At 35.3% G+C, this 72,089-nt stretch overlaps 1 protein-coding gene and 1 pseudogene across 1 annotated transcript; one reads left to right on the top strand and one right to left on the bottom strand.

Moving 5' to 3' along the window:
• Positions 1-41,570: 41,570 nt before the first annotated feature.
• LOC122148856 (histone-lysine N-methyltransferase EHMT2-like) lies at positions 41,571-45,987 on the bottom strand. Its single transcript, XM_042777185.1, has 9 exons — positions 45,966-45,987; positions 45,391-45,637; positions 44,266-44,351; positions 44,076-44,187; positions 43,452-43,536; positions 43,218-43,349; positions 42,991-43,145; positions 42,747-42,914; positions 41,571-41,866 (listed from the first exon to the last, which is right to left on the bottom strand). The coding sequence occupies exons 1-9, from the start codon at positions 45,985-45,987 to the stop codon at positions 41,599-41,601; spliced, it is 1,275 nt and encodes a 424-aa protein (XP_042633119.1). The 3' UTR covers positions 41,571-41,598.
• Positions 45,988-59,071: 13,084 nt separating this feature from the next.
• LOC122148855 lies at positions 59,072-64,347 on the top strand (annotated as a pseudogene).
• The last annotated feature ends 7,742 nt before the right edge of the window (positions 64,348-72,089 follow it).

Here is a 72,089-nt window from a genome sequence, read left to right as displayed (position 1 = left end):
AGTTCACACTGCACGATGTTCAAAGTCGTCAGATCACCGTTGTTTTCACACTGCAAAACTATCTGGATTAGCATTCAGTTGCTGCTGTGTTTATATTGCACGATGGATCAGCGACAGGAGGTTACAAACTGCATGACTTTACAATAGGAAGAATTGCCGACAAATCTGTCTGGTCCACAAACTACGTTTCACAAACAAATGCACACGAAAAGTGATAAGGAAATAACTCCTCCCCGAATTTCCTGCTGGTCTGTATCTTGCTCTCTCAATCGCTGTAGAAAGCAAATTTAGAATTTTTCAGTCAGAACTCAATCACACAGCAGAATTTTGAATGGCAGTCAGGTCCAGATATTCTCTCTTTGATGCATCTTTGATAATTCACACTGTGGTGTTTTTTTTCTCCAAAACCTGTCTGCAGTGAAAATCGGAACTAAAATCGTGCAGTGTGAACTTGGCATTATTCACATTCACGCATTGTTACTGATAAACATGATATAATTTCATTTCTGTTACTTTTATATGAAAACAAATTTGATGAACAAGATGCTCAAAATACTTGCTATTTATTCCATTTGAAAGACATATTATAACCCATTTTTACTTTAATACAAACATGTATTTTAGATTTTTTTTAGAAATATGAGAACAATCTCATATCTCACATATCAGATGAAAATAAAACATTTTAGAAGAGAACGCAACATTACGGTTGTTTGAACCAATGATCATTAAGCTGTGTCGTCAGCGAAGCGTTTCCCATGATCCCATCGTGCTTTTGGTCAGTGAAGCTGGGGGAGAGCAACTGCTCTCGACTGCAAGGCTGACTCTCTGTCGCTAGAGATTTTTGGCATATGTCGGCATTACATCAGAGCAAGGCAGACCACCCTCGGACACATTTCTAACTTTATGTATGTTACTGCTTAATACAGCACCTGTACAAGAGTAATGTTAAACATAAGCCTATACTATTTAAATACCAATAAAGTGGTCTATCTCAAGTATGACAAAATTTCTAACTGGCATACACTGCTTCAAGTCAGCTGCCAATCAGTCTGACCATCGCTGCATGAAGCCGAACACACCTAATGTGCCATATTGTGATTGGTTGTTTTAGTCATGTGTCTTGTTTCTCATTGGTTGGATTGTCATGTGACCTGGCTTTGTTCTCTGTCTCCGCTGTTTGGTTAGTTTTACGTTCATGTTCATGGTCAAGTTTAGTTCTTGGTCAAGTCTTTAATTCAAGTCATGTTCTAGTTGTCAGGTTTTAGTTTGGTTTTGTATCACGTTTCTCAATAAATTTGCACATGGGTTCAATCTTACACACCTTTAATGGGACTTTGTTACACATGGGTTCCTTCGAGAGTTTCTAATAGGTTTTTTGAATTTATAAGTAAAATAAAGTCAGTGGTTAACATTACTTGAGACATTCATATTTTGTTGTACAGCATAAATTTAGATTTAGTTCTACATTATCCTGTTAAATTTATTGTAAAGTTGTATTATAAGGGGACTTTTGAAATGTGTTTTGTTTAGTATAATATTGATTATTTTAAACTATAAATTCTATAGTAATTATTCTTTCCAAAACCTTAAATGTTACCCTATTTACATATAATGCTAAACCATTGCATAAATGTTAAACAAATTTATTTATTTATTTATTGTATATGATAAGGTAACTTACCCATTTATTGTAGCATTTTTACCAGCGTTTAGAGTAAAAATTACTTAAAAAGAACCTAAGGTGCTAAGATGTTGTTCAAACTGCATACTGCCTATCTGGTTCATTGTTTTCATGAACGAGAGTACTGAGAATGAGTGTATGCGTTGGATGCACTATAAATAAGTCATATATTTATGAGAGAGAAAGAAAGAAAAGAATAGAGGAGCTACCGTAATAAGGTTCCCTGTCCTTGCCAACCCGAGGGACGACCCTCGTATCTTTGGTAGTCCAGATTTTCCTTTCATCCTGCTGTCTTGGCCTTTTATATTTTCTAGTCTCTGTCATTAAAGTTCAGAAAAGAATCCTTCCGTAAAATAATCATACTGTATACCCACTGTCATACAGTACCACATTATAATTTTTCTCTCTCTTTATAGCACAGCGAGTGCTAAAGTTGCAAGGCCAAAGGATTTCAGTTTTATTCCGTGTATCATGCACTGCACTCTCTGATTGACATTTGAGAAAATTAGTTGGAATCAGTCTGTTGAAATACTGCATGGGTTCAAAGAATGAAAATATAATGCATCACTCTCAGAGTGGCTCTCACAGAAGATGCATGTCAAGTCTCAGCATCAAAAATTAAAAACTCTTGGGTTTATGGATGTACAGTATCTCTTGTAATTTTAGACTGATCCTTGGAGCAAGTTTCTAGAGAGGTCCTGTGGCTCTTCAAGTATCATTGAAAACAAACTGAACATTTTGTTCTATTTTACATTTGACTGCTTTTTGATGAAACCTAATTTGAAGAGTTTTTTTTTTTTTTTTTCTCATGTGTATAGTGTCTGCTGTCCATATGGTCAATCTGGAAAAGAAGTGGGAAAGATTTGGATATAAACCCAGTGACATAAGACATGCATAGTGGGTGGCTTCAGTGAGCAGAGCCCATTTCCCTCAAGGACGGAGAACTAAATTTGCATTTAGGTTATACATTTAGCAGATGTGTTATTCAAAGTGAATTACAAGCCAGGAATAGAACAATGTTTAATTAATCAAAGTTTTACTTTTGTGCATGGATATAGTGGTGCAGAAGCCACATCTGAAGTGTTACTATTCTAAGTGCAACAGATTTCTATTTCAAATGAATGCTGTTCTTTTAAACCTTGTATCATCAAAGAATCCTGAGAAAAATGGTTTTCCATTAATTCCTGAATTTAAATGTGCATAGCAAACAGGAACTTTATTTAAAATTTGAATCAAAGGTAGAATTAAAATGAACTGAAAGAAATTTATATACAGTTACTGCAACTGTGTAATTTTTAATAAGAAAACTTTTAAAACGTTTAATTTCTTTAAATTATAATTCAGTGAATTCTTTATGTGGCATGTTGCCAGTTCAATTTAAATCAAAGTCATTAACTAAAAGAAAGCTAGTTGTTCAATTTAGAATTTTGCACAACTCTGCAAGACAGAATACGAGTTGTGTGATGATTGTCATGAGTAGGGTACAACTGCTGATGCAAAATAAAATAAATGATACATGACGATTACTTTCTGTTAAGTTCAGTTATAACTTTAATCAGTTATATGCTTGATTAAAAATCTATAGGCCTGTTAGGTCAGTATTTGAACCCAGATCCTCTTGCACATGGGATGGCAGAATTGTAGAGCCACTTGAAGCAAAAAAAGAAGAAGAAGAAGAAAAAAAAAACAACTCTTTGTGTTCCCTCATGGATACACTCTTAAACATAAAGGTACCAAAATGATGGCAGTGAGCAGTTTATAAAATACCTTTTTTTTCTTAGTGTGAAGAACCTTTTTTTTCCTACTACAAAGCACCTTCTGTCCAGTGGAAAGGTTCAATGGATGTTATAGGTTCTTCGTGGAACCATAGATGCCAAAGTAAAGAACCTAAAGACGTAAAGAGCCTTTATTTTTAGAGTGAAGATCAACACTTTGCTTTTGCTTCTGCTAATATGATCATTGCTGTCCTGTGACTGATAATTATGATAATTACAACAGTGATGATGGTGAATGTGGTGATCATGGGAAATAGCCAATAAGTTTTTTTAGACTGAAAGGGACAAACTGTAGATGTATTCTCTGTTAAAAGACAAGCAGTAAAAATATAGATTTCTCAGGCTTGTCTCATTTTGACTGAAAAACAGCTATAAAATCAATTTCAGTTAGGTCTGGGAAAATGGTTACATAAAATATTTTACTTATTTAAATGAAGGAATATTCTGATGCTAAATATATGCAATGAATAATGAAAACTACTGTCTGTTGCAGTCATGACAGATTGGGGTAAACACAATATGAAATCTCTAGTTTTTCAATGCACATTAGAAATAGCGCTCTCATTTTAAATCCGTAGTGATATAGCTTGGTTGTGTTAGCTGTCAGCTTGGCTCGCCGTATCCTTGACAACACACGCTGTGATGGGCTTAGCCTCTCCTAGCCAATTGAAATTGACTGTTGGATGCTATTCACTGTGTCGAATGCCGGCTTGATGGAAGATTAGCTGAAATGGATGGGTTGAACTTGAAGTTCTCATGAGCTCAGAGTTATTTGAGTCTACATTCAAATGACTGAATCCCAGTCGCTCACACCTGAGTGTCATTGGTGGGCATATCATATCGGTATGTGGGCCAATGCCACATCCATTTACATATAGATGATATTATGTGACGTCACACAACAGGAAACTGTGGTTCCAAATTCTTCAGGCGAGCATTTTTATGTGGCGGCTGTGAGCAGACTCTGATTCTACCAATGATCTGTTAAGCATGAAATATTATAAAGTTATTATAAAGTGATTCCTATGGTTTATACACAACTGTCAGTTAGATTTTTTTGAAAAGAAATGAATACTTTTATTCAGAAAGGACACATTAAGTTAATCAAATATGACAGTGAAGACATTTATAGGGCCCTATCATACACCTGGCGCAATGTGACGTGGGTGTGTTTTGGGCGTAATGTGCCATAAACCAATAAACCAATCAGAGCCATTACTCATTAAGAGAATAGGGACAACCCTTTTAGACCATGCGCAGGGCGCCAACCATTTTTCCCATCCTTAAACTAGCAATAGTGGATTCAGACATGCTCTAAACGTAATTGTGCTGTGCGCTTTAGACCATGTGTTTAGATCGTTAAAATAGGGCCCATAATGTTACAGGAGATTTCTATTTCAAATAAATTTATTCCCTGAACTTTTAATTTTCTATTTATCGATGAATCCATACAAAACAGTTAAAATTTTAAATTGTAATAATATTTCACAATATTAGTGTTGTTTTTGTTGTTGTTGTTTTAGCCTGGTTAGCATAAGACTTTCTAGCAGCAAAGCATCTATGCATCTTTGTTGTTTAAAAGCATGTTCGACCACATACTGTAAGTAGCCTAATAATACTTGAAATAGATCAGAAATTGCAGAAATTGAACATGTTCAGTCCTACAATGAAAATAACACAATTATTATTTATTTTTTTGTTGTTGTTGTTTAATTAAATTTATTTATTTTTGTGCTTTTGTGCTGGCAACTTATAGTCCTGTTAAATAACACATGATTATGTACTTCAAAAGTCCAAATCAGCTGTCTGTGACTTCAGGGTTTGTGTGTTGCCTTAGGAAAAACTAATCTTCCGATCCCAGCTGTGGGGTAATCAGATTTAATTAGAGCAGAGACGATAATGATGGCAGAGGTCTTTTAATTATTATAATTTGTGTAAAATCCTGAGTTTGTCTTGCTCCGCTGATGCAAATTAAAAGAAACCCAAATCATCCACGATATTTAGTAAACGATGCACCAAACTTATAATTTTTGGTCATTTCAATGAAGCTCTAATTTAACATAACCTCTTTTGTGGGGTTCCAGAAGAACCCAGAAGTGCTGCCGTTGAGCATTTGTTTGTAAACTCTTGTGTTTGCAAATAGTTCATTTTCTTTATGACTATCGAATATGGTGTAAGCTGATGAGGTACTTCATATATCTCAGTATAATAAGCTGTATTCCTTAGGCTGTTTGTATTGAACATTATTGACTGTTATTTATATCATGACACTTACTGCAGGACTGTGCTGCCAAGCTCATCTGACGAGGCCTTTCACGGCTCCAGTGGGGGCGGAAACTTGGATCACACACTCTCTTTGATCAAAAGAGATCCCTTTCTCCAGGACTAGTGTATTAACAAGTGTAAATCGACTTGTAGAATTAAACAGCTCCCTAACAACCCCAGCAGAAAGACACTTGCAGGCATTGCTGGAATGTTGCTGGAGCTTTGCTAATATGAGCTAAGTTATGTAACAGAATGAAGTAGTTGTTAGCATATCTCCTTTTAAATCTTCGTCACAGAAAGATTTTCAATTGAATTTTCAGATTTGTGTGTGTGTGTGTGCGCGTTTGTGCGTGTGTGTGTGTGCGTGTGAAATGTAATATTTTATTAATATCTGTGATATTTATTAATTGTTTGTCCATATTCACACACGGAATGACATTCTTGGCCATTGCATTGCATTAGTCTTGAGTTTAAAATATAATGTCAAGTTTAATGGTAGTTAAACTTTCAAAACCTGTATTGGGACTCATCTTTTGCTATTTTTTGAACAAAAGATTGCATCCAATGTGAAATGATTCATTAATCAATCTGTGCTGCCTTCTCTCGGTACATTATTTAGCCTGCAGACTAGCTAGAATTAATAAATGGTAGTAAAATTATTTATGCATACAGGTCAGGGGGCTTGTTCAATTAGGTTAATTAATTATTTATTAAATTGTACAAATTTAATAACATACTTTTTTATTTAACTTTTCATTTTTTATTAATATTTTAATTATATTATTCAAACTTATTTTTGAATAATTAATAACTAAATTAAATTGACAGCCCTAATAGCAATAGAAACTGTAATTTGTATTTATTTCTCAATGCTCTCAGATTGTTTGCATTTTTACAGCCCTAGAGAACAATAAGAGCTCTGCTCAGATGAATGTCGCAGTCGCTCTAAAACAAACCCTCATAGTTAGAGCTTTTTCTCTTTTTCTGGAGCCGCTAGAGTGTCATGCTGCAGGTTATGCCTTATTCATCCACATTCTTGTATAGTAGATGCTCTTAATCTACACATCAAAAGGAGTCTATCTCTCTCACACAGACACTGAACACTCATTTCGCCTTGAAGGAAGTACTTCTTGTAGATGGGCATAATAGGATTATGGTTTGGAGTACCATTCCTTCCTTTTCTCCTCTTTCATCCTCCTCTTTGCAGCAGGTGGCAGTGACCTCAGCAACCCCTTTCAAATACGCACACACACCCTCCTCTCTCATTAGATGCTGTAGTTTCGGCTCCTCCCTGCCTGTTTGCCGTGAGGGATGGAGAAGGTGGAGGCCTCCAGGACATTGACTGGCACTAACGAGCAGGAAGGAGGACAGTTTATGCCCGTGCCCAGCTGCCGCTCCCACACATATGTTGAACGGCAGTTTGACAGAGTAAATGCAGCTACCCGTTCCTCTGACACAACGCTTCCAGACCCAATTGAAATGGCTCCACATGTGGCAGTCTGTTTCCAGATAGCTGTGTTCTTATTTGGGGGCATGTGATGAAACCAAGCACTTTTCTTCCACTACAGGATGAAACAATAAGAGTGTCAGATGCAAATTCTACCTCTCTGCAGTGTTATCTTCATTTTTTGTGAATAGCAATCACTGAAGTACCATCATTGCTTGCTTTATTTTTCAAGTTTTGTCATTACAAAAAAGGAAGGAGAGATTGTCACTGATTGGCTTTTGTTGCCATCTGGATTTACAGTGCCGTCACAAAGCAATTTGGCCATGCTTAAGAATGTATGAATTTCAATGGCCCAATTTTGTAGTAACTTTTAACTGGTAGGGGTTACACCAGCCGTTCTAAGGCCCCTTTTTTTTTTTTTACTTGGGGCTTAAGCCCAATTTATATTTCTGCGTCGAACCTACGCCATTGGCTATGTGTAGTACGGCGTAGCCTGACATGCACCTCTCCAAAAATCTAACAGTGCATCAATTCTACGTGGACCACAAGCACTGTGATTGGTCTGCTAGAACCCCTCCCTCCGTATGTACTTGAGTTTTGTGTGTGTTTATGTGCAATTTATATATATTTTAATGTTGCACCTTCTTATATTAAATAAAACAAAGCAAAGAACAAGTGTCTTATCATTTATTATACTACATAGCATTATACATCACTTGTTGTCCGCGACTTGGTACAAGTCCTTGTGGAGATTGAAAGAATGCCTTCTTCTCTTGTTCTGTTGTTGTCTACTTTTTGTAGTTTTAAATGATAATTTAATGATTTGATATTTATTTGCAGCCGTCAAGGCTATGACGCTTCTCTGATGAGTCGCTTCTTCTTCTGCTTTTGTCATGGTACTGCGGGTTACACCAGCAACATGCCCGTGGACACTGCAGACTAGCGGTTTGCATTTGTACTGCACGTCGACGCAGACAGCGACGCAGAAATATAAATGAAAACTGACGCATAGCCTACGGCGTAGGTCCGACGCAGAAGTATAAATCAGCCTTTAGTAATCTAAGCACTAGTTAGTTTTCATTAATTCTTAATTTGGTGCCCCATTTGATCTTAATAGGTTGTAAGCTTGTAGTCACTGAGTAATATGATGTTTACCTTTATTGATCCAATAAAAAGCTTTCATATTTGTGAACAGAAGTGTTGAGGAGCTGTTCATTTAATTTTTGTCTTGTTAAGATCGATGTTTCTAATGTACCTATAAATACTAAGGGTGACATTGAATAATTCATATTTTTAAATATGTCAATAATATTAAGGATCTGTATCTGAAATTAATAAGACCTTTAAAGATTTTTTTTTTTCTTATTGTAATACAGATTATTCAACAGGCTGTCACTTCTAGTTGGATGCCTATGAACTTGAATGCCGTTGCTAGCATGATCAATCATAAAATCAGTAGCCTACTAACAGTTTGCAATTAAATCCATATCCTACCTTTTCTTGTAACCCGATAAAATCAGTTCATGGCGATGAACGTCATCGGAGATGTTTAATCCACAAGCATTCTGAGCATTATTTCCTGCTTGCTGGTGTTCACATTAAACTACAAGTCGTTCTTTTAGGTTAGGCTATCTCATACAAGCAATTATGCTATGTCTAGCATTCTTTTATGTTACTGAGCATAGCAAATAAATTGGTATCCACGGTATCCACTGTTTTAACTTTTAGTCAATGTTTAACTTTTTGTCTGCTTGTTAGGATAAAAATGAAACAGCCCATGATCACTAGATATTACAGGTGTTACTATAACCATTTTGTAAATGGTGATCAGCAACCAAATACTGATAATGTGGAAGTTACTGCCTTTTGCCTTGGTGTGACTTCTCGCTTTTATCAGACTACGCAAAGGCAGAGTACATTAACTTCAAAATAGGGGTAAAAAAAAACAAGTTTGAGCTCACAATTTTCATTACTACAACATCTAATTGTTACATTTCCAGTGTTCTACCTATAATTAATTTGGCTGGACAAGTAAAAACCTTTAAAGTCATTTTTGTCAGTTTCACACTCTAGCAAGTTAAGGTCTTTTGCCTTTGTAGGGCAGTGTACAAGGGACATTTCCACTATTTTATCCCATCTGCAGGTGTATGTGATCCTCTATCTTGTGCAGGGTGGCCTCAGTGTCTTCTCATCAGCACCTGCAGGGTATCAGATGTGCCATCTTTAAGTGAGTCACTGAATAACAGTTCAGGTCTTTGAGAAAACCCCCTGTGGCTGTTTATGAAAGCTCGGTGCGCTAAGATCCCTGGTGTTTTATGAGTCTATGATGAAGATCATTGTACCCAGCTCGATTTTGGTTCCTTTTGCCCTGTGTCCTTCTCAGCACCTCTCACTGTGCAACCAATATTTCTCATCCCTCTGAAGTCTAATATCTCATCAGCAAGAGAGAGAGGTGAGATACAGGGACAAGAAAAGAGAGATGGAAGAGGAAAAAAAGTGTTATTTTGTGAGTATTTTTCGCCTTTGATATTGCTCTCATCTTAGATTAGAGCCCCAGGATCATTTTGTCACCTGAGAAAAGAAAGAGATGGTGAGAGAGAAAAAGTTCTTGACTGTACAAATAGCAACTCTTAAAGGGATAGTTCACCAAAAAATCATTTACTCACACTCATGTCTAAAACAAAAGGACTTTATTTCTTCTGTAGAACACAAAGATATTTTACAAGTCAGCGGGGTCCAAACATCATCAAAAATATTCTTTAAAATATCTTCTATTGTGCTCCACAGAAGAAAGAACATCATACAGGTTTAAAATTACATGAGGGTAAGTAAATTATGTACTTTTAAACAAAGGTTGACAAATGCAAAGCCTGTTTACCCATTAATCTGACTGTTATTGGGAAAAAAATGGCAGCTATAAATCCTTCTACAAGTATGTTCAATCATAAAATAATAATTACTTTGCTTACACATCAGGCTGTTTGGGTTGTGTTTATGAGCTATACTGCAGAGACCACATGCTTTCAGACAGCATGGTGTAAGTTTTACTACTGCACTGGCTTGTTAGCCATTGATGATGCTTATTGTGTATCATATTTTATATGACCTTTGTAGTTCAGAGCTGTGCTAATCATCGAAACAGAGTCTGTGTTGTATGTTATTTGTTCAGCAATATCTAATGAGCAAATATGCAGCTTTTTATTGATTCACAGTGTGAACAGAACATCAATTTGGTTTTCTGATGTACAGATCAATGAGCAAAACAACAGGAGTGGTTGGAAGGACAGAAAACCAATGGCTGTCCTGACTCAACAGATGCCTAGATGAGATATAACTAAAGATTTTTTTCACCAACTACTTGGGGGGCGTTTGATTCTTATGTTTGGGAATCACTTTAATAGACGAAGTAACACCATGTAAAGGTGAATTTAACATATGATGTCCCCTTTAATGAATTAGTGTTTTGAGCTAAGTGGTTGAATTAATAATTCAATGACTCACTCATAAAGGCTTGTTTCGGGGTTTTTTTCACTGAAAAACAAACAACAACAACAACAACAACAACAAAAAAAACACACACACACACATTTGGCCTGACCAAATTTGGATATGTGGACTAGTTTATTTATATCTTATTTTTCTAACATACAAATATTTATATTTTTTGCTTGTTTTGATAGGGAAAATGGACAGTGGAAGGAAGCAAGATAGATGAAGTTAAGAGGGCCTGCATAAAGGCAAAAGAGTTCAAAGACATTCAGTTAAAGAAGGCTTGTTTCTGGGTTTTTTTTCACTGAAAGGAAAGGTCAATCTGTAACTGCAGGTATAAACATTACTCTGCAGACAAGAAGAAAACTAGAAAATCAAGTACCTGCAAATGGCAAAAAAAAAAAAAAAAAAAAATGTGGAGTGCTGATTGCCAATAATAGAGCCTGGCAAAACCTCTGAATGAAATAAGCCCACTGCACACAGCAAACAGACCACATTAATCTCATTTAAACTGAAAATGTCTCATTTAAACTTCTTCTCCTTCTTCTTCTTCTTCTTCTTCTTCTTCTTCTTCTTCTTCTTCTTCTTCTTCTTTTACGTGTTAGAATTTAGCAACCTTTTAAAACCAAGAAAAGTGTGAAATTAATGCATAATATTTCTAAATCACTAATCAAATATAAACAATTCACAACAGTGATCATGTGGCTTTTTACAGATAGTCAAATATTCAAATCATGCTAGAGAACATCAGGCTTTGTGCAAACTTGTTATGTTCATGCACCCTCTGTCATTAAATTATTATTAAAATTATATATATAAAAAGATTTTTATGATTTTGGTGCTCATAATATATTTTTTTAATAATTGTTATAATTTTAGTTAAAAATAAAACTCATACATTTATTTAAAAGCATTAAAACAGAAAACAAAATCAATAAGGTTGTGTGTGTGTGTGTGTGTGTGTGTGTGTGTGTGTGTGTGTGTGTGTGTGTGTGTGTGTGTGTGTGTGTGTGTGTGTGTGTGGTCGGTTTGGACAGGGAGGTCGGTTTGGACAGGGACAGCTGAACTTCAGATAACTCTGTGTGTGCGAGTAAAGGAGATAGAGGGCATTTTATTTTTATGGACCCTTCTTATAAACCTCCTTTGAGCTGTGTGTGAGCATGATGAAGCTCTGTTGATGGGATTTGCATGGTCATGGTGCAGTCCACAGAAAGCAGAAGAGGAAGAGAGAGAAAGAGGGTGCTATACTGTTTGTGCTTTTGTTGTATATAATGATGTGCTTTCTTATTAGAGACTGTGTGTAGTCCCAGCTAATAATGTTATATTGACAGTATCTGCTGGTCATTGATTAAGTACCTTGAAAAAAGCTATATTTGAGTCTTATTTGAGTCTACCAATCTAAATATATATGTATGTGTGTGATGTGTGTGTATATGTTTGTTTTTGTGGGTATGTTTTTTTAATTTATTTTTTTCTGTAATTGCAGAACATTTGAAATGGGTTCAAAGCACACCACAGCCTGAAACTGCATCCTCACATAAGTCTATGGAGAAATGATGAGAAACTTCTTGTGTGAGGATGTGAGTATATGTACACTGTTCTGAAGCTGAAAAATACTGCCCTTGTAGACAGTATGCAAAAGTAAGAGGGCATGAAGCTCTGCAATGTTTGCGTACATTTCTAAATATACTTTAATATTTTGCCCTCTTACAGTAAAATATAAATATTTAAACATAATTTCAACACGATTAAATGTAATTTTTATGCTTTTTTAAACAGCAGCAGATAAGACCTTTTTGCCACAAATATTCAGCATCTTGGAAAAATTTATTGACAATTATTAATATAAATAATTTTGACAATTAACAATTATTATTATTATTAATAATAATAATAACTTTGAAAATGTTTTTGTAACTCATCTTGATAGATTTGTTAAAGCAGATATCCTCTCTGATTGTTTTAGTGATCACTCATTTGTTTTTAGTTTTCCATTATGGGTAGGGTTAGGTTTAGGGGTAGGGATAGGGTTAGGTCAATGTTTTTGGACAGTAATGTTGTTCCAGGATAAACAAAAGTTGTTGATCCAGTAACATCTCTGACTTGGCAAAATCACGGCAACCAGTGACATGTATAGCCAAGTATAGTGTCTCATACTCTAAATTTGTGCTCTGCATTTAACCCATCCAAGTGCACACACAACAGTGAGTATTAAACACACACTCACCAACTCTCTAACCACTATATCCATTTGTGATAGGTGAACATTAATATTTCATGTGTTAATATTGTAGTGGGGTGTTTGTTGTTTTGTTGTTATGAATGTGAATATGAATATGATTGTTGTTGTTTGTTTTGTGTTATGTTATCTATTTGTGTATTAGGACCCCCTTGAAAACGAGATGATGCATCTCAAGTGGTTTATCCTAAAGAATAAATTTACATATATATTTTAATGTTTACATGATCACTAGAATTTGTTCTGGATGATTAAATGTTGTCTGTTGAAGGAATAATTCACCCCATAATTCCATTCAAGACATAAATGAAGTTGTTTTGGACTATTTTTGCTTATAAACAGTGATTGATCTGGCCATATTTCTCTCCTGATTTAGACAAGATGACGTTTTCACTGGTGAAAGCATTATTATGGATAGAGGGATCATATTTTTACTGAAAGTGATGGTTTGAAGTTTAAAATGTCTTGATGGATTTTCTTTTTTCTTTTTTTTTTCTGACACAGACATACAAGAACTGTGTTACGGGTTTTGCTTCCCTGAGGAGCATCTCTGCGTGTGTAATTCCAGCAGAACTCCACCACAGTGTGCATTCAATTACACTGTCTAAGAGGGCCACACATGTGCCCTCACATATCAATGAGACCTCACATTAAATTGGAGTGTGGAGAAAAACACTGTGAGAGAGGAATATTAATCCAGCTATCAATGAGTGAGTATGTGTGTGTGTGAGTATATAATATGGGTTTTATGATGCATCTCACATCACATTTCAATCATCACGCTCATATGTCAGCATTTCAGGCTTCTTGTCTCTGTGTCTCTGTGACCTCAGCTGCTACGTCTCGCTGTGGATTATTTCTTTGGCTCGGGGCATTTTTCGCCCTGTGGTTTGCTTATGAAATGGCAGCACGTTTACACCATCTCTACTGGTTGCTCCCTTGATGATACATAAACACGTTTGCACCATCTCTATTGGTTGATCCATTGGTTGTTGTTAATTGTTTGGGTGAGTAGGTGTTGTAGATTGTTGGTCTTTTATGATATAATATTATATAAATTTGTGGATGGATTATAGGATTTATGATCAAACTCTACAAAATTTTGGTGCAAAAATTAAAAAAAGGTTAAAAAAAGGTTAAAAAAAAACGAATATAATATAATATAATATAATATAATATAATATAATATAATATAAATTCATTTAAATTTTTATTTCCGCTGATTACTACAGAATTTTGTTCCTATTTGGCCATATTATGTTAATATGTCATAAATATTAATATGTCAGTAAATGTCATGTTAATAATCTTAGAATACATAATTTCATGTTAATATATATAATTTCCCTGATCAAGGCTGCATTAATGTGATCAAAAATACAGTAAAATTGTGAAATATTAAATAAAGTTTTAGGTTAGAAAAAAAAAATCTCTATTTTAATATATTTTAAAATGTAATTTATTCCTGTGATGGCAAAGCTGAATTTTCAGCAGCCATTACTTCAGTCTTCAGTCTCACACAATCCTTCAGAAATCATTCTAATATGCTCATTTGGTGCTCAAAAACATTTATTATTGTTGCCTTTACTGTCACTTTTGATAAATACATTCCTTAAAATAATAAATCCTACTGACCCCTACTGACTGATCTAGAAACATTGAATACATACCTTTGCATATTATTGGGTCCATCTAGGTCATGTATAATACACTATATAATGTAATATAAATTAACATCAATGTTTTTTTTTTAAATTTATTTATTTATTTAGTTTGTATGGTAAACAATACTGGCCATCACTTGATGTAAAATCTGAGCCTCTTATCTGTAGGAAAAGCACCTCAGCTCTTTGGCTTTGTGTCATTGTTTTATTACTGTTGATCGCGTGAACAAGGGAAGCAAAAATAAATAAAAGACAAAATGCACTGTGAATTTGAGGATGTGTACGTATTTGTTTACGCTAGCATGACTGGATTATGGATATGGTGCAGCGGGATGTAATTTACAACCGAGACCCTGTCCGTGTCAATACCTCCGCAAATTCATCTTCAATCTAGTGTATTCTCACCACAACTCTTGCACATCCCATAGAGTGCCTGAGTCATTTGTTATATTTGTGCAGTCACCATGGAGCACAAAATGCACTGGCGCTCCATAATGGACCTAGAGACTTGTTGTTTACAGACCTACATTTCCTTTAGCCAGTCACTCCGTGAACAAAAATGGATAGCGGCACGAGTGGGAGAAATGGTTAAAAAAACAACCTCGCTCCCAAATCGGCCCTAATGCTTTATTTAAGAGCAGTCTGCGTGGAATCCATTACACATCCTGTCTGCTTCACCAGTCTTCCTGCAGGCAGGAGAATATTAACAGCATCTTGCCATGTCGCTCCTAGCAAACACAAGCATCATTCATCGACCTCCTGCAAATGTACCTATGTCTTTAACCATGACCCAGCTGTAATCTGGCACCCCCATCTCTGTCCAGAGAGACAGTGGAAAAAATACACGGTGGGTTGTTGTTGAAGGCCTTAAAAGTGTGTGAAAGCTTGTATCTGCATTATTCATGGAGTGCAAACATACTTTCTTTGTGTTTCCTGCTTTAAAGACAAACACAGTCCTTTAGTACTCTCACAGCTTGACGCCTTGTCACCTTATTTGAGGAAAAACCCATTTATCGGGACATTATCTTGTGTTTTGCATCTTACGTTACGTTTACATTTATGTATTTGCCAGACACTTTTATCCAAAGTGACTTGCATTGCATTCAGTGTTGACTTTTATATTTGAGCAGTTTTTGCTTTCCCTGGGAATCTAACTCTTAAGATTGGCATTGGCAGCTCATGCTTTACTGTTTGAGTAACATTGTGAGATTATGATTTGAGATGTCACAACTCCCAAAGTTTTCCTTGAATAAAACTGGAAGATATTTTGAGCTAAACAGAGTAAAATGTCTTGTATCACAGGCTGTATTTCAAGGCTATGTCTAATATGCACATCTTCAATGGTGTTTCAATATGTCTGGAGCAGGAAATGGCCATTAGATTATCTTTTCAAATCCCAAGCTAACTCGGAGGAAATAATAGCTTTCCCTTGGCATGAATTCTTCCTTGTAATAGGGAGCGAGAATGGCTTGTTGATGCCCTAAAACCCAGTAGATCTCAAATGTTCCCAGACAATTTCAGATTTTTACCCAAAACGATGCTCTGCTTAAAAAAAAAAAACACATGATAGACATAAAAGGTTAAATTATTTTATTTAAACTCTCAAAAACAGGGAGATATTTGTTTTTTCACCCTAGTAAAAGGGATGGAAATGGATGTGGGGATATTGGCTAACTCAAAGTATTTGTCATGGCACATGTTATTCAGCTTTCTGCAGACAAGGCAATTACTTCAGCCTGCTGTTGTTACGAGCTTGATGTACGGGAGAGACCTTTCTTTGGATTAATATCACAGCCCTGTTCCAGATGGTTGCAACATTTTGTTCTTTTTCTGTGATCGTTTAATTTATTATTGATCAGTGTGTCCATTGCTCAGTCCAGCATGTATGTTCCCTTATTCTTTTAATTCTGCCTGTCCATTTCCAAAAGCCCATTTTTCAAGCAGTGCATGAAACGCATGGGCTGACATTTTATCAGAATGGAAAGAAGTAAAAATGGAAGGAATTTAACATGACTTCTAAGTCTATTACTCTTTGGTGACATTAGTTACTTCTTAGTTTAACTTGAAAACTCAGTTGACTTGTTTCATGTTTTGCAACAGTTATGGTGGTTTCAGTCCTGTAATTGATGGGCCATGGGGTGTAAAAAATAGAAAGTAACTGGGCATTTGTCTGAAATAGGATGTATATTATATTATATTATATTATATTATATTATATTATATTATATTATATTTTGTTAATAGTTATTTATTTAAATGTTTCCTTATATTATTATATTATATTATATTATATTATATTATATTATATTACAAATACCATGTGCAGAAAATGTTTAATCGCATTTAAAAAAATGCATGCCATGCATTGAAGCATATCATCATTCATCCCTGCTGTTGCAGTATTACAATATTAAATTCATTTCATGTCATGTACTGTAATATGTCAGTGATTTTGATTATATCATTATAAAATGATTTAATATATCTTTTTTCATTATAATTTAGAAAATATATATAAGTGAATTTGTTTAAATATATAATATAATACAAAATTGAAAAGATTAAATACTCCAAGGCACACTTATAGTAAAGATAAAAATCGTTGAATTAACTGGGCTCATTAAAAGTCATTCAAATTGTTAAAAGTGTAGATCTATGCATGAATATATTTCTTCATTAACTCCAGGAGGCTTAGTCCCCTAAAGTGTGTAAATCCCAAAAGTTTCTTGTTTTAAAATCCGTTTTAGTCTATTTTCCTCTCTTATTAAACATGGGATAGATTCAATTCCGATCACTTTAAGAGAGCTCTCACTAGCATGACCAACATTATTATATTGCCTCGCCATAGGATACAGCATGTTTTTCTTCTGAATAGCATATTATTCATGTTCAGACAGTCTTAAACACAATTTCCTTTTGGTTTGACCAATGTAGAAATGTCCACACTCACATGCTAACCTATACGAGGAAATACAATTAATGAAGGACTCAATTAAACTTTCCGAGATATCACATCAGTAAAGGCATTTGTTCTCATCATGTTGTCACAATGTTATATAAAATATAATATAATATGATATATAATATGATATGATCTTAATGAAATTTGTGCTGACAATTGATTAAGCTATTAACAGCAATGATTATTTGACCATTTTAATCATGAACAGTGTTAGTCCGTAACTCAAGTTACTCAACAACAACATTTATTGTATAAAACAATGTCATACTCACAATTTGCACCTTGTTTTGTTAGTTTAATCCTCACTTTGCAAATGGCAACATTTCCTGAGACTAGTTATGCAAATGGATTCATGATATCATCGCCCGAAAGCTGTGTTTATTCATGAGCTCCTTTGATGCTGAGACACTGAGATTTTTATCCCCTTTTAAAACACAATGATCTTTGTTGCTCACTAAACAAATCAATGTAAGAGTGTAAAAAATTAATGATGTGACGCTGTTTAAAAACAGTAGTCTACGAGCTGTAAAACAGCCGCCAAGGGGTTGGGGAGTAGTAATTTCCACTGAGTGCTCTGTTAATCAGACGACAGTGAAGGAGTGAATTAAGATCCGACTCGTAAGTCTGTCAAAATGAATTGTTTAGTAGAGACTAATGAAAAAGGCTTAGGCATAGCCATACTCACATCAATAGATTTTTTTTATGAGCTGAACCCGCTCTTGCCATCCTGTTGCTAATTGACACAGCTGAAGGTGTGTTTCTGATGCAGTGCGGTCGAGGGTCGGGTCTCGGAGGAGTACGTTGTTTCACTGTGCCCCGCGTGGTGGCTGCATCTTTATCACCTGGGCCATTTCCTGCAGGGGTTTATGATGGCTAAATTTACAACACATTGTGTTATTTTTCACAGCATCAGGCTGATAAACAACCTACCCTTTTTCTGATTCTCTGCACACATTCACCATCTCATTTTCTTTCCTTCCCATTTTTCCTTTTCTTTCACAACCCTGAAATTTGTGTCTTCTTGTTGTGTATCTCACTAAACTGTGAATGAATGTAAATGTTTGCAGACATTTTCTGACTCGCTGAGCACACCATTATTGTTTTTTCTGCACCAGTGTTGAATAAACCTCAAACCATCCAACAGTTACTTAAAAATTAAAGGGGGAATTAAAGGGGCAATCTAGTAATTGATTCATAAAATGCAATACTTTACTGCACCAATTCTGTAATGATCATGCTTTTAATCTCTTTATTAAATAATTTTAATTTTAATAATTAATATTTTTTTGTGGGAATTAAAGTAATAAAATGTCAGTTTAATACAACTGTCCAGATATCTTAATGAGGAAGAAAAAACGAATTAAATAATTAAATAAGTGAAAATAAAACCTAAAGTAGTTTGGCAATATCTTTTATTAATAAATCTTAGAATGAAATGCAAAATATGTTTTCAGTCAGTCAGAAATGTGGAGAAATCTGATAATTTGATATATCATTATTTTTGACATATCAGTCATCATCATCATCATCATTTTTTTCTTGATTACACCACATTTTTAGAATCTTTTTTTTTATTTATTTATTTTTTGGAAATTGTATAAATCTTTTCAAAACTGTATGAAACCAACATGAATAACTGCATGCGCCTTAATTCTCTCAAAGAGTATGTAATTGGTCCAGGACCTTTTTTTTTTTTTAACAATTAATTCAGTACAGCTCTTTAATAATGCACTAAAATATTCATTAGACTGATAAGAATGGAATGATAATTTCCAGGTCAGGCTGGACTATGAGAAAATATAGACAAGAATCTATCAGTCTTTCCTGAGGAAGGTTATTCGTTATTACACTGGTATTATGGATTAGCCATGACTGTATGATTTGTAATAGAATTTATCTGCAGAGGGCAGGGGTGGGTCAATGTGATAAGAAAATAAATATGGGTCAGTCTGGACTGAATGGATCAGGAGGCAGAGGAAAGCTGAAGCAGACACCCACGATATTTGACTTGTAGATGCACACCAAATCAATGAGACACTATACACAGTGAATGAACACTTAAGGGTGAAGTACTGGATATCTTTTTTGGCATCAAGTGCAATTGCAAAAAAAAAAATATATATATATATATATATATATATATATATATATATATATATATATATATATATATATATATATATATATATATATATATATATATATATATATATATATATATATATATATATATATGAACTGTATCTTTTATTTGGACAAACAATCAGTCCTTCCTGAGTCCAAACCAGACTTTCGGTGAGAAACAGACCAAAATTTTATAAAATATGTTATGCTTAGTCAGGAGCATTTGTGGCTTCATGTTGATTACCACAATAATTACAGTTAAAGTGAATGGGGACAATTTGTAAATATTAAAATGCTCACTCTTTCAATGGTAGCCTCAAGATGTAAACAATATGTGTGTTGACAAGATTTTAGTGTGAGAAAATGCCTGCTACCATTTTCAGGTTCTATCCATTCTATCCATCTCAAATAATATAAAAGTTTTAACATAAGAATTAATGTACTGAAAATGCTTTTATAAAATCTGGTTTTAAATCCCCTCCAAATTTTACCTATTTACAGCACATTAAAAAGTGCCTAACCACAACTTTATTTTTAAAGTTTTTATTTTTTATTTATTCATTTATTTATTTATCTACTATTATTATTATTATTATTATTATTATTATTATTTTTATTTTTTTATTTTTTTGGTGGTAATCAACATGCCACAAATGTTGTGGATTGAGCTTATTTTTGGATTGAAAACTGCAGTAAAGATGAACTGTGGCCTAGCTATTACCATCTGTGGTTAAAACATAAAATTACATGTTACTTGTAGAAATTTTGTTGGCTTTTGAGAAAATGTTGCCAGAATTTTCATTTTTGGATGAACTACCTCTTTAAAACTGTTAATTAAACTGGGATTTCTTATTTATGTTGGATGTTAGCTGGACTAGAATTGATTCTTTTTGAGGCCTGTGACCTTATCAGTTACCCATGCCAAGCATGAAAACCATCCTGCCTTCTAATGAAGACTTGTAATCTACAGAGTCTAAAAAGGACCCTTTTTCTCCACTGTAACCTAATTGTTTCCTAATTCTCTTCTGTCTGTTTTTGTGACACTGATTAGACGGCCGACAAGAAAGTAATTATCTCCAAGCTCGAACACTTGGGAGGTGCCTGCTTTTGTGTTTTATTTTTAGTCATCATCCATCAAGCCCGTCATGCTGAACTCCATAAAAGTGGATAAATGGTGGTTTATCTGAGCATGCGTATGTGTTCTGTATGTAATTATATTTGCTTGTTTAAGAGGACAGTTGCATGATTTGGAGTCAGTGGGCTGTTGCTCAGCTGATGACAGCTGTTCTGGTCTCTGGGGACATGCGATTCGGCAAACAGTTATTAGAGGTTCCAGGTGTAGAAATGTCATATTAATCCATTTTTATGCATGCTGATTTATACATTTGTCACAGCACAATTACTGTGTGTTTAAATATAATTGCACAGGACATTTTTGACCTTTTACCATTCTTTCTTTTTAATTCATGAGTTCTCAAACTTTTGTTTGACCCCCAAATATAATGATGCCCTTGCGAGGGAACTCTTCCTGAAATATAAAAGAAAATACATATTTTCATGTGTAAAGATCCAATTATGCTGTGTGAGAAAAATATTTAGTGTAATTTTATAAAAAAAAAACATTGTGTTGTTTTCAAAATTAAATAATTTGCCCTTGACACTAAGATAATTATTAGAACCAATAATTAAAATAATACAAAGTAAATATTTTTCAGATAGTATGTTTATTTTTATAATTTATTTATAATAATTTATCATTTTAAATATGGGTTTAAACATTTAAGACCCTGTCCTCTTTATATTCATCTTTCAGTCTTGTTGACGTTCTCACACACTCTAACTCTTTTCTCAAAGGTCTTGGTTATCTTATTCAGACATCATAAACAATAACTCTAATTCTAGTGCCTTATTGCCCCCTCTGTGATGCTTGGGTTTACACATTTTATGAGTGTTGTTCCCCGGAGAGAAATCTAGAAGTGAAAATGAGCAGCGCTGCAACCCTACTCTACTTTCCCTCAGGCCAAAATCCCCCCCCCACCCCCCACTATTATCCACTAAATAGTGACCTGGGACTCTGTGTTAGGGAGAGATTTACTGTACTAGTGCTAATATGGTGCTAAGCAGCAAAGTCATAAGCGGTTGGATGACAGCTGACTGAAGTGACTTTAAAATGGAAAGCATGTCGGCTGATTGGATCCTATGAGGCTGTGCCTGGGAATGTCCTGGATATGGCCTTTGGTTGACTGCATGTGACGGAATCATTTTATTCAGCTCATTTTGCATGTTGCTTCTGTTAATCTAATTTTCTTGCCATATTTCACCATCTAGCTTTCACTTAGAAAGTGATATGTCTTTCCATGGACTATTATTATTATTAATATTATTTTTGACTTACGGAAAACATTCATTTTGTCAATATATTTAACAACACTAGAAGTTTGAATGTGGTATAACGAGGTGTTTCTCCAACTTCCAGCACATTACAGTTGAGTAGTTTAGGGTCACTAAGATCTTTTAATGTTTTTGAAAGAAGTCGGCAGTCAAAATATGCTATAAACAATACAGTTAAATATTACAATTTAAAATAACAGTTTCTGTATTTTAATGCTGATTTGGGATTTTGCTATGCCTTTTTTCATTTATTTTTGCTTCAAATGGATTTTATTTGCCTTTGTCCCAGACCCAAACCTTAAATAAAAACATTTTTGAAACAAAGGGTGAAATAAACGTCAACCATATCAATAGTTCTCATGATCACTTGTGAGCAGAATATTTTTGTTGTTTGCATTTTCCTGTCAAGCTGTAATTTTTTTTTAAAGCTAGCTAATGCTTTTTATAATGCTAGCTATGAAATAAGTCTTAGCAAGACATAGGAGTCAAAAATGCTCAAAGCACCATATGTAAATTAAGAGTCAAATGTAATTTATAAGTTCACATGTAATACCACACTGCTTGTCTGGCATTCAGTGGTGTTTGTTTTAAAGAAGAATATGATCCTCTAAAATGTTCTAGAAGCTTTTAGTGCTCACTAGCGCCCCCTTTGTGGCTGTTATGTGCCCTTGATGTGTTCTTTTGCCTCTCTCACACTGTGGCTCTTCATTAGCAAAAGACCCAGTGGACTTTAACCCAGCCTTTCAGAATGGACATTAGTTACTGTTCCAAAAATCTGCTGAGACACCATGTACAAAGTTGATTGATGTGTGTGTGTGTGTGTGTGTGTGTGTGTGTGTGTGTGTGTGTGTGTTTTCATTGTTATTCTTTATCGTCCTGCTACTCTCTCTTACTTTATCCACTTCTCTCTCTCAGTACTTTAAAATCCCACGATGGGCCCATACAGTGGCCAGGAATAATGCAGGCAGTTAGTTTGTGTGTGTATGTGTGTGTGTGTGCTCAGGCAGATGAATGTGTCTGTCGGCTCAGTGTTTTGGTCCATTGTTTGTGTTGGGCTCTCTCTCGTACACAGAGAGGCATGTGGTGATGGAAATGAATGGGTATTGTTGAGAGTTATCTGTTATGTGGTGACACTGCATCATTACGAGGCCTCTGCCATGATGCTATTGCAGAGCACGGCCAGCCCGAGGGGACAGGCAGATTAGAAAACACATACTGTATGTGCTGTTTGGTTTTACACAGAAAAAGAGAGAGTGAGAGAGACTGCAAATTGTGGGAATTACCCTTACACATGGCCTTATGACCAGCACAGAACAGGCGAAGCTAATGCTGGAAAGTCTGACTGACAGTTATCTGCACACAAGCATTCATTTTTTTTTTTTTTGCTTGTTCTCCAGTCATCACTCTCCTAGACTTGACTATGGATATTCTGGACAAGAACCAGACCACTTAGACAGTCATGTGACCAATCACAAGTTTAGGGGCAGGTTCTAAATCTGAAGAAACTACTTTTAAGAGCTATTTATTTATTTTTATAGATGTGGATCCATTAACTGTGAAAAGGAGTTGTTTTTGAATTGTTAAAGGTTTGTAAGATTTTTTTTTTTTTTTAATTATTTTTTATTTTTTTTTATGTCAAAATACATACTCTTAACCTCGTGTATTGTTAATGGACTACTATGTATCCATTTCATGGGTTCTTCCTGGCACCATCAAAACATTTAGAGCGATTCACTCAGATCCATCATATTTAAGAAAATGACCGATTACTTTGCTTTATAAGACCCTTATTTCTTGACTGGAATCATGAGCCCTTTTAAACTGCATTAAACTGCAATTTGGGCCTTCAGCCCATTGGCCACCATTTCAGTCTATTTTATGGAGAAAAATCCTTGAATGTTTTCTTCCAAAACATTAATTTCTTTGCAACTGAAGACAGAAAGAAATGAACATCTTGGATGACATGGGGGTGAGAAAATTATTAGGAATTTTTTTTTTTTATTCTGGAAGTGAACTAATCATTTAAAAGGGTCCTATTACACTCTTTTGCAAAGTCTTGATTTGGTTTTGGGGGTGTACTACATTCTTAAAAATAAAGGTGCCATAGAAGAACCTTTTTGTCAAATAGTTTCATAAAGTACTTTTAAAATCTGAAGAACGTTTCTGTTTCACAAAAGGTTCTTTGTGGCGAAAGAAGGTTCTTCAGATTATAAAAAGGTAAGAAATATATGTTTTTTTAAAGAACCTTTGACTGAATGGAACCAAAAATGGTTCTTCTATGGTATAGCTTGAAGAACCTTTAGAAGCACCTTTATTTTAAGAGTGTAGAACATGCTCTCATGCTTGGTGGTTCGAAAAACGCATTCTTTTTCACATAATTTATATTATTACAATACTTTTCTCCCCAGCCTGGCAAAAACAGCTCGATTATTTCCAGATTTGATGAAGGCCCGCCTTCCGAAAAACTAAATGTGTCGTGATTGGTTAGCTGTCCCAGTGAGTTGTGATTGGCGAACATCTTAGATGGTGTTTCAGTACTGCTTCACCCCTTGCCAAAGCAGCAAGTTCCATCTGCTCCGTATAGTTAAGGATGGCATCAATATTGACATATCAATTTGAGCCGATTTCAGACCCCGAGAATATTGAACAAGAGGATCAAAAAAAAAAAAAAACTTTGCTACATATACTGCATTAGGCTAACTGAGACTTGTCATTTGCACTTACACATTGTTGCTCTTTTGTTAGTTTTGATGGTATCGTCCATCGCCAATGGCAGATAGACATCAGATGTTGAGCCAGCATATCATGATTACCCCTCCCCCCATACCCCCAGCAATCCGCCGCATCCAATACCATTTTTGGAAAGAAAATGGTGTACGGAACCTGAACCCCTAAAGGGAATAAATACGAGATGGGAGGACAAAATATATTTCAATACTTTCTCTTATATCATTGGGTAATAATACTGTAGGCCTATATAAATTGTGGGCATCGGGGAGCCACTATAATGCCTGGCATTGAAACTGCTTTTGAGTGCACGATCGCTTTTTAGTTTCACTTTCATTTTTGAGATTTGTGATCAACGTACTCTGTTATTTGTTTTCTGAATACAGATTCACGCTTCAGGCACCCCCCCCACTTGCTTAAAAATAACTGTTTTACTATGTACAGATAAGTGCAACGGTATAATATGTTTATTGTTCTTTGTTGTTCTGGAAAAGGGATTTTTTTAAAACAAAATATCTCCCTTTGGAGTGTACTTTGAAATTTGCAACATTGTAGTAGCAACTTTTTTATGCCCAAACATACACACTACACACTGACTAAAGTTCAAAAAGTGAGAAAGGAATGTTTATTTCAATCGACAAGTAAGCTAAACTCAAGGTTTTACCACACATGCTAGCTCTTTTCTGTCAAGCCCCAGATAAAATAGCAATATATCGTAAGGATAATACCTTAATAAGGGTAATATTTAAGTGTCTCTGAAAGCTTTGAAACTAAGGTATAATTATATTGCTTAATGAGGGTGACGTAATTTCCTGACCATTAGTTTTCAAAATGTAAGATTGGAGTGATACAGGGTTTTTATTTATTGTTTTATTTTTATTTATTTATTTTTTTTTTTTTTACTGCATAACATTTTATTTTCAGTTAAGTTTGTTAATAAAAATTCATAAAAGAAGTTACTGGAATATCAGATGTTATCTGAGTTAAACTCACACTCACATATGCCAGAGGCATGAAGAAATATGTCAACTCCGTAGAGCTGATAGTCTTGTGGGCAGCACTCTGACATACAGAATAGTTGCGCTTCAGGCGACCCGAGTTCGAGAACCCTCTCTTTCCCACTCTTCCTGTCTGCTCTTAATCATTTTTTCCTTTATAAATAAAAGCAAAAAAAAAAAAAATAATTAAAAAAAGACAAATTGGAATACCACACCACTACAGTAGACACACAACAAAGAGGAATGAAATGCATTCTAATACAGTCACAGCAATTTCTGTCAGTCAGTGTCAGGGTTCAGACAGTCATAGAAAAAAACAAGTGATTTCCATTTTCTAACAATACTCAGGTCTAAAATGTCCCACTGGATAAAAATAAAAAGATTATTATTATTTTATTTATGTGTTTGTTTGTTTGTTTGTTTGAAACAACTTGGAAATGCAATGTAAATGTCTATAGTGAATATAACTCTTTCCAATTATGTTCAGGTCTAAATAATTTAGTTAGCTAGAAATTATTCCTTGTGCAAACTATTACTCAATTTTTTTACCCAGTAATCACAAACAAATCGGAAATGAAAATATCATGAAAAAGTCCTTCCCTTTCATGAATATGGATTCGGCAACTCTCCAAATAAATCAGAATATACATATGTGCTTGATGATATTTAATTTACATGCATTTAAATCACATGCTACTAATGACCTCAAGCAAAACCCTTAAATTTCTTTAAAAAGTTCAGTGCCGGGAATTGTGCAAACTTTGGCCAAAGACTAGTTTTTCAAAAGCACTCACTGTAGCCTGGCAAAATTGTAATATACAGTACACTTTGTTACCAGTGGACCAATAAAAGCCTATAATCACCAAAATTGGTCAGTTCCGTAGCTGGACATAATTCTTGTTATAAAAACATGCTGATTTGCAAATGTCACTGAATTGCATCTGAGGCCTTGTTGTTGTTGTTATTGGTAACACATAAAACAAGAGTTCATCGCTAAATGTGTGACTCCTGAGCGAAGCTCCATTGAGTTCAGCTGTGGATTCCACTGAACAGGGAATAAGAGAGCAGCAGTCTCAGTTCTCTTACTGGCTTCATGCTCGGGGAATCATGGCATCATTGTGTTGTGTAGTTAACAGCTTAGAAAATGAACACGTCTGCTATGCCTTGTAACTAATTGGGAAAAAGTGGCTCTCTGTGTGTGTGTGTGTGTGTGTGTGTGTGTGTGCACAATAAGTTCCTATAAGGCTTCTAACAAAAATAAATGGCTCAGAATTTCCATTCTAACAGAGACGGTGCCTTGGTTTGCTTTTTAATTTGCTCTATTCATGCTGATAAAGTGGATAGCACACATTTAGCTTCTTGGTGTCTTTCTAAGTAACACAGATTACCATAATGGCCTGTCAAGGCAGAGGCCAGAGCACATGTTCCGCTTCAGAGATCCAACATTAGCTCTCCAAGCACATTTGAAAGTGGTTCTCATTTCTCTGTGCATTTTTTTTCATCAGCCCTGTTATTTCTCAAGCTGAGCTGTATTAGAGTGTGTAAATAGAGCTCAGCTGTGCATCTGTAGATGCTTTTTCAATAAAACCCTTTCTAATAGAATCCAAAATGAAATATTCTTATTTAGAATTTTTTTCCCATATCAAATGACAATTTTTTTCCATTGTATTTGTTTATTTTTTATTTTATTTTATTTTTTGTAGGCTATACTTATACATCTTTTTTTCAATTTCAATTTCACTTCCAAAAACGGTATACTACCATAAAATTGCATGTAATGTCCAATAAAGTTTTTCACATATATAGTAGGGGAATTTACCATAAACATAAACGTTTAACAGGTTTTTACTGTAGCATTTTTACAGTCTTTTACGGTTAAATTCACGGTCATTTTTTACTGTATAAACTCCTGAAACATTGGTATCTAGTATTTTATAGCAGTCAGTGCATTTTGGGAAAGAATTTGATTAAATCTGTGTGTTCGTGTGTTTAAAAAAAAAAAAAAAAATTCAGATGTAACGCCCTTATTTGTAATCTTTTACATTTTCATAAGTAACTGTAATTTAATTACAGTTACATGTAACTAGTTACTCCCCAACACTGTGTTTTTGGATCGTTTTGCGGTGCTTTGGTGTCTTGCACTGATGCATCTCGAACAAGCCTGTTGTGTTTGCCGCTGCCATGCTAGAGCTGCTGGGAACGATGAGACGTATTCAGTGACGTAAGATTGAACATCTATCTATTTAACTGCTCTCTCATTTTTAAGTAAATGTTTCGCTCCATGATATTAATAGCATGATGATTTCAGAAAATGATGATGATAGGTCTCTCTCCTTTATCCTGAACTCTTATTCAAAAACATGAACTCACAACATTTGAATTTAAATTAATTATAAATAATAATTAATATTCTCCCAATTTCAATTTGATTAGACAGCACCTTCTCTTTCATTAGTATGTTATGGCAAGCAGGTCATTTCATATATGTGCTTCACGAGTTAGGAGAACCCAGTAGAAACCGTAATGAATGATTTAATATTTTACCCCTGACCCTGACATTAGCATCTGAGATATATAAACTCTAATCCACATGCTGAGTTGTGTGCATATGAATGTGAATAAGACACATGAAAAAGACTGAAGTAGCATATGGGAATATTGCCTAAAGTAGTTTCAGCTTGATAGTATGTTCACACAGCCTGTTAGCTGTGATAATGTTTGCTTTTTGTTGTTCTCCAACTTATTTTTATTGCATATAACTTTTTCTACATTATTTTTCCAGAATCACTCATACATGGAAACCATCCATGGGTAAACAGACAATCTGGATAGTGAATGTTTAGCATTCCTGTAAGGAAGTCACCAAATCAACATGCATATATTTTGGAATTAGTTTAATTCTAAAACTGCTTCAGTATATACTGTAATATGCATTCTGTGCATCAGCAGAGCCTACTCTACTGTATGAAACGTCGTATGCCACAATAGTCAAGTCAAGTTTATTTCTATAGCAATTTATACAATACAATCAATGTATTAAACCAGCATCACAGAGAAAAACAGGAAAACAGAAATCAGAATCAATGGAAACTCAACTATTGAAACCATTCAGATTCTGCAATACAATGGGCCCAATTTGACATTTTATACATAATTGTATTTAAAATAATAAATAAAAAAATGTCATTTTTAAAATGTAATTTTTCAGTGTACTAACTGTATTCTAATACAACGTATGTTAAATAATGTTCCATACTGTTGGAAACATTAATCATGGAATATTGCTTACTGTTTCACTTACTATTTTTTAAAAGTATACATCATACAGTGCATCGTATTTAGTGAGTAGTAAGCTAATTCCATTGAGAATGCTAGCCTGCATGTGTTTTATGAATGTGTGTGCGCATGTGTGCTGTATAGTGGAGTGGAGCACTAGCGTGTCCGCAGCCAAAATGAATCCTGTCAGATCTCCAGCGCACTACATATTGGGATTAATGATGGAGAATGTTCCGGCAGGAAGATCTTCACACCCACTCCATTATTAATGCAGCATACCAGCGAGGGAACACACAGAATGTGAGAGAGCCTTGCTAGAGAAGAGAAGAGAAGAGAAGAGAAGAGAAGAGAAGAGAAGAGAAGAGAAGAGAAGAGAAGAGAAGAGAAGAGAAGAGAAGAGAAGAGAAGAGAAGAGAAGAGAAGAGAAGAGAATTTGGCAGAAAAATTGAGGGACAAATACTGAGAAATGGAGAGAAAGAGTAATTCTACATGGCAGCATTTCACACAGAAGATTCTACTTACAGTTTACTACAACAGTTTGATATTAGCATGTCATTGTATACTTCAAAGTTGCAGTCACATTTACTGTTATTCTGCAAATTTTCTCTGGCAAAATCAAGTAATTTCAATTGTAATCTATGTGGTTGGGAATTTTGCATGAGGACGAAAGATTTCCCCACACAGATTTCGCATTGGATTCAATTGGTCCTGAAAATTTGCTGTGACCAAAAGAAAGTTGCTTGGTTTGAAAGGGACTTCTATGTGAGCTGTGCTTCATACATCGCTGTACTAATCAGTTTAGACACCATATTTAATTTAGCGCAAATGAAAACAAGGTTGTGAGGGATAGACTTAGACAAAGATAGATTTACAAAAGATTAGAAATAGATTTACATATATTTTATTTAAAATGGATTAGAGGTTGTTTTGGATATATTTAGTAAAAGATAGGTTTATAGATCATGTAATTTTCAAAACTTTAAAATGCTTTTATGGAGTGATTCCGTTATTTAACCAAAACCTTAATGACCATGAAGTACACAGCACATACAGATATTGAGTAAAACAATACGTTTTTTTTTTTTTTTTTTTTCTACTTTTATGTCAACTTTTCTTTCATCTACCAACTAAGTTATTTATTCACAACTGGTTGCAATGCATTCTGAGATTTCCTTCTAACATAAATGATACATGAACCGCTGCCTTAGAATGAGGCCAAAATAAGGGGTAGTATCTTTGAAAGAAACATACTCTAATTATTGATTTTGTGTCAGACATGGCTATGATGCCGTAAAATCTATTAAGTTTTGAAACAGGTTGAATGTCTGTCTGCAAGTATAACGAATAGGATACATGGCACACATATATTCATATGCATGAAAGAGTGGAGTGCTATTTGTGTTGCGCACAGACTTGCTGCCTATGTGTTCCAAACTGGTTACTTAATAGTATTCTGTCTTAGGAGCTGTTCACACAGAATACGTTTCTGCATTTAAAAATGCTAGATGCAGGACAGCTGAAACCCCCCACAAGAGGTTCTAGAGAGTGCAACGGTCAAACACATCCACCTAAAGCATGTTTACATACAAAAACAATAACAATAGAAAAACTGTGCAAATGCAAAAAATGTGATCTGTGTGAATGGCCCCTTAGAATGCATAAGTCTATGTAGGAAGTAGACAGTATGGCAGCTTGCAAGCTTTTGGTCAATATTTTCTTTTGCCCATATTTGTTGATTTCGATATTATAACAGTTTTAAAGCAGAAGGTTATAGCCTCTCTTCTCAGTGACGTCTGGTCTTGTGTGTTTTACAGTAGTCAACTTTTGGTTATTATTTTTTTTTGCTTTGATTTCTGGTGTTGTGTGTTTTTGTGTACTTTGATCTGATGGCTCTCACAGATGCAGTTAAAGAGGAGAGGCTCTAAATACATTTCTTCTCTCTTCTCTTCTCCTCTTCCCCTGGTCGTATTGATCTGCCATTTGTTGCTCATTCTGCGGTTCATTTCTGTCATGGTCGCATTCCCATTTTAGCAGCTTTTTCCCTCAAGCTTGGAAAAATCCATTGTCTTTCAATTTAGTCATGAAGTCGCCTGGTCATACGGAAACTTTTGTATTTCAAATGTGCACAAAAGCATGCATAAATGCTTTCTATATATATATATATATATATATATATATATATATATATATATATATATATATATATATTGGGTCATTGATCTCCAATACAGAACATACTGTTTCATTTAATTATTGCCCTTATATATATATATATATATATATATATATATATATATATCATGTAATTTTATTTACTTTATGATTTTACATATATATATTACCTGTACGAACACCGTGACTGACCAATCAGAAGGCTTTTTCACAGAATAGCAATGTGATTTTCGTTCATTTATTATTGATGCACTAAAATTACTATAAATATCTGCGTGTAAATAGCTTATTATCAGATATTTTAGTAGCCTAACATTAACAGCAAGGGCTGGGCAGTTACTCTTTGCGTGTTTTTTCGTCTATGAGCTGCACCAACCGAAAATCTTGGCCTTTTAAAAATGCGTCACGCACGCGTGCTAGACGCTGAAGAGGAGCGAAGTAAGCTTGGCCAATGTTTTCACAGAAAACGATTAAAAACAGCGCAGTGGAATGCAAATACGCGTATTGTGCGAACTAGTACTTACTGGACACTTCTGAGACCTAATTCTCTACATCAGCATCACTTTTGTATCAACATAAGGTAAGGCTTGTTTGATGACCTGCCGCCGTGCAGTGAATAGCACATACATAGACCTGTTGGTTAAACAAATAGTCTAATGATGTTAAGAGTTGATTTTGTACGTTTAAATGCTGTCTTGCCATAACTTGTAAAACTGAGAGTAAAGTATTTGTTTGATAATACAGCATTTTAACTTGCTCTTATTTGTCCTACCTGGATGCACATGTCATATCCTACCTTGATGTTCTTTTGGTAATCCTCATAAACGGTTTGTGGTCTGTCATAGTGATGTTGTCATATTATTGCCTTTGCAGTGAGTATAGTTTGGCCATGATACAACTTTTGCAATAGTTTGTTTGGGCCACAGACATTTTATTTGTGAAACAGGTCTAAAAGTTTTCAAACACTTGAATGAGCATGAATTGACATTTAATTCAGTATAAATGCAATATTTTGTGGGTGATGCTTTTTGAGAGCTGTTATTCATTGTCTGTCTGATGTTTAGCAGCTTTTGGGGTTGGGGATTTGGGCCCTGAATTAATTCACATTGAAGATTTTATTTATTATATATATTTTATAACTAATATGCAGTAGTTTTCTCCCTGTCTTGTGATGGGAAAACAAGTTTATGTGCTGCTGATCACCATAAGTTGTCCTGAGCATGTTGATTTTTAGTTGTTACATGAGCTTCTTTTCTAAAACTGTCAGATATTCTCAGTATTGTTCATTCCATCACCACTGCCTTGTCTAGACAGCTGTATTGAAACAACTCTGCATTTTTGTTAAACATATTTCTATGTTTAAAATTAATGAAAATCTCCATGCCACCCCAACCTGATTGCTAGCCCTTGCCTGGCTATGACATAGGGAAAATGCTGACTCCACCACTGGCTAATAATAGTTGTTAGTGGATGATAATGTTTAAGTAAGGCTGACACAGAAAATGGAGAGATCACCACTGTTTTGATGTGAACTTAATCAAGTCAGTGAAATCAATCACTAACTGAAATGGAACCTAATGTGATCCTGCTCCTTTAGAATAATAATTATATTTGATTGATTTAAAAGTGGAAACTTTTATTTTTTTTCCAGCATGGGATCTCTCAAGAGCTCAAACAATTCAAACCCTGCTTCAAAATATGCATTTAATATCTATATATTTTTTTATGTTTAGAAGAACTCTGGGAGTGCAGCTGTGTTCATATAATGGCAACAATTCTCATGAAAATGCAAACACATGTGATCAGTAATCCCTACAGTGACTACACCTGCAGGTTATGTTTACCTGTTGTTAATAGCGTTGCATGCCTCTGTTTGTTATCACTGTTTGTTTTAAAGGCATGTGGGAAAAGACCCAAAAAAAGCGCAAACTGTTGGCATTTCTTTATAGGAAGGAAAATTTCAATTACAGGGCTGTAGTTCTGTTCCGCACACTCCTGAGGGTAACACCTGAACGTTTGCACCCTTTTTTTCCCTCCAAAACACTCACTCAGTTTGGCATAGCGTAAAAACTCTTTAATAGATTGTAGATTAACTGGTGAGAATGAGGTGAGATCTTGCTAAGAATGTTATACCGCCTCAGTATTCTTTAAAAGGACCTCTGAGATTAATAATTGTAATGTTTGCCTCAAATTACATAATTAAATTTTTTATGAATAAAATCTGAGTTTCAACCTTTTGATGCGGTTTCCCAGACAGGGTTTAAATCATGCCAGGATTAGGCATAATCTAGAATAATTAATCATTGTTTAAACATTTCTGAAACACAGATTAAGTACAGATTGCTAACTCTTGGATTTGGGAGTCCTGATCTAAAACAAACTAGATTAATTTAAAACCAATTGTGCTAATCTGAATTAGCATGACAGAGGTTGCCTCTTAAACATGGAGTGAACCAAGAAAAGCTTAAAATTTTATGGAACAACAGAGTTCCATAAAATACCTTTGTCATACATATTGGCACATTGTTACAACACTAATTTTATGTTTTAGAACAAATGATAAGTAAACTGTTTGTATTTCTTGAAAACTGTTGCTTCAGTTAATGTTTTTCAAGATAGAACCTTATAATTCCATGCGGGAAATGACGTTTTTCAAGATGTTTCGTTATTATTAGTTTCTAAGGTTTTAATTTGATTTGTTCTGTTAATAATTTTTTTTTTTGTTTTGGTTTTGTTTTGATATTGACATTTAGGGTCTCTGTTAATTTCATGTATGAAAGAGACTTGTTCACCATATCACTTTTGCTATATAGAATGCAAAATCTTAATTTGAGCTCAATATCTCAAAACCACTCATTATGCAGATAGAACCTTATAACTCCAAGGCATAGATCTTAATTTGAGCTCAATATCTCAAAACCACTCATTATGCAGATAGAACCGTATAACTCCAAGGCGGAGTTATCAGACATTATAGGAGAAACTCATAGCTGTTAAATTGGCAAAAGAAGGTTGCAAAAAGTATAGAATAAAAGGGTGCCATTAATTGTGGCCAATGTGTATTAGAGAAAAACACAACATTACTCTGACGTTAAACCTGCCTCCTGGTAGGTTTAATTTAAAGGGGTCATATGATGCGATTTCAATTTTTCCTTTCTCTTTGGAGTGTTACAAGCTCTCGGTGCATAAACAAGATCTGAAATGGAATACTTGATGCCATCTAAAACATTTCTCTTCTACACATTTTAAAGTTTTAAAGCCCTGTCAAATTTAACTTTTTCAAATCGTCTTATCCAATATTATCATCTGTATGATGGGAAATAAATTATGCCTCAGGTATTGCAAAGTGTATGTGATTACAGCTCTGTGCGATCATGAAGGGAGATATTGGTGTGTGTGTGTGTGTTTAGTGGCTCAAGAGATAATAGATGCATACTAATTCATAAGATGATATATGCTAGTCCTTATTTGTCAGTTGATGGGGTTTCAGACAGCCGCAGCAGTCAGTCAGGTATAACAAGTCTACTGATCGAGGAGTCTTCTCCGTCAAACTCTATCACAGCTTCTCATTCTGACTGATGTGTATGAACTATTTAAATATTGATGGGGCAAATCTCTTGCTGGTTTACAAAGATTCCAGGCCCACTTATTTGCATCCAGTTTTATTTATGTATGAACAAATATGATTTATTAATTCCACGCCTCGACCCAGAGCAAGTTTCCGCAGAATTCTAACTGTGGCAATTTGCCAATTGTATTTGTACCCAAAAATGAAACGCTTAATAAATAATGTTGAACAGTGCCTTGGGAGGGCTGACAAATGTGAATACTTGTGATTGTGAGTTATGTATTTATTTTGGTCAAGATGCATGTGTTTGTGTTCGAGTGCATGTATGTGAATGTGTTTGCGGTACATGTTTGTCTGAGATTAATTGAATGTGATTGTCATGCGTATCTTGTCAGTAAAGCCGGTTCTGTAATTAGTAGTAAATCTCCAGCACGTGCTTTCAAGTCAAGTCAAGTCACCTTTATTTATATAGCGCTTTAAACAAAAAAGATTGTCAAAGCAACTGAACAACATCAATAAGGAAAGCAGTGTGTCAATAATGCAAAATGACAGTTAAAGGCAGTTCATCATTGAATTCAGTGATGTCATCATGCAGCTCAGTTCAGTATAAATCGTATCTGTGCAATAATTTGCAATCAAGTCAACGATATCGCTGTAAATGAAGTGTCCCCAACATGCTTTCAGATGGAGCAGCATTTACTACAAAGAGCTGTAGTTCACTGACAAGCTACACAAAATCGCGTTCATAATCACAGACAATTTAATCATGAGATTATAAAATCAAATAAATCATGCTATGATTATGAAAGCTGTTTGCCCAGCTTGTCAGTGACCTACAGCTATGTGTAGTAAATGCTTCTCCATCTGAAAGCATGTGAAAATTCCACATTTTATAACATGTTTTTACTCCAAACTCACTTCATAACATCAGTCAAGTGTTTGAAATAAATCCTTCTGTGAGATGATGTGGCTTCTTACACAGAATAAGGCACGCAACATATTTCATAGCCTTTATCACTGAGTATTATTATAATACTATGTCGATTAGCATTGCATTATTATATACTTTATTATAATAAAAATTATAATAAGACAAACTCAGATAAACCATATATTGTTGTAGTCCCGTGTTTATTAGTCACATTGAATTGATGAAAGCAGTTAAATCTTCTGTTTATTCAGCAACTCATAGGCATCTCCTGGAGTTTCAGCGCGAGAGCGCCCTCTGGCCTTTGGATGGAGATTTACTGCTGATCACAGAACCGTGCTTCACTGAAAGATAAGCATGACAATCGCAGCTTCTGCCTAATCGCGATTTATCGCCATTGCGATTTAATTTGGGTTAATCGTACAGTCCTAGTCTGAGGCCTCATGCAGCTGTAATGAGGGATTCAAGCGCCAGAGAGATTTGTGTAAATGTAAAGTGAGCAATTAACAGCAATCAAACTAAAACCAACAGACACTTGTAGCTCTTCCAGACTCATGACTGAATGGATATAAGCTATATATAAGAAATATCTAAACTCTGAACATCACTGCAGTCTGATTAAATGGTCAGAAAAATGCAGATAAAAATATTTTGAAATCGTTTTTTTTTTTTTAAATTTTTTTTTTTTTTGTTGTTTTTTGTTTTTTTTTTATAATTTTTAATTTTATATAATATTTATAAGTATTTGTCATTGTGTTTTGGTCTTTTTTATATATATATATATACTTGCCTATACATATATATATATTATATATAGGCAAACTTAAAGGCAAACTTACCTTAAACGCAAGAAAATCCAGCCATGCATCACCTCCATGACAAGCCCAACTCTCTGATTCAACCCGCAGGAAGAGTATTTTGTCCAAACACACATGCGTGGATGCCAGTGCGCTATGCTTTTAGATTAAAATTTACTCAGTATTTCTAGATTTATGTGCAGTGACTTTAAAACTCCTTCTCCTTGAGTTTTAAAATTACAAGTTGAATTTATGATAGTTAATTTAATGTATTTTACAACACCACAAAGTTATTATTTTTTTTCAGTGTATCTGCTGGTCCATTGTAGGGTTGTAATGATATACCTGTATGGCGGTTTATCACGGTTTGAATGTGTACAGTTATCATACCATAAACATTTACTTATCTATGGCAAAAAAAAATCTCACCTGCGCATATGCAACTTATTTCTGCTTGGCTGCTATTGTAGATCTCACCTGCGCATATGCAACTTATTTCTGCTTGGCTGCTTCACTCTGTCAGTATACACAATTTGAAACATATTTCCAATAAAATTTGAAACATATTTCCAAAAGAAAACCAATGAGAGCTTTATCAAAAAGTTGTAACATGCCTCTTGAACAGACAGTCAAAATAATCACTAAGTAAAGATGTCAAACAAAATGTCTAGACATATGGCAAACAAACAAACAAATAAATAAATAAATAAAACCCGTGTCCAGGGCTTTTTTTTGTTTTTTTTTGGCCATGCATTGTTCATAGAGCTCATTGTAGCAGTTCCTCAGGTGCTGAAATATATTTATTGCCCAAGGTTCACACGTACTCCGTCTGCAGTGCGTATACAGTATGTGTGTGCGGTTCAGAAGCAGCAGCGAGAGCACGTTATTGTAACGCGAAAGCACATTAAAATAATGCGCGAGTGTGAATCTCTCTGTTCGCACGCAGATTTCCTTTGCTTTGTCACAAAACCAGACACGCGTGCACAGATACACACTGCTCTCGTCCGGAGAGAGTGCGCGCACTTAAAACGTGTCTCAGTGGTCTTCTCTCTCTCACTCACTCACTCACTCGCTCACAACTATCTCTATGCTCATGCGCTAGATATTCATTCTTTTCGCACGTTTCGATTTCTAACCTTTTCTGTTTACATATTTTACCGCGTGCAGTGTGAAGCTCTGATCTGATCCATTAACATGGGCTCGGAAAAAATACGCATCACAGACAGAGTGTGTGAACCTGGAGTTATGTAGGCATATGCCCAGTCTGTTCTGTTCTCGCGCTCCACTGAGGTGCGCTGCATTCTGATTGGATCGAATAGCATACTATGGGGGGTCGGGAATGCGGAAAATCGTGCTATACGCTATAACGCTCATATCATGATTTTATTACGATTTCGATTGATTGCACAGCCCTACTGCTTACATGCACGTAACATGGAGAAAATGACAGAAATAGAGATTATATCTAATCTCCATCCCTGCTGAAAAAATGAAATGTGCAATCTGATGGATGGATAAATCTAAAGTACATATGTGTCTGTGAATATTTATGCGCAAAGAGACTGCTATATAAATAATCTGCTAAATTACTTAAACATTAACATAAGCAGAGCTGCTCTGAGAGAAAACTTAAACATTTCCTGGTTTTATTTGAGAAAAACCATTGTCAAATACACAGGTCCGCAACAACCCATCAAAATAAAAGTTTGATTTGACTTGAAATTATGAAAGGATTTGTTCACTCAAATAACTTGATCTTTTAAGAGTCATTTTTACTGATAAGAATTTTTGTTTAATATATGCTGTGAAAACTGTGAAACCGTGATGTCATACTCTCATGAGATTCCAAAATCTCATACCGTCACAACCCTAGTCCAGTGTAAACCGGTTGGTTGCATTTCACAGGTGAATGGACACATTACTTCCAAATCCATCACCATGAGGCCTGCCTGTGAGGGGAGACAGTCAAAGCTAATATCCCCACCAATGTGCTTTAGAGATCCAAGAGCCCAGTGCACCAATTACATCTTCAGAGCTGCATTCTTCCTCTCAGCCTAAATTGCTTTGTTACTGGAATCTGCAGGCTGTCACACAGAAGTTTGAAGTAATGGAGAGTGAAAGGAGTCCAGGGGCAGTAGGCCTGATGCAAGATGTGTTTTTCAGAGTGGACAGCAAGGTTGTGGAGTGTGTAGTTGTTATGGGGTTTTAGTGATTGATGCAAGATGTGTTTTTCAGAGTGGACAGCAAGGTTGTGGAGTGTGTAGTTGTTATGGGGTTTTAGTGTGTGTGGAGGGTGTTGTGGTACCCATTCTCTATTAATGGCTGTGTTCTTCGAGGGGCAGAATTGTGAGTAGCCCACTTCTTGGATGAGAAGCAGACCCCCCACATGAATGGTGTCAGGATGGCTTTACTGTGGCATGAAAAGGCTGATGGTAGCGCTCACCTGTCTTCTCGGACAAGCCTTTTTCCAGAGCACCCAAACAATCGGAAAGGTGGTTCATCGAGAAATAGACTTTGCCCCAGTCTCAGCAGTACATGTCACCTGTACTTTCCTGCAGAAGATCAATCTCGTCCCCTGGATGTTTGTGTGGAGCACGAAGTGGCTTCTTTGCTGCCCTTCTTGACCCAAGGCAATCTTCCAAACGTTCTTCGACATCACTGTGCGTTGCAGAGCGCCACCCTGCCTGGCCATTCTGAGCAAGTCCTCCGCATGTGGGGACATCCGAGCACGCAGCGACTCTCTTTAGGACGACGATCCTGGCGCTGCGGACTTTCTTGGACGCCCTGAAAGCCTCTTTACAAGAATTGCAACCCTCTATTAGCTTGAAGTCTTGATGAACCTCCAATTCCCTTTTTGATACGTCACAATGAAAAAAAACAAAGAAAAACAGATATAGTCCCTAGTAAAAAAGAAAAAAAAAGAATATAGGCCTAGTTGTGTTGTATTTCCACCATTAGGAAAATACTTAAGGAGTTCCACTCAACAGGAAATGTTACAAATCTGCCTACAGTATATTGTCTTTGTCTGTATTGTCTTAATGCAACGTGAGGAAGGTGGTTTGAGCGGCCAAAGACCTTTCTAGGATTACAGCTGGATAATTACAGAAAATAGTCTTTCAACAGAACAATGATCCAAAAGGCCCATTAAAATAAACACAAAAATGGGTCATTGAGCACAAAATGAAGGTTCTGTCATCCCTGACCTGAACCCTATAGACAACTGAAGAGGAGAGAGTATCAACATGGAGCTGGGAATCTGAAGGGTTTGGATTGATTCTGTATGAAGAAATGGTCTCTGAACTCTTGTCAGGTGTTCTGCAAACTTATCAGACATTATAGGAGAAACTCATAGCTGTTAAATTGGCATAGAATAAAAGGGTGCCATTAATTGTACAATGTGTATTAGAGAAAAAAACACAAGATATTTGACGTTAAACCTGCTCTCCTGGTAGGTTTAATTTAAAGGTCATAAGGATGCGATTTCACCTCTTTCCTTTCTTTGAGTGTTACAAGCTCGGTGCATAAACAAGATCTGAAATGGAATACTTGATGCCATCTGCAAACATTTCTCTCTTTCTACACATTTTAAAGTTTTAAAGCCCCAATAAATTTAACTTTTTCAAATCGCTCTATCCAATATTATCATCTGTATGATGGGAAATAAATTGGCGCCTTCAGGTATTGCAAAGTGTATGTGATTACAGCCTTGTACATCAGCGAAGGGAGATACGTGTGTGTTAAGTGGCTCAAGAGATAATAGATGCATACCACCATAAGTGATGATATAGTCCTTATTTGTCAGTTGATGGGGTTTCAGACAGTCAGCAGCAGTCAAAGGTCAGGTATAACAAGTCTACTGATCGAGGAGTCTTCTCCGCCAAACTCTATCCACAGCTTCTCATTCTGACTGATGTGTATGAACTTCTTTAAATATTGATGGGGCAAATCTCTTGCTGGTTTGCAGATTCCAGGCTAATTTATGGTATCCAAGCTCTTTATTTATGTATGAACAAATATGATTTATTAATTCCACGCTTGCGACCCAGAGCAAGTTTCATAGAATTCTAACTGTGGCAATTTTGCCAATTGTATTTAATACCCAAAAAATGGCGGCTTTTAATAAAATAATGTTGAACAGTGCCTTCGGAGGGCTGACAAATGTAGAATACTTGTGATTGTGAGTTATGTATTTATTTTTGGTCAAGATGCATGTGTTTGTGTTCGGAAAGTGGCATGTATGTGAATGTGTTTGCGGTACATGTTTTGTCTGAGAATTAATTAGATATGATTGTCAGATGTATCTTGTCAGTAAAGCCGGGTTCTATGAGGTTCTGTAATTCTCCAGCACGTGCTTTCAAGTCAAGTCAAGTCACCTTTATTTATATAGCGCTTTAAACAAAAAAGATTGTCAAAGCAACTGAACAACATCAATAAGGAAAGCAGTGTGTCAATAATGCAAAATGACAGTTAAAGGCAGTTCATCATTGAATTCAGTGTTATTTTCATGTATCTGCAAATAATAGTTTTTTTTTTTTTTATTCACATTGATTTGATAACAGATCACTCTTTTTGTTGGTTTAGTCATAACAGTGTCTGAATTGCAGTTTAACTGAAATTACAGTTTAGAGATCATTTCCATGAATCAGTTGTTTTAAAAGTCCATTTCAATGAATCAATTCAAAGCAATTACTCAATGATTTGTTTGCACCATATTTCAAGTCTGGAAGTAACAGACGAAAGCTTTTTTTGACAGCAAGTAATACTTGTATTCATCAAGGATACATTAAAGGAATCAAATGTGAGATTAAATACATTTATAATTTTACAAAAGATTTCTATTTCAAATAAATGCTGTTCATTTGAACTTTCTAATCAAAGAATGTCCACAAAAGCAGCACAAGTTTTCAACACTGATAATAATCAGAAATGATTCTTGAGCAGCAAATCAGCATATTAGAATGATTTCTGAAGGATCATGTGACACTGAAGACTGGAGTAATGATGCTGAAAATACAGCTGCACATCACTACAATAATTTATATTTCACAATGTATTCACGTAGAAAACAGCTATTTTAAATGGTAATAATATTTCAAAAGATTACTGATTTTATAGAATTTTTGAACAAATAAATGCAGCCTTGCATTAAAAATCGAACCGACCCCAAGGCTGCTGAGTGTTGTGTGAGGTGTGTGTTTTGTGTATGGAGTGGCACCTGCAGGTGTGTGATGTTGCGGTCGATGTTCATGGTGGATGTTTCACAGTTCTCTGCGATGTATTTGTAGTCAGACGGACAGCCTTCATCATCCACGCCGTTAACACACGGGATGGGAACGTTCTCATAACCCTGAGCCACGTCACTACAGACACACACACACACACACACACACACACACACACACACACAGAAGCAGAAATACACCAGTGTTATTAACTAAAGCAAAAAGTATTAAAATATTTGCAATAATTGAAATAAAGCTGACATAAAATAATATTAATGATATTAGAAGAAAAAATTGAAGCCTTAAACAAATGAAAATTAAAAAATATTACTTTTGCAACAACTATACAAAATAAACACATAAAAAAACAAAAACAAAAAAAATATCAATATTAATAAAAAATTATATATTCTACATAATTATATATATTAATACAAATTATATTCCTAACAATAATAATATTTCTATAATTTATTAAAAATAATAAAAATTAGCTTAAGCACATAATAAAATGGCTAAAACCCTAAATTAAAATGTGAGAAATTTTGCGCCCAGCAGCCTGGCCGGAAATAAAATAGAAGTATCATTTGAGAGTTTGTGTATCATTTGAGGTTTTATTAAAATAAATAAATTAAATAAACATATGTTAAAGCTAAATATTGATTTTAAGAAAAATAAAAACTGATAAAAATGACAAAAGTGCATACAATTATTAAAACCTAAATAAAATGATAAATGTTGCCTTGGCAACTAACTGAATAAATAAATAAGTTGAATAAGAAGTGCATACAATTATTAAAACCTAAATAAAATGATAAATGAAAAAAACTAACAAAAAATAAAAACACACAAAAAGCATGACACAAAACTCAAAATTAAAATCAAATTAAAATGAATGAAAATATAAAAATAAAAGCTAATTCAAAATATTAAGAAATAATAATGATAGTTTATAAATAAATGCTAATTTGTATTTTTTTTGATATTTTGTTATAGTTTTTAAATAATACAAACTGACCTGCATATGATCCTCTCTGTCCGTACAATGCGATTGGAGATTCCTCTACGCAACTTCCTGTTAATCTGTAGCGCCACCCAGACGGGCGTGTCACAGCGGGCGAGAGAGAGCGGCGTGTCGCCCTCCTTATTCATGATGTCGATGTCAGCACCACGAGAAAGGAACAGCCTGGAGTAAAGATGAACAGAAGATGTCAGCTGAGCCTACGACACCGAAAACAGCTTTCAGGCGGCGTTTGACCCACGTGACGCAGTCGATGTAGCCCTCGCGAGCGGCGATGTGCAGCGGCGTGTCTCCGTGCTGGTTGATGGACGTCAGAGGACAGCCGGCGTTCAGGACCAGCTCCGCTATCTCAGCGCAGCCCGAGAACGACGCCCAGTGCAGACAAACATTCATCTCCTGCACAGACAGACAGAGTTTGTGAGAGCGCTGCTGCATTTCCGCCAGACTCACATGATTCATGAGACTCACTTTGTCTCTGAGCGTGACGTCGGCTCCTCTGTTGAGCAGAGCTCTGATCACGTCTATATGTCGGTGTTCTGCCGCCCAGATGATGGGCGTCCAACCGCCGCTATCCTGAAACACAGAGATGTCCAACCGCCGCTATCCTGAAACACAGAGATGAAAAAAATCAAAAACAGCTTCCATAGAAAACACTAAGGCTGCCCCCTGAGGAAAAAGCTTACCGCAATGGTTTATATCCACCTGTCGGTTGCTCGTGCTGCGCCGCCTAAGATTTCCCCGTTGGCATGATGGAGGCCCGCCATGGATCCAGTCACTCTTCCTCTTCCTGGACAACAAACACACACGGTTCAGCACTCACACACTCACAACAGAGCACACAACATCAGGTCATGGTTCCTGAGTCATGTGCATAGCGACGATCAAAGGCAAAAAATGGGACCAGAGCATGATGCTCACAACATCAAGGTCATGGTTCTGAGTCATGCATGAACTTGTTGTAAGTTATTTTTAAGGGTTGTGTGTGTGTGTGTGTGTGTGTGTGTGGTTGTTTGTGTGTGATAGACACAGGCCCGGGCCTGGATCAGGAATTTGACCACCTTACATGATTGTTCACTGCGGCCTCTAGCCAGGGGTCCCCTGAGGGGTCCTCAGGGTCTTATATTTTGGGTCCTGCTTAGAATCTGCCTGAGATCAAAAGGAGGAAATTTGATGGTAATTAGTGGTCCTTAGGGTCTTATCTTGGGCGTATTTCATTTTTTCATCACAAAGCCCAGTTTGGGAAATCACCATGTGATCAATCTAATCACCATAAACAGTGCAGCAGATGTCTAAAGCTCATGAAAGGGCTGTGAATGTAAAGCTCACCTGTATGGAGCATGTACTGAACCTCCAGCGACCCTGCTCTTAGCGGCCGCATGCATAGCGCAGCGTCGTTTCTCGAGAGTTCCGACTTGATACGACGGGTCTATGCCCTCCACTGACAGACACACAGAGACAACAGTCAACTTCTGATGCTGAACTCCACATGATGTGATAAATATATATAAAGCCGTACTGTGAGCATTGGCAGAACTGCTGCTCTTCACCCTGTTTGGCTGCATGATAAGCTGACGGGGGTGAAAGCGCATCTTCTTTTCCCTCCTGACGCAGTCAAAAAAAGACCAAGCATAGCACATGACAATGCCAATCATCTTTTTCGAATAGACACTACCGTACTGTTGTTTTCCGCTCAATTCCTGTGTACTTACTCAGTTGTTTTTCTACAAGGTATACAAGTTTTATTTTTAGTATAACTGACATACTATTAAGAGTTTTTGTTAATATTTTGAATTAGAATTTATTTTTATATTTTCTGTATTCATTTTAATTTTAGTTAAAAAAATTTGTTAAAATTTTCGTAATTTTGTTGTCTTTTTGTAATTTTGTTTTGCAAATGTGTAATTTAAATATGAACCTAAAATCCCTGTATTTTTTTTGTTTGTTAAAATTTTCGTAATTTTGTTGTCTTTTTGTAAACTTCAGGTATAATAATAATTTAATATAGGTGTTTTTTTTTTGTGTGTTGTATTATTAGTTTTAATAGTGGGATTTTGGGTTAATTTTATTTTTTTAAAAATTTTCATGGTTTTATTTAGACAAAATATTATTTTTTACAAACCTTCACTTAAGTGTTCTGTTTACACTTTAATTTATTACAGATTTTATTATTTTTTTCGTTTACACACAATTTTGATGGTTATGTGTTTTTAGTACTTTCACGTTAGAACTCGAAGAACACGGGAATGGTCATGGAAAACCAGTGCTAATTGAAGGAATCTTTAATATATTGTGATTTATAGACCTGGAAAAAACTTCATGGAAATGATAAATCTTAAAAAAGAATATTAAAAAAATATATTTGTTTCTGGTTTGTCCGTTACGTCAAATTGCTATTGCATGCCAAAATCTAAAGTTCAACAACGAAATAAAAATGTTTCCTTGGCAACTAGCCGTTTGGTTTTATGTTATCTTTAATGATAGTAAGCCTGATGCAGACAACACCCAGGTAACCAACTACAAAATGTGCAGAGAAATACCGTATCCCATAATGCAATGCACTCTCAGTGTGATGACTGAACCAGGAATTATAGTAACTATTTTCTTCACTGTCATTCTTTTTTATACTGATATTATATATAACCTCTCGTGTCCTGTGTGGAATGCTCTCTGTACGCCCGCCCTCTTTGTCTCCAGGTTTAAGTGCCTGGTGACCACGGTCTTCCCCATTCGGGCAGGACATCGACGGTCGTCCCCACACTGTCCACACCCGCCTTCACCCAGGGCAACCACACCCTCTAACCCGCCCCCCCTCCTGGAGTGACAGTGGCTGTCTGAGTTTGCCATGCTCCCCCGCCTTTCTTTACTCTCCACGACAATGCATCCTTGCACTGTGTGGAAAAAAAACAAAGACAGTTTTAAATTTCACTCAAATATATTTTGTCATAAGCCAATTGCAAAACCTTGGTTTTTTAGGTTACTACACCCACACTTGTTTTTTTTTTTTTTATTAATGAATAAATGTAAAAATGGATGAATAGTAATAATGAAAAATGTATAAATGCATGCAATAAATATTTTGGAATTTAATTAAAAATGTTCTATAAGGCGACATGTTTGTTAAAGGATTGTTATTCGTAGAGAGGAGATTTTTTTTTGATCACGATAACTATTCGCTAACTATTTTACTATTAAGCTTAGCGCATTTATATAACTCACAGTCTGATGAGCTTTCCCGCATCTTCTTCTCGTTGTTTTAGTGCCCGTGATGGCGTGGCATAGCGAGGAAAGGAAATAGCGAGGGTGTGTGGTGGGTATTTGAACTGACGCGCAGCTGTGTGCAGTGACCACGTTAAGAGCCTGAAGAGGGCACTGCAGGAGGGATGGTGACCTCACGCGGCGCCTCTGACCCAGCGTCCTCAAACCACGAAGATGAGGAGCAGGAACAGCCGACGGCTAACGCCCCCTCTTCCTCCTACTCCGCCCGCCGCCCAGCACTGACACACGCCCAGGTGGGCGCGGTGAGCAATGTGAGCGTCCGGGCAACACTCAAGAAAGCGATTTCCCTGGGTGTGAAGTGAAAAGATGATCTTTGAGATTCCCGATTTTGTGTGCTGATGAAAAGCTAATAAATCAATTAAATCATGCAATTGTAAAATTTAAATTACTAAAGAATTTTAAAATAAAAACATGTATCAAAAATAAAACACCTTACTAAAAGATATTATGACATTTGTTTTGCTTTACATTTTTACTAACTTTTAAATTACTATTACTAAAAATGGAAAAATCAAAACGAATTGAAATCTACTTTCGTAGCACTGCCTCCTGCATATACTTTTGGTTTTAGTAATTAAGTATCACAGTAATACAAAATAAATTTTAAATAATAAGTTTTAAGTAGTTTTCTATTTTCTATTTGCTCCCGTTTTCATTGTATTTTGAAGTTTTAATAAGTTGTGTTGCATATTTGGTCTTAAAAGTTTTATTAAAATGTCTATATAATTTTTATTTCATTTTTTATTTTAATACTACCTCAGGTATGAACTCATGAATATAAGGTTGCCATGGCACCAAAAAAATATATTTTTTTTTGTTTTAACTATAATAAACCTGCAGTGTGAAACACACAAATTGTTGTGCATGGAAAAATCTTTTTAGAAATTTCTAATACTGTTTGAGAAAAAAAATTATTTATTTAAACGGATAGTACACCTTTTTACTCACCTCGTGTTGTTCCAAACCTATATAGAATTTCTGGTCTTCTGTTGAACACAAAGATGAATAGTTTAAAATGATAAACGCAGCTGCGTGTAGCAATTGAACTTCCACAGTACTTTCTTCAATATCAGTTGCCTACCAGCAAACTCATAACAGCCTTTGAACATCTGAGGGTGAGTAAGTAATGACAGAAATGGTCATTTTTTTGGTGAACTATCCTTTAAATTAACAACATGAGGGTGATTACATGACTTTTTTTCCCTTTTTTTTTTCCACCTCCTTCCTATATACATGTTGTTGTGGATCAGAGGACACTCCACAGAAAGGCAGAAGTATCCGCAAGCCCGGACAGCATTGGTGTTTCACCATGTGTGAACACGGTGCTCTCACACAACACCATTTAAGACAAACCGACTGGGACGTACGCATAGTCTCTCCCCCTTTCAATGATCACATTGTTGCAGCCCACCGATCTGAACCCCAAACCTCAGAGGACGGGAGGAACCACACGAGAGAGAGCGGGGGTGTGATCAGTTCACTCGCACAAACATACTGATCCAACCCCACAGTGAGCTGCTTCCTACTGTCTTTATTATTTGCAGACATTGGAACACCAATCTCTGTTCATTTTAACTTACAAACCACGGAAGACAGACCAGCTGTGAGCCTGACGAGGTTGTATCTGCTTCTGTTGACGCCATCAGCTTGACATAAGTACATTTTTTTGTACATTTTTTAAATAATCATGTTTACCGCCATACAGCTTCTATCCGCTTGGGAAAACTACCTTACCCATGACTTCTGCAGAGCAATCTCCACGCATCGAAACTGGATTAGGAAATAGCCACTAAAATAGCACCTTACCCCAAGGAAGCATTTCAATTATCGAGGATACATCGCGCCACGCAACAGTATTTTGATCGATAAATATACTACTGGATTTTTTTGCATTTATTATAAAAATACAATACCTGGAATAATATCCATCTTCATATAATATAATAATTGTAATATACTATATAAAAAAAAACAGAAATTTTATAAAATAAAAATAATTAATATTTCATGGTAAGTTTGTTTTTTTATTTCACACTAGAGTAGTAAATTAATAATTCATGTGGTCCTAATATCATCAATACAAGCTTCAAAAAAATATATAAATAATTTTATTTTTATTTATTATTAGAGGTTACGCATAGTTTGGACAAAATTAATTTAATAGTTTCCTCAAAAATCTTTTTCCATGCAAGATTATTGGACAAGGATTTTTGTAAAATAGTATTTTATCCATCTTCTATATATTATATAGTGTAATAACATATAAAAACAGTATTTATACAATAAATAAAAATAATTACTATTTCATGGAAGTTTTTGTTTGTTTTATTTTCCACACTATGTATTAAGATTATATTCATGTGTCCTGAATATCACAATCAATTACAAGCTTTCAAAAAAAATATCAAATAATTTATTTTTATTTATTATTAGAGTTTACACATCTTTTGCCCAATTATTGTAATATTTTCTCAAAATCTTTTTCCATGCAAGACTTATTGGACAAGGATTATTGAAAATTAGTAATTGTACACCCAATTTCGTAGAATAATAAATATGTCTGAGCTGAGCTAGAAAAAAAAAAAAAAAAAAAAAACACCAGAGAAAATTTCCATTACTTTTTCATTAAACTTAAAAATATTTAAGGGACTTTAATAAAAAAAAAAAAAAAAAGCATATTTTTAGATTACACAACTTTTTTATTAATTTAAAAAAAAAAAAAAAAAATTTCAAATCCTTTAAATGTGTTTGTTTCTATATACCCAAAGAATATCTTTTAATTAGCAATTTGATATCTCTCTATTTTCTTCTAATTCGATTATGTCATTCACAATGCTTAGATGTGACTGTAGTTTTTTACCTCAATAAAGTAACAAGTCCTGTATCTTTCTTTTTGTCAATCTGTCCGATTTGTAATGTTGTGACTCACTTCAAAGCTTCTGGTTGGTTTGGTTTATGGTTCATAACACTTGAAGAAGACTTTTTAAAACCCCTGTTTTTGGAAATCTGCTTTCAAGGGGCCAAGTGTGCTCAACAGTAGACACCCACACTCTTCCATTGGTGCTCTCTATGGCCATGCAGGTTCTGTTTGAGGCTAGCGCTGAATCCGGATCCACACAGCGGTCGCCTCCATCCTGCAGCTGCACAAGAGGAAGCTCCTCCAAGAACCTTTCGGTTTCTGCATCGCTCCCATCTGCAAACATCATGTGACGTTAACACACACAGGCTTTACATTGGGATTATTTGGCCATAAAGACCAGGCAAATTTATTTACAGTATATACAGTAGCACATCTCATACACAATGATAATTCAAAGCGCTTTACATAAAAAGAAAAATAACAAATACAGATGCACTAAAAACAGTAAAAAAGTTAAAAATAAACATTGACTGAAAATTTATTTAAAATGTTTTAAAAAAGCAAAGAAGCAGACATTTAAAGGCTGACTACAGAGTCAATTAATAGTATTTTAAAAAATATAAACATCGATAGTTGACCCGTAATAATATAATACTGTTAAAGATTTCATCAAAGCTGATATTTTCAGCATCATTACTCAGTCTTCAGTGTCGCATGATCTTCATAAATCATTCTAAATGATTGGGCTGAGGGGGGGAGGGGGGGGGGGGTGGCAGCTCGAGAACAATTCTGATTATTATCGTTGAAAACATGGGTGCTGCTTCATATTTTTTTGTGGAAAAACCAGGATTAAAATGTATCTTTCAGGAAGCAAAAGTTTTTAAAAAGGACAGCATGTTTAGTTGAATAGAATCCTTTCAATTAATGCAATTTAATGATGCTGGAATTCTGCGTTGCATCACAGAAAACATTACATTTTACAATTATAATTACAATAGAAACAGTTGATTTGAAATTGTAATAATATTCGAACACCATAACTGTTTTTACTGTATTTTAGCTGCACATAAATGTAGCCTTGGTGAGTCATAAGTAGACCTTCTATCACAACCATTAAAAATCATACTACTCCAACTTCAGACCTGCCAGTGTAAGCTCATCACACCACCTGCGTGAGGAACAGGAGAAGATGCTTGTCCCGTGCAGATACTGTCCAAGCTAGTCAGATTGACCTCAATTGTAGTCAGTGCTGCCCAACTGCGCCCGCGGCTTCTGGAGTCCACACCTTACAAGACGAGTACACAGCGCTGCTCCATCCGCTCACACACACCACACACACACACATCCGCCAGGGGTCCTGTCTCACCTTTATCTGTCTCCACCACCCTCCAGCAGGCGGGTCGTCCCATCCCTTTAACCCTTCCCGCCGTGACGTTTCCAGGCGACTCGTCTCTCTCTGTCTGACTTGTTGTTCTTTATAAGCCGCGAGGGGCCGTGATCGGAGGCCAGAGCTCTTACAAACACACCACAGTCAGTCACATTCACTGTAATTTACTACAAGCTACTCTGAGAACTGGGCCCTTTTAGATGCTATCGGCTGATAACTGCTTGGCATCTCGTGTCAACAAATTAATACCATATAGGGATAAAATAACAATACCTTGAATTTAAGGAAGAGAATTTCTGTATAATTTTAGAATTCCGGTAATAATAATATCATTTTAGTAGAACAAAATGTCTCTAACTTTGCTACACCATATCAACATTCATAAAATTTTTCAATATCCCAGGCAAAAATATACTACTTATGTACTAAGGTACAAAGCGGATCCTTCTTATTTTATGCTGCAGTAAGTAAAATGACAATACTTATGTCTTAATATCTTCAATTTCAAGTAAAAGTGGGTAAAAGAAGTCTGTGTTTACGGTTTGGGATTTAGAGGTCCCACAATTTAAGTGAAGTGATCCTTCCACAAATCCATCCCAGAAACGTTTCCTTCCATTAAAGATCACTGAATTTACATAATATGTTACACCAGGTTACACTTTAAAGAGCAATTTCTCGAACATTGCAAGAAATATTTTGGAAAATGAAAACAGAAAAAAATATTATTCACTATATACATTTCAAAGACTTTTCAAGTTAATAAAAACATTTTTTTAAGAGTATTTAAGTAAGTTTTTTACTTTAATTTTACAAGACTTTTAATTAGTTGGCGGTCCAATGATTTGATCGGGCGATTATCACATCCAAATAAAAGGTTTTTGTTCACAGATATGTGTTTTGTACTGTCTGATATTTATCGTGTAATTATTTATATATATCTATAGATATATATATATATATATAGTATATATATATATTAATATAGTACTTATATATAGATATATATAGATACAATAATAACTACACACACCATGTGCATGTAATTAATATTTGAAAATATTTACATGTATTACATGCAATATTTATTAATCTTAATCAGTTATATTAATTATAGATATATTTTTAATATATAATAGTTTTTCTTAAATATATACATGCCTGTGTGTGTATTTATAGGGGGGTAAGACATAATCAAATATACCACCGTACGGACCCATACATATGTCAAGACAAAACCTTTTCTTCGTTTGACAGCACTACTTTTAAATGATGTATTTTATTTAGCAAACTGGAATAATTTTAAGACTTAACTGTATAGCCAATGTGTCGTTTATTATTATTTTCTTTTGCCTTAAAAAAAAAAGTCTATTTTTTTTTTTTAAGCTTTAGTTTTTAGTTGTTGTTTAGTTTTTGTTAAGTACAACAAACTTAAAAAATAAAATTTTTTTTTTTTATTAAGCTTTAATAGAAAAAATTATTGCCTTGGTCACCTAGCTTAAACAAAATCACTCGTTGTTTTACTGATTTTATATTCCAGTTAGTTGTTTCTAAGAACCTTTTTGATACTGGGCTTCCGACCAATGAAAAAAAAAGTATCAGTCAACTTCTCTTCCGAACATCCGGTGAGATTGTGCTGTAAATAAGTGAGTCACTCTCCCTTGTGGTTCGAAATCAATCACATGAATCAGAGAGATGCTCCGCCTCCAAGCCGTCTCTACTATCCCCATCAGCTGCGACTGCAGAACAAAAGCATTAGACTCCAGACCGGCAGCATCCTTTAGACTCAGTGTTGTTCAGGTGTCTGTGTGAACGTCACCTTGCTGTCAGCAGTAAATCTATCATGTCCTTCATCAAAGTAACCTGTTGTAAAGCAGGTGGATAATCTTCCTCATCTGCCTCCGCATCTATATCCTCCAGCCAACGACCGCTGTGATGCTTCTTTAGTCCGCCGTGGCAACTGACTCCAACCCTTCCCCCGTGCGCTGGAGACACGGTCCGTCGCAGGCTGGGAAGAACACACACAGAAGAGTTTAACATATTGCTAATATGTATTATATTAATTAATACTGTTGCAGGCAGTTGACATCAATCTGCTGGCTGTTAATTTATAAAACCACAGTTTCTCTGCCCTCTAAAATCCCTGATAGCAATAGAACTGTACATCAGGCGCAAATTACACAAATTAATCTATAATACTTATGGTCTATGTTTACTGATTGTCTATCATTACTTATTACAGATAACATACAGTGACTATTACAATATACAATAGAGTTAAAAGTTAAATTGAAAATGTTATAATTTATATTCTATAATAGAAATAATTGTATTTACTGTATTTAATTCTTCTTCTAATTATTATTACTATGATAAAAACCACCAATAAAGATAATTAATGTAATAGCAATTTATTTTTAGAAACAAGAATTTATATTTTTTATCATATTGCTACAAATGTTAAACCAATATAATTATTAAAATTATTTTTTTTTATATTAGTAATAATATTTAAATAAATTATTATTATTTTTAATTACGTTTATTTTTAACACTGATATATTTTATCATATTGCTATAAGAAACCAATAACAATTAAATAATAATAATAATTTATTTATATATTGAATAATTTTTATTTTTAATCTTACTTGCTAATGTTAAAATATCCAACAATTACATAATAATAATAATTATTAAGTTATTAATATTATTTATGAACTCAATGATCTTTTATCATATATTATTTACAATACGTAATAACATTAATCACTAATTTTTATTAGTATTAATTAGCATAAAAGATATCTCAAGCTTCAATTAAATTAATTTAATAATTAATGACTAAAATCAATTCAGTTTGATTCTCTGCATATATTGTTTTGCTTTTTTAGCAATAGTATTGCTATTCCATGTGGAACAGTTTTAACGAATTAAATAGGCTTCACAGTGCAAATAAAGTAAGTAAATTTTTATTTATAGAGCACATTTAAATTTAAAAAGTCTCACCCCCCAGTTTATTGCTTTATTTGAAAGTGTGGCATTTGTGCTGAGCAGCTTCACTGCTGCCTGGGCCCATCGGGACCTTCTCTGGAAGTTCCCTGTAAGGATTCACTGTGGCAATCAGAGTCCAAAAATCCACTTTACGCTTCTTCACAGCTAAACACAGAGAAAAACACGCAACAGCTACAAATCTGCTATGATTCACACCTCAAAATACCACTCAAAGTAGAATTAGACAGGATATGAACAAGCAAGATTCATCTGAACACACCTGTTGTCAAGCGTCTGTTTTCCCCCGCTGACTGGTGTTTCCTCCGGTGTAGCTGCTGAGATCGACTCGGCAGACTCATCTGTCAGAAATACAGGAGAATTATGATTTAACCTGCCCGAGCTCTTCATGACTGTGTATGCATTACAAATGAAGAACCTGTGGCCAACTGCGGTATGTTCATGGTCTTGCCGAGCGCGGTCTGTGGACTTTAGCAGGAGCTGAGGAGGAGGAGGAGAAGCGATGAAGATGAGGACGGAGTCGTCTTACTGCCTGGACCGCAGGACGCTCATCTTAGCCTCTGCCAGATGCTGAATGACGGCGACTGAGAGAGACGAGGTGGAGGGCGAAGCGCTTTTACCCAGCGCTGCCTGTTGAGGACAGACAGACAACATATCATTAAATTAAAAATTTTATTATTATTATTACATTTTACATTACATTATTGTAGGACTGTGCAAAAAATCGAATGTGATTTCATGCGCATCTCTTCAGTAAAGAAACGCTCCTGTGATTAGTAGTATATCTCCTCCATCACGTGCGTTAAGATCAGGGTTGCCAGGTTTTCACAACAAATCCTGCCCAGTTGCCTTCTCAAAACTATTCCAAAAACTAGCCCAAGCGCGTTTTCAGGAGGTTCCCCGATAAAAAAATTGCATCCCGGGGTTAAAAATATACGTTTTTTGGCAGGGTTGCCTTGGTAAAATTCGCATTTTAGGGGCTAAATATCACATTATTGGTATTGGGGTTCGCTTCAACCCGACGGACATGGAAAAAAAACCGCAGACTTGGCCACACTGGTTCAGGTGGAAAAGCAGGCATTTACTACACAGAGCCTGTAAGTCCACCGACAAGCTACACAAAATCACTTTCAAAATCGACAAAGAAATCGCCTGCGATTTTAAAATTGATTTTGTGTAGATTTGTCAGTGTAATTACGGCTCTTGTGTAGTAAATGCCAACCAGTGTTGCCAAGTCTGCGGGGTTGTTTTTCATGTTCGCGGGATGAAGCGACCCCCAATACCCCAAAAACGTGATATTTAGCCCCTAAAATGTGAATATTACCAAGGCAAACCTGCCAAATACGTGTATTTTTGTCGCCCGGAACGAAACGCGATTGGACTAGTTTTGGCCAGTTTGAGAAAGCAATTGGGCAGGATGTTTTGTTTCTGAAAAACCTGGCAACCCTGATCTGAACACACACGTGCTGGAGATATACTACTAATCCCAGGAAGCAAGCCTTTACTGAGGAGATTCGCATGAGAATCACATTCGATTTTTTGCACATCCCTACATTATTGTTTTTTTTGTTCTTCATGTTTTGGCTAACTGTCATGCCAGTAAAAAAAGCTGGGCTTGACAATCGAAAAAATTTAGGCAGAAAGATTTAAGCTGTTCACAAACTTAGGTGTTCATGCGCGATGATATTGTATCAAATAATGCATTTAATCCTTAATGAAGGGATACAAGGAGACATTTACAAGCAAAATTATTCATGTGTTGAAATACAAAAAGTACACTACACTTCTGCTTCAAACTGTGTTTAATAATTATGTAAATATTTATTAGACCTACTTTTGTAATCTGTAAACATGGGTCAAAGACGAGACGTCCTGTTTTGTTGGCAACATCGAATTACATTTTCAACAAAGTAATGTTATACACGAAGGAAAGCCATATAAACTACAGGTAAAATGGTCTACTTTATTGTTTCAAAAAACTTTTGTGAAAATAAAATAATGTTCCATCGTTATTCAGCATAAACAGATAGATGTAAAAATGAAAACAAAACGTATTCTTGACCGGGAATTTTTTTAAATATCTAGTGCTGTCAAAATTAGCATGTTTCGGGCGAATTGGATTAATTTTTTTCAGTTTAACGTGTTTAATAATATTTATGTCACAATTACACCAGGGGGCGGAGCTAGGGTTTTGCCACCCCAATACACAACTGCGTGCCTTCTGTGTCTTTTATTCTTGGACAAGAATTGTGTTTATTAGACACAGAACTTCTTAGCGACCACATCAAACAGAGGCTGTCTCGGTCCCTGGCAAGCCGGTATCGCTGTGCTCGCTAGCAAGTGCTCTTTTCGTTCGCACACACAAAATGGTGGCTGCGCACCCTGTGCAATTTCATATTACAGCGCAAAACGAAACTACGAGCCATGCAAACTTGTAGTTAGGTTGTCCAGTTAAATCATTAAGTTACCAAAAAGGCGATTAAAAGCTGCCTTAAAACTGTGCATGCATGTGAAGTATTTGTTATAATATTGAGTAAGATATTTAGAGAAAAAAAAACCATGAAATCCAATAACTTTTGAAGGTTTTAAGGATTCCATCTATATTTTATTTGAAACTTAAGTTGTTTGATAACTTTATCAATTTGCTGTAGATTTCCTACTGGCTGAAGGGAACAGGTAGCTAAATATGGGACGTTTATTAATATTGGGTTTTATTTTTATGTGAAAATTGGTCCCAACTTCAATTAAAAAATTTGTTGTTAAGTTTAATTAATGTTAAAATTGATAGCTCTCACATTATACTGTGGATGTTTGAATGGCTTTAGTCTGTTAAATATTAAAAGAAAAAAAAAGAACAGGTATCAGTGATACTCGCCTTCAGTCAGAAAGAATGATGCCATTAAACAAATATTTAATTAATATTGAATATAATGTCTATGTTGTTTCTCTACAATTAATTTGGAAGATTGAATGTGAGATTATTGAAATATAAAGTCTATTAAAAATGTGTAATGTTTGGGGGAATTAATCATGATTAATTACAGAAAAAAAATGTGCACTTAATTATTTAATTATTTTAAGCGATCGACAGCACTATAAAAATATTACAATATTGTAAAACTTTTTACAACCTTAAATTTTTCTGACTTAACAATTATTATTACTATTATTTTATATTTTTTATTTACTTTTTATTAAACCGCGCTGACTTCCCCCTCCTACAAATACCATTTTACATTTTCCCACACATAAATTTTTAGCCCCAAAAAAAATCTGAATAGCGAGCATGACAAGTAAGAACGGGAAGAAGGTTTGGTCTCCAAAGTTCAGAATCACGTAACGATCTGTAAAACACATGAGAACTTGTGTGTGACTCACCTGAGAAAGTTTTAGTGGATGTGGTTGTGACGTCCCTCATCCTGACGTCCAGTCAACGTCTTCCATTTGTTGTCCCTTTACAGCCACCATCAATCTCCACTACCACGACGACAGCAACACAATTAGACAAAAAAATAACTAGTACAAAATTCACAGAGAAGCACATCTACAGAAATTTAGGACCATGTTTACAAACAAAAAACTGTTGACCATTGTTTTAAACCCTGTGATTAAAAAACACATTTACAGATATTTTGATATGGGCTAAATGATCTTCATAATATGATAATGCATTTAATAGTTGCAAGATAACCCTGTTTTATTTGCAATGAACCTATAATCAGGCAAAAAGGGTCCCCATCAACAAAAACAACATAATGCATTTATTAGTTTTAACGAACCACTGACAAGAATAAAGAAAGGTTCCCCTCTTTTTTAAAAAAATGCAAATGCCTTTCATCTTTAATTTTACATGCTGAAATTAGGCAGAAAAATAGATAAAATCGTATCTTTTGCCCCCCGTAGGTAAATGAAAGAAAAAATGCTAGAGAAAATAAGGCAGACACCAATTTATTTATAAAAGCGGTTTATTGGCGTGGGAGAAACCTATTAATATATACTATTATATAATATCTATATATATATATTTATATATATATATAAATATAAATTTATATACAACACACAACTCACATATACATATTCTATACCCACACATAATAATAATAATAATAATAGATAATAATATTATATACATACCTATATATACATATAACTACACACAAACATATATAGTTATATATATATATTATTATTATATCCATATTATCTATATTATATGGATATCATATAATTAGATATTATCTTTTCTATAGTATCGAACATATAATGGCTAGACGAATTTCACCTGTTTGTTAAAAAGAAAAAAATTTTAATAGAGTTTAATAACCACTGGTCATGTAAACTGGTTCAAAATGAACTGCAGAATAGATCCAAGTGTTTCTACGAAAACTCTCTGATTTAGTAATAATAAGCTTACTACAGAAAAATCACGGGCCGATATTAACCATACAAGGTGCATAGCTACTAATTAAAAACACTAAAACATAAAAGAGTGTCACCCTCACCTTCCTGTTTGGATTGAGCGATTAGCTCCCCTCTGTATGGTTCTGGATGCAATATAATAAAAAAAGATACATGACTTAAAATCCAGAAAAACATGACAACACAGCAAAAATATGATCTACAGAATTTTTAAACTGCAATTTTCACCCATAACTCTCAGGTTTAAAGCAGGAAAACTGGGTTCACAATCAAATAATAAATATGGAAGAATACTGCACATATTTGTGAATAAACTTATATAGGTATATTTCATCTTTATAGGAAACAGGTTAACACTTTCACCATGCCCATGCATATATTCGGTACGACAGCATCAATCAGAAAACAACCGTAAAGCATCTTGTTAGTTAAAACAACTGCTTGTGACCAGAGGAAAACATCTGTGCAAATAAATATAGTCACCATCACTGGAGGTCTAAAAACCCCTCAACTTCTGCACGATACAACACACCAAGCAACAAACAAACAGCACCGATGAAAGCGGTTTTCTATACCCTCTACACCGGTACCGGTAATACACGTCAATAACATGACCTCAAACACGCAGGGTGCACTGAAAATTAAGGCAGGCAAGTGTAATGTTGGTTTTAATTGTGTTGTGTTTTTTTCTCACAACTCGAGCGCGCGCTCAGACTGCCGACATGATGGCTCGTATGAACCGCAGCGGCGAGCACCGGGCACTGTTGGCTGAAAGAACAATTCATTAAGGACGCCGCCTTTAACATCTTTTTGACATTACATTTTATGTTTTCTTAGTTATAAGACGTGGATAATTAGTTTATGTGTATATGGAGGCTGAAAAAAAATAAAAAGGTTAATTGCGACTTTTTATCTCGCCAATTATGAACTTTTTTTTACTATAAGAATTGCATGTTTTATATCTTGAAACGTATCAGAGACAAATATCAGCCTTTGGTTTTTTTTGGTTTTTTTGACTTAATAAATCACAAATTGCAAGGGTATATCCACAATTCCGAGGGCACAAGTCAGAATTCATTAAACTTTGCAACATTTGAGATAAAAAGTTCGCAATAACCTTTGCTCTTTTTATTTAGTGGCGGAAACGGGCTTCATAGTTTTCCACAATAATGTAAAGAATAAAAAACGTTTTTCAAAAACACTAATTGATTCTGACACCGTTTACACTCTGTATTTTTAATTTTTAATAAAAAAATCCTAAATAAATAAATTTCTAAATAAGTAAATGAATAAATACATTCCTAACCAATAAAATGTAGTTTTAATTCTTATTGGGTTTCCGAAAGCGTCTGGAACTTTATTGTGTAAATGCTCAGGAGCGGGAAGCGCGGAGTCCGGACGGTGTGGGGTCGATGTGCAGACGCCAGAAACCGAAACTTCCTGGTTGTCGGGCACCACCTGACCGAAACGTTAGCAATCATTCACACGAAAAACATAACTGGCTGCTCAGATTATCGCAAAAAACCACTGACCATTCCATCACTACATCACATAATATCCCTGTGTTAGCGGGAGGAGCAGTCCTGATTTAAACAGTAGAGAAGTCAGTCGAGCGCTGCGGCAGGAATCGTGGAGAATGACGGTGAGTGAGGACCAGCCTTGTGTTACACAGACCTTAAGACGAAGCTTTCCATCCAAAAATATACAGGTGTCTCCCACGTTTGTAGCCTAATTGAGAAATTAATTTTGCATAATATCTATATACAAGTCCCAGTCACAAAAAATAATAATAATAATGAAAAAAAAAAATGTTTTTGGTTGATAGTGTATTATGGTATTTGTGTTAATATCCCTAGTTATAATTTTTGTATGCTTTTAATATTGTTGTTATCTTATTACTTTGAGCCTATTCAGATATTAGTTTTTATTTTATTTATTTTTATTTAGCGCGCGCACACAAACATACTTAATAATTTATTTTAGAATATTTGATAACTTTTAATAATCTCAAAAATAAAGTCGTTTTCGTGTTTGTATTTTCAATTATTTATTTATAATTTCTGTTTTCCGATTTTAATTTTAGTAAATGGAAAAAAAAAATCATTTTTAGTTTGTTTTTGTATTTAATGTTCCTATTTTGTCTATGTAGCTTTTTGTTCATTTTATGGGTTTATTCTCAGATTAATAATATTTTAGTACATCAGCTTAAACTAAAGGAAATGTGAAATATTACCTTGGCAAATACGCTGAATAAAATAAGGGTTTATTATGCTTTGTCCCTCTTTTTCGTTTTCGTGGTTCAAGTAACAGGGTTTTTCATGCGTTTTTCAGTTTAACTGTAATAACACTGCGTCGGTAATGTTATCTATTTTAAGTTTGCTGACAGCGCAATCCTCTCTGCTTTTAAATTTCTTGACAACGGTGTCACATGATCGCAAAATTTTGTTATAAAAACTCTGCTTTTTAAAGCTGATTGCAGACGCTTTCTAACTGAAACAGTAGAGCAAGGCTTGCAAACACCAATGAGTCAGTCTGGGTTTGATTCTCTAAGAATGCATGAACTTATAGAGTCAGATACCTTGATAGATAGATAGTGATAGATAGAAGATAGATAGATAGATAGATAGGATAGATAGATAGATAGATATTTAAAAATGCAAAATGAATTGTAAAATGTCCCGACTGGCTGATGTGTGACCCGCAGGTCATTCTTCACATTGGTCTTTTTGTCTGTCTGTAGGAGGATGAGGGTGTTTGCCCCCCGTGGGAAGGATGAACAGAGTTCCCCAGTTAGCCGCAGTCGGGACGATCGAGAGCGTCAGGCGGGGATCTATCTGCGGCCGTGGGGAGCCCTGCGCGCCGCCCCCTTTTGGTCCGCGGACACACTCGGCCGACGACATGTGGTTTCATCCTGGGGACGGCTGCGGCATCGTGTGCGTGAACCGTGATCTCACGTGGCTGCTGCGTCTTCTACGCAGAGTTTGTGGTCGTCTTCGTAATGCTGCTGCCGGGCGAAGAATTGTGGCGTACAGCCTAATTAACGTGCTATTCTGTGTTATGTATGGGGACTGGCCCTTCCTCGCCCTGGCATCACACTTCAGAGCCATGTGCACCGACCCCGGGTGAGACAAACACACACACACACACAGCAGTTTTTCCCTAATCATGGCATGATGTACACATAATCCAGTATATACACATATCCATATTCATTTAGAAATCATTCTAATATTCTGATTTATTATGAGTGTTGGAAAACAGTTCTGCTTTCTAATATATTTTATGCATAAAATGTTAAAAAGAACTGCATTTATTCAAAAAAAAAAAAAATAAATAAATAATAATATATTCGTAATAATAGATTTTCTTTACTATCACTTTTTAATCAATTTAAACACACTCCCTTGCTGAATAAAAGTATTGATTTTTATATTTTATTTAAGAAAAAAAAATTACTGACCCCAAATTACTGACCAGTAGTGTATATTGTTATTACAAAAATATTATATTTTAAAAAACATAGCTTCTTTTTTTTTTTCCTTTTTTTTTTTTTACTTTTTATTCATCAAAGTTATCCTAAAAAAGTATCACATGTTCTGAAAAAATATTAAGCAGCAGAACTGTTTCAAAACTTTGATATGAATCATCATATTAGAATATTTCTAAAGGATCATGTGAATAAGATCACAAAAATAATGAGTAATTTAAAGTATACTAAATTTCAAAAAATTATTTTAAGGGTTTGTAATTATATTCACAATATTACTGTTTTTTCTGTACTGCAGCTTTTGATCAAATAAATGCAAGCTTGATAGTATGAGGCATGCTGTATATATATATATATCTATATATAGGATATATATATATGACGCGATTATAATATATATTATATATATAGTTCTTGGTGTGAAATGGGCCTTTTAACTCATAATTCAGTTATAGAATTGCAGCCAATTGGATTATATTTGATGTTTATAGATGAAGTAAGTAATTTCTTTTGCCTTTTGTGTCACTAAATTGAATTGGCAAAAATAATGACTATTTTCATACAGAATTAAAACAGTCCCCTTGTCTGTGATTAGTCGGTCATACAGATAGCCCCCCACCGCCCCAAACTCAATGTGATTGGTTGAATCTGAAGTTGATGTGTGTCGCCAAAGCAAGCATCTAACTACCAATGACTTGACTTATACAGACTCTGAACATGAAACTGATTTATTATTTGATGCTAAATGGCTGCGGAACAAAGTCATGCATATCAGGAGTGTGTGGGTTTTGACTCTCTCTCTCTTCCTGGAGCCGTTCCGAAGGGAAACGCCACTAAAGAGTTTATCGAGAGTCTGCAGCTCAAGCCTGGACAGGTGGTGTATAAATGTCCCAATGCTGCAGCATCAACCCTGAATAGAGACTCAATCACTGCAGTTAACAACACACAACACACACAAACACACAGACACTTAAATACAGAAGCAGTTTCCTGGAAATTGTCTCATTGTAAGTGTGTGTTTTCTCGGTCTAGTGTGTGTAAGCGCTGTATCAAGAAGATGGACCATCATTGCCCTTGGGTCAACAACTGTGGGAGGAGAGAACAACCAAAAATACGTTGTGCTCTTCACTGTGAGTTATTTCAGTATCACTGAGATACTTTATTAATATTTAAAAATGTTTTCATTTTTATATTTTCAGTTTTTCATTTTAAATATTAGTAAAAAAAAAATCATAATTTTCTAATATTTATTTAATTCTGTTTAATTGATTAATAAGACCTTCTGCTTCTTGTGGTCTGTTACAGATGTACATTTGCTCTGATTTCTCTTCACGCTCTCATCATGTGTCACGGCTCATTTTGTCTTGCTGTTTTGAAGAGGACTGGGCGAGTGAGTGTTTGCTTCTGTTTTCATTGCCTGGGTTTTAATTACCTCAGTTCGCTGCTAAATGATTGGCTGCTTGTGTTGTAACAGAGTGCTTTGATTGGTTGGCTGGTTTTTTAAACGGTTTCCTCTCCTCAGAGTGCAGTTCCTTTTCTCCTCCGCGGACTGTCGCATCTCCTCATCTTCCTGTGCTTTGAGGTCTCCTCTTCCCTCATTTTCAACCGCTGTGATGTTTGGGACGGCAGATTCACTCCATCTGTAATGATGAGACCGTTAAGTTCTGGCTGAATATGAAAACAAAACCGTTTAATAAAAACGATAATAGAATATCAGCTACCTTTGTAAAAATTTAAGTAGTTTTTTTTTTAGTATTGTTTAGATGCTTTTTTTTTTTTTTTTTACATTTTGTATATATTTATATTTATTTATTTTTACTAAAACTTAAAAATATTGTTTACTATTAAAAGAACATATATATTTTAATATCGTATTTATTAGTTTGGTTGTGTCTTTTTTGTGTCATTTTTATTATAAAATTAATAAAAAACTAAATGGAAATATGAAAAAATAATTTGTATGCCTATTTAGTTTTTATTCATTTTTAAATAATCTATGTTTTTAACTATTTTATTGGTAGAACACAATATCAGTCCATGTGATGGAAGGATTTTGTTTTCTACATCTGGGATTGTAACAATTCACTCAACTCACGATTCGATTTGAGTCACAATTATTATTATTTTTTTTACTAAATGATATTTAACGACAAATGCACCATTAATTGTGTCCCTTTTCTTATTGCATTTGGACAAAATTCAGCACATTCTTAGTGAAATTTGAATACAAACACTATAATAATATACTAATAAGCCCTTGCATACTTATGCTCTTTTGTTAGTTTTTGATTGCTTCTAATGACCTGACTTTGTCAGTCGGCTTTGGATAACAAGCATCTGCTGAAATGGCCAAATTTTAATGTCACTAGTAAAAACAAAACTAAATTGAGATTTTAAACAAAGCCCTAATCTAATATAAGTAACAGAAATAAAAAAACACTCTTCATATAAACAAAAATAAGCGGGGGGCTTTTGTGTCGGGCTCTTTCCATTTAAAAATTCGAGGCAACCACTGCATTTGTAATCATGATTCAAACAAAATTCTGACATACGTACACAAAGCAGTTTTAAAATCTTAATTAGATTATTATTATACAGTGGAGCTTAAAAGCGTTTCCTTGGTTTCTGCTGTATCAACAAGCAGCTGCTGCACTTATTAACTTTAATATGCTTTATACAGAGGCAAGATGAAAAGAAAAAAAACTTTATACAGAGGCAAGATGAAAAGAAAAAATCCCTCAGACAGTACATTCATATACGACATACCTCCCCCTAATTGAATCTTCGCGATGTTTTTTGTCTTTTAGCGTCTGAATCATCGATATTTGAATCGATTTTCAAAACTCGCGTTAATCATTACATCCCTACTTCTACTTCTACATATTACGCTGAAGAAAGAGTTTAGATTGGATTCAATTCAAACTGAATGCAGAAATCACTCTGATCAAAACTCTGATTCGTTCATTATCTCTGAGAGTGTGAGGTCTCTCTGGTTCGCAGGTGAATCGAGCAAGCTGAAAAGAAAGAAGAGAAACGATGGTCCCAAAAAGTCCAAGTGGATGAACATGAAGGTGGTGTTTTCGGTCAACCCTTCTCTCTGGCCTGGCTGAGTCCGTTTGCCACACCGGAACCACGGGAAGGCCATCTCTACCATTAACTTGGTCTGAGACGGTCGTGCACCTCCTCCATCCTCTACACAAACATCTCTTTGCTTTTTAACTCTGTCTGCTCTGAAAGACCTCCCTGCACAGAACACCACGCCACGCTGTTGTAGTGGCCTCTTTACGCTCATCGAGGACAACTGACAGCCTCCGGACGAGTGACAGCTGTGATGCACTGTGTGACCGAATCCCCACACTGTGCACTCCGTGTCATTTACAACTGACGTTTGGGATGGAACTGAATCTAGTCGACCGGTGAGATTTCTAGGAGGCCTGGACCAGGAAACCTACTAGCCCACCACCAGCCGTGGCCAAATATACTAGCGTTTCTTTGTTGGTTGTGATTTTTTAATTTTGTTTTTGATGGAACAGATGCCTTTACATTCAAGCTGGATATTTAGGAAACGCCTGTTCCTTTTGCGCTTGTGTCTCGCTTGATATTCTCTGCACAGCGCTAGGCACAGGATCTGGCTGCTGGTCCTGTGTGGAGGAATCTTTTGTTGCCAAATTCTTATTATATTATGAAAGTCAACATGGACCACCACATCTCCTTTTTTTTATGTGTCTTGATCAAAAAGAATTTCATAACAACTGCCATAACACTATGGGTGTGAAATATCATGAAAAACATGTCTGGGTCATCTGCCATACAAAACATCTTTTTCTGGTCATTGTGACATTATATTCAAGTTCTATTTCGCCTTTACAACTATAGTCAAAGACATTACCTCAGTTGCTGATTATCATTACTGTAATAGAATTTGTTAACTGAGTAGACCATTTAAAAATACACACACTTTTGTGCAATACACTAATTATTAAAATTTTCATTTAATATTGGTCTTCATAACTATTTTGGTGGAGTTTGGCTCACGTTCTTTTGTCTATTGTTCCAGTTTTACTACTACTTCCTGTTTTAAAAATATGAATCTTTTGTGTACTAAATTACATCAACACGTCATCAAACATTAACAATAAACGATTAGTTATGTGTGTGTATTTCCTCGTGTATATATATAGTATTACAAATTGTAAAGTTTTTTTCATTAGTATTATACCTGGAGCATTTTGTCTCCTGAAACTTCTCATGTGGAGTTGGGGCTGAAAATATGCTGTTTTTTGACCTCAATGTTTTATGAGATTAATTCTAAATGCAATATTATGAATGCAGTAGCATGTTACAGCGACCTTGCACAATACACAATTTCGGTGACTGTAATAACGTTTCACTGAGTTCAGGACCCCCAGCCGTTCTCCAGCTGTTTTTACCTGTGTCTCAGCGGGTGGCACTCCAGGATTTTCTTTTTACCGTTTTGTTCTCAGTTAATGGTGTCACTACAGCATATTTGACGGCCATAAGCTCGGTCTTCCTGAATCCCAGACGGGCTGCTCGTCTTCGTCCTGTGACTACCCAGGTTCACACATCATGTTTCTTCAACTCTCTCCTGCTATCTCTTCTGCCTCCCAATCCAGCTTCAGTACCATCATAATATTCCAACCGTCTGCTACCTCGCAAGCTTTGAAACTGTGGAGACTGACGAGCTGTAGAAGTCCCTTCATGGTTGTTCAAGGGCGTTGTATGACTGTCTTCTTTTAATCCTTCAGGCCAATTCCTGTCGGGTTCCTTGTGGTTTGTTGGCCCCACTTTGCTGCTTACGACTGAAAGCTGATTGTTGGCTGGGATTTCCTAGCGCGCATTGAAGTGTGCAACAGCTCTTGCTCGCTTGCGGATCAGTATTGGCTTCCAACTACCTGGCGGGGTCTGAACGGGTCGGCGCTCCACTAATATCACTGATCTTTTTTAAGCGTCTATGCTTTATGTTGTGCAGGTATTTGAAATATATCAATACGTCTGACTACTTTTAATGCCGTTGGGTCGTGTTCTCGGGTTACTGTTCCACTTGAAAGTCAATTCGATAAATTTCCTCGTTCCTGGTGTTTAGTCATTGTGGGTGTTTTTCTCTTCTTTGTTGTCTTTTGATTGCTTATGACTCAATAACATCTCCGCAGAAGTCTACCATGGATGTTTCTGACACAGGTTTAAAAAATTAAAATAAATGATGACATTTTCAAATATCCAAACAATTCCGACTTTTTCCTTGCAATTCCAGGAAAAAGTCAAAAATCTGACAGAACAAAATGCAAAATTGCGAGATTATAAAATTCAAGACCCTTGACAGACAAAAGGCAAGAAAACTTGTGAAATAAAATTTGCAATTACCTTTTTTTTTTAATTTTATATTTCTGTGGTGCAGAATCGGTGCTTTCCATCCACTACAAATTCAAACATCCTAACATGGATTTTATACCCATCTTGAGTTTCAATCTAATAAAAACTTCAAATTAAGGAAAGCATGATTGTTTTGTATTTGTGCGCTGACACACATGCTCATTTTGCCTTCAGTAATTAATACACAATAAGAATCGCACAAAACAACTTATTAGCAGTTTAATGAATCTCTCAGTAGAAGTCCATTTTCATTTGGCTGAGTTTACACAGAGGGCTAGTTTGGTGGCTATCTAAAATAAACACCATTTTCCACATGTATAAATGCGGGCTGTTCAGGATAAAAAAAAAAAAAATAACAGGGAACAAGTTCATAAAAGGGGATGACATTTTGCTAACTGTACAGGAATGTAGACAGAATATTATTATAAACAGGGCAGATTGAGTTTCTTTCATATTTAATCTTACATTTATTTTGAGTAATAGAAAGCCTCGCAATTTGAAATGCAAAGTCAAAAATTTACAAAACTGGCCCACCGATTGCACAATACTTTTACCATATGGATACTAAATAGGCACGCACAGTAGTTATAGTACTAGTTCAGTCACACAAAATGAAAACATTTCCTGAAAATCACTCCACCCTCAGACCAGTCAGTTTTTTCTTTTCATTTTTTTTTCTTATTCGTCAAAAAAGATTTGTAGAAATGTAGCACTGAATCAACTTGCTCACCAAGGGAGGCTCTGCCGTGACTGGGTGCCGTCAGAATGAGAGTTCAAAACAGCTGATCAAACATCACAAATCAATTACACACCACGCCATGTCATCAATGTTGACTGCTTGACTGTATGGTTGTGGGAATTATTGTGATGTTTTTAATAAGGCTGTTTGAGGACCTCTCATTCTGAACGGCACCCATTCACTAGCGAGGATCCATTGCGTGAGCATAGTGATGGAACCGCTGCCTTTCTTCCAAATCTTTCACCATGAAGAAACAAAACCAATCCACATACTCGGTGGGCCTGTGACATTTTTAGCAAAATTTTTAATTTTTGGCTAACACTATGTCCTTAAAGTCATACACAACACAAAAGGAACCCCCCTCTCATGCACATAAAGTGCAAATAATCAATACTTCAATCATTTACATTTAATGAATTATTACTACATTTCTATAGTTACTATGTGGAAAGCTGTTTTTAAGTGTAACAATTAGTGTTCATGTGCAGCTGTTTGGTGACAGAAAGGCGCCGGAACATCATTTACGGGATGAAATTATGACCAAACTCAAACATTATTTTGCAAAAATTATTATATTTCTAATTAAACACAGCAGAACGAACGTTCTCAACATTTAAACACAGGACTGATATTAACATTGCCAGGGAGCTTCATACCATCACACTCTGTTGGATTTCTGGAAGCACTTTGGTGTTTTTGTCACGACGCTCGTGGATATGTGTATGCAATTTGGTCCATTTTTCTTTTAATTAATAAATCCCTTTAACCCATATTTAGCTGCTCTAGCGTCTTGGCGTTTCATAGCGCTCCAAGCGAGACCAATAAACACAGCGGACGAACTGGAATAATTCACAGGAAGTACAAGACCTTGACCCACGCCACTTTAGCCCCCGGTTCAATAATGCCCTAAAACATGCTTTAGTGTCCTGGAAGAGTCCAGATAACACCCAGGTGGTTAGCAGGTTTCTACCTTGGGTTAGGTGGTTTGGAACAGAGCTACAATGCTTTGCAGAAAGTCACGAGGTAAATTCAAACCCGACTGCATTTGGCTTTCTTCATACATTGCTACTGACTTCATATGCGCCATATGTTTACAAACAAGCGTTAAATCTTGATATCTTTTGAATGTTCCTCCTTTCCTGGTTCCCTCTTCGTGTAAATACGGTATGTTTCATTCTTCTAACACGCGATCATCCCCTACTGTTGCCGGTCACACACTCAGCAGTGCCTCCATCTGACAAGTTGTCCGGTTGTCTGCCGCAGGGGTCTGAAGAACAGGCTTGGTTTGGCATTCATTGTCGTACCGCTACAGGAAGTTGTCCATATGCTCTCACATCACTGGCTGTTTTGCATGCATACATTCTATGTGGCGATTTGTGGGAAAAGCATCTTCTGGTGAAGAAAGTACAATGCCAACATTTGGAGAGGTTTGGTGTTATTATTGCACGTCGTGCTCACAGTGCTGGAGGATGAGGGAGGAAATGCATGCGGGAACCACAGCTTTAATCAATATCTGGCCCTCTGGAGATGGAAGGAAGTGATGTCATAGAGGGCATGAAACATAACAAGAGTCAGAATTGAATGATCAGTTTGCTTGCACCATTGGAAATGTGGGCCAGTAGGTGAAGGATGACTTTATTTAACTCAAATTATATTTACTGATTTTATTTATTTTGTTTATTGCGTTATGTATTTATGATTGTATTTATGTATTATATTTATTGGGGTATTTATTTAATGGTTTGTTGTTATTCAAACCATGTTAGCAAACTAAACACCCTTAACCTATTAAAACATAAGCTCATTTTGTATTTCAGCTAGTTGCCAAGGGCAACTTTTTCTCAGTTTTTCCGTTTAGGGTTAATGTGCCATAGCCCACACAAATAGCTAAAGACATAAAGTACATACTAAAAACCAAGCAAAAAAACAAGTTCTAACAGTATACAGGCTCTAAATATTATAATGGACACCACGGTTACCCAGAGTTTAACATCTCCTGGAAACAGGAAACATGATAAAAATGACATCCTAATTCACTACGCCTTGAAAAGGACCGGCACCAACCCGACATCAGTTCATGAAAATAGCGATGATCTGTAATGTCCCTCTTCTCTTCTGATATGCCTGACTCCGGGAGCACAAAAGCAGTGTCTTAGTCTCGGGCTCAGGCTATTAAGATGTGCGAATCTTAGCCTGCGAAAATCACCATTGTTAGAGGGTCTCCAATTAAATAAGATTCATCATTTTATGTCATGTAAAACTCGTTAGGATATTAAGTAAACGTTATATTCATGTCCCTGAAGTATTTGTTATTTCTATCGTTAATATGGCAAACTTCATGTTTCATCACTGAATATGCATTGCTAAGCACGTCCTTTAGACAACTTAAAGGCCGAATGTCTCAATATTTAGATTTTTTGTTTCCCCCCTTCAGATTCCAGAGTTTCAATATAGTTGTATGTCGGCTAAAGATTAGATAGATTGTTCCTATCATAACAAGTCACACGTAATACAACGCGTAGTTAGTATCAGCGTTCAGATGAGGTTATGACGCGTGAATCTCATTTTGAAACAAGGATTGACCGGAAGTTGACTGGGGTGCCTTTTTTTTTTTTTTTTTTTGTTTGTTTTTTTGGGGTCACGCGAGTTAACATAACGTATTGTCTATATATAAAATTCACACTTTGAATTATCTTAAGGGCCGGGCGGCGGCGATGCATGACGGAGGCAGTCGCCAGCGTCCTTCTCTCTCTTGCATGTGATTGGTGATTGGTTTAGGTTTTGGGCGACGTGTGATGAAGCACCAGAAGACCAGATGAGAGTAGAAGATATGCCCACCCACCACAGGGCAATGTGCGTCTCCCCGGATATTAGCTGCCCCCGAACCGCCTGTTCAGCAACCGCATAAATGAACATTTTCCTTCTCATGAGATAACAGACATCAGTTTACCCTTTAACAAGCACGAGATTGTTGCTAAATCACCAAGACCTCTAGAGTATTTTAACACGAGATTATATATATAATTATTATCTTTATTATTTTCTATGCTGAAATTGGACTATTTTTAATTTAGTTTAGGTTAAGCTGATAGTAAAAATAAGTAAACTTTTCCACGTATAGCACAATTAGTCAAAACTTTCACAACAAAACACTAATGTTTTTCTTGGGGGGGGGAAACATTGTACTATTTTCTTAACCCTGTCTGAAGTCTAGGATTTGTATGATCTGCTGCGAATAGAGCTTGCTGTATTCCTCACTTTGTCGTCCTTCGATAAACGAGTTTTGCTAAATGACTAAATGTAGAATGCAATAATGATCTTATAATAACAGGTGATAAATGATCACTTTCTGAATTTTTTTAGTTTAAGATTACTAGCTAAGGTAATTTTAAATAATATTTTTAAAAATAAATTGCTTAAAATTGTGCTATTTTGATTACATTTTAATTTTTTTGGTGTGCTGTTTTAGCTACAAATAATGTGATAAATACTCACTTTTCCTTGTTTTTTTTCAGTTGTCCAAATTGCTTAGGATTTTTAAAATGAGAAAACGTTTTTAAGATGATATTTTTTTTTTAAAAAAATTATTTAAAATAATTCATAGTCTAGGAATCACTCTATTATTATTTTTTTTGTATGTGCAATTTTTTTTTTTTTTAACCTACAATAAAGTGATTTAACTTTTCTGTTTTGTTCAAGATTACAAGCTAAGGAATTAAGAATAATTTTGTAAGATATTTTTTTTTAATGTTTGAATCAGCTAGAAATCACTATTATTTAGAATTTTTATTTTTTGTGAGTGCAATTTTTATCTAATAAAGTGATATAATAATCACTTATACATACTTTTTGGGACATAAAATTATATTTTCTAGTTTTTTCAAGATATGTCGTTTTTAAAGGTAAGGGATTTTGTTAAAAAAAAAAATCTTAAGATAATGCATTCATTTAAAATATTTATTTTTTAAATTCATCACTAGCAAGCACTTTATTACCTTTAAGTTTTATTTTTTGTGAGTGGCATCTATAATAAAGTAATAAATATTACTTTTTCTGATTTTTTTCCATCATTCTCACATAAAAGCGCCCTAAAGTATTTTATTTTAAAAAAGATAAATAGATAGATTAGATAGAAGATAGATATAGCTAATAGCATAGATAAAATAAGTAATCAGCTAAATTCATCATTTGCATAATTAATAATTTCTCTATATTTTTTTGCATCTAATTGCACTCACAAAAAAAGTAAGGTTACAAAAGATTTCTAACTTTCAATTTTTGTTGCCTTAATTTGACTACTAACCATTAGTTTTTAAAGATTTTAAGTTTTATTTTTTTTATTATTATAATTTTTATAGTTTGCACACTGACCAACTCATTCACTCGCTCTTCATGGTGGAGCTGTGCTGATACTCACAGTGATGTGATGAAGTTGGACGGCGGTGGTGGTCATGCAGTGGTGCGGGTGGACGAGCACGAGCTGCGGAGAGCTTTGTGCCAGGCAACGTCACACATCACAGCCGTTGCAGGTGAACACGCAGACCTCCACCACAGCAGCAGTCGGAGAGGGATGGGCAGGCTACAAACACAATAAATAGTGGGACAATTACGAAAATCACTTATGCGTATACTGCGAAATATTCACAAGGTCATGCAAGGCTAATGGGGTTCATATGATTATGCAGCAGCGGCTGTGTAAATATTAAGGACGATTATAACCCGTCGCACGCTCTGCTTGAAGGTCACGCGTGTCTGTCCCACGTAGCATC

The sequence above is a fragment of the Cyprinus carpio genome, chromosome A19, assembly GCF_018340385.1.
Source record: "Cyprinus carpio isolate SPL01 chromosome A19, ASM1834038v1, whole genome shotgun sequence".
Classification (NCBI taxonomy): domain Eukaryota; kingdom Metazoa; phylum Chordata; class Actinopteri; order Cypriniformes; family Cyprinidae; genus Cyprinus; species Cyprinus carpio.
This window is presented reverse-complemented; position numbering and strand designations above follow the sequence as displayed.

Excerpts from the sequence above, each read along its gene's own strand:
- LOC122148856 (XM_042777185.1), bottom strand. The coding sequence starts at position 45,987 with ATGCGGGAAAGCTCATCAGACT. Across the intron at positions 43,537-44,075 it reads TCAGTACATGCTCCATACAG|GAAGAGGAAGAGTGACTGGA; the intron begins GTGAGCTTTACA and ends TTTGTTGTCCAG. Across the intron at positions 42,915-42,990 it reads GGCTACATCGACTGCGTCAC|GCTGTTCCTTTCTCGTGGTG; the intron begins GTGGGTCAAACG and ends TCTTTACTCCAG.